Below are 65632 nucleotides of genomic sequence, written 5' to 3' on the forward strand. Positions count from 1 at the left end.
ATAAAAAAGATATATGCAAGAATGTTTACAGCAGCACCATTTGTAATAGTTCCAAACTGGAAACAACACGAATATCTCGAATATCTTGAAGCTGAATGGATACATAAACTGAGGTGAGCCACACAATGGAGCACCCACAGCAGGAAGAATCAGCCACTCACAGCTACACTCAGCAGTACAGATGAGTCTCACATGAGCATACAGTTGAGTGAGAGAAGCCAGCCACAAAAGAGTGCATGCTGAGTGACACCACTTATAGAAAGTTCTAGAAGCAGCACAACTCATCCATGCTGTTAGAAGGCAGGAGAGTGATTACCTGTGGGGGATGGAGGGTGGATGGAAGCACAAGGGGAACTTCCGGGGTGATGGTCATGTTCCTTTTCGTGATCTGATGGGTTCAGTTTGTAAAAATGTATCAAGTTGTACAGTGATATGCACTCTTCTGTATATAGGCTCGTATTAGGGTTCTCCAGAGAAACAGAAAACAGAACCAATAGGGATGTGTGTGTGTGTTTGTGTGTGTGTGTGTGTGTGTGTATCTGTGTGTAGAGAGAGAGAGAGAGAGCAGGGAAGAGGGGAGAGATTTATTTTATTTTAAGGAATTGGCTTACATGACTGGAAGCTGGCAAGTCCCAAACCTGCAGGCTAGGCTGGCAGGCCGGCGACCCAGAAAAGAGCTGACGTTGCAGTTCAAGTCTGAAGGCCACCTGCTGGCAGAACTCAGTCCTTTCCTATGAAGGCTTTCAATGGATTGACCAAGGTCCACCCACACGGTAGACAGATTGCTTCACTCTGTCTGCTGCTTTACTTTCGTGATCTGCTTTACTCAAGTCGGCTGATTTAAATACTAATTTCATCTTTAAAAAGATGGTGGCCTAGCCAAGTTGACACATAGAATCAACTGTCACAATGCTATACCTCAATTAAAAAGTGATTGAAGTGGGGGGTGCTTTGGACTGAGGGTTGAGAACCACTAATTTTGTTGAAAGCTCATAAAGGGACCCACATTTTTTTTTTTTAGATTGAGTCTCGTTCTGTCTCCCAGCTAGAGTGCAGTGGCACGATCTGCCTCCCAGCTTCAAGCAATTCTCCTATCTCAGCCTCCTGAGTAGCTGGGACTACAGGTGCATCCTGCCACACCCAGCTAATTTTTTGTGTTTTTAGTAGAGACAGGGTTTTGCCATGTTGGCCAGGCTGGTCTCAAACTCCTGATCTCAGGTGATCTGTGCACCTCGGCCTCCCAAAGTGCTGGAGATTACAGGCGTGAGACACTGTGCCCAGCCAGGGACCCACATTTTAATTACAATCACCAAAGGGCCAGTTCTGCATTTGGTTGCACAAGCAGGAGTATTTTAACTGAGTCAAGGAAGAGGATGTGTGTTCCCCCTGTCCTCCCCACTCCCTCCTCCAGCCCCTCCTCCCCCTTTCTGCAGATTTTTCATCACCTGGAGAATTTTGATCATTTCTGAAGGCTATTCCTTCATAGTGACCCAGCTTGTCATGGGAATTATGTGGCGAAGGGAGTAGCCAAGAAAGAATGATTGGTATCTCAAAGAAGCACGATTCACATAACAAAACAAAAGTCTTCAAAAAAATAGTTGCCCTTAACCTGATAAAGGGCATCGATGAAAAACCTACGGCTAACATCATACTTCCGAGCAAAAGGTGAGGTGTTTCCCTCCCAAACATCAGGAACAAGACAGCGAGGCCCATTCTTGCCACTTCTATTCAACATCGTACTGGAGGTTCTAACCAGAGCAATTAGTTAAGAATATGAAATAAAAGGCATCCAGATGGGAAAGAAATAAAACTATATTTGCAGATGATATAATCTTTTATATACAAGAAAATGGTAAGGAATCAACTAGAAAATTACTGAAACTAATAAACAAATTCAGCAAGGTTGTGCAACCTGTATGTAAAATCAATACATAAAAAGCAATTATATTTCTACACACCAGCAATGAACAATCTAAAATCAAATTAAGAAAACAATTTAATTTACAATAGCATCAACAAGAATAAATTCTTAGGTATAAATTTAACAAAAGGTGTACAAGACTTACATACATAAAACTACCAAATATTGTTGAAATAAATGAAAGATCTAAATAAATGGAGACACAATTCATGTTCATGGATCAAAGGACTTAATATCATTAAGATGGCAATACTCTTGGAATTCGTCTAAAGATTCAATGCAATCTCTGTCAAAATTCCAGCTGGCTTTTTTTTTGTTTGTTTGTTTTTTGCAGAAATTGACAAGATGATCCTAAAATTCATATGGAATTGCAAGAGACCCCAAATAAACTAACTACAATGCTCAGGTAATCAAGACAGTTTGGTACCAACCTAAGGATGGACATATAGATTAAGGGAATAAAATTGAGCATTCAGAATAAACCTTAATGCTTATGGCCAATTGACTTTCAACAAGGGTGCCAAGACCATTCATTCAATAGGGGAAAGAAGAGTCTTTCAACAAATGGTGCTAGGACAACTAGATATTCACATCCACACCATACACAAAAATCAACTCAAAATGGATCATAGACCTAAATGTAGGTTAAAAGTATAAAACTCTTAGAAAAAAACACAGGAGTAAACTTTCATGACCTTGGGTTAATCTAAGTCTTCTTAGATATAACACTAAAGGCACAAATGGCTAAAGAAAAAAAGACTGAACTTCATTACAATTAAAAAGTTTTCTGCTGCAAACAATATCATCAAGAAAGTGGAAAGACAACCCACATAAACTAAAAATAAGGGAAAATCATATATCTTATTAAGGGATTTGTATCCAGAGTATATAAGGAAGCTTTGCAACTCATATGAATAATAAAATGTAAGGGGCCAGGTGCAGTGGCTTACACCTGTAATCCCAGCACTTTGGGAAACCAAGTCAGGTGGATCACTTGAGGTCAGGAGTTTGAGACCAACCTGGCCAACATGGTGAAACCCTGTCTCTACCAAAAATACAAAAATTAGCTGGGCATGGTGGCTGGCACCTGTAGTCCCAGCTACTGGGTAGGCTGAGGCATGAGAATCACCTGAACTCGGGAGGTGGAAGTTGCAGTGAGCCGAGGGTGTGCCACTGCACTCCAGCCTGGGCAACAGAGTGAGACTCTGTCTCTGAATAAATAAATAAAAGTTAAATAACCTAAAAATGGGCAAAAGATTTGAAGAGATATTTCTCCAAAGAAGATATGCGAATGGCCAGCAAGCACATGAAAAGATGTTCAGCATCTTCAGTCATTAGGGAAATGTCTATCTAAACCATGAAATATGACTTCATACCCACTAGACTGGCTCTAACAAAAATGAGAGACAACATTAAGTGTTGGCGAGGATATGGAACAATTAGAAATTCATACATTGCTAGTGGCAATGTGAAACCGTGCAACAACTTTGGAAGGCGGTTTGGTAGTCCCTGAAAAAGTTAAACATTGAGTTACCATGTGATCCAGCAATTCCACTTCTAGGTATATAGATCCAAGAGAAATGTTTTTTTCTCTGCTAAAAATTCCTTTATTAGGGAAGACGAGGAAGACAAGTACCAGGAGATAACCAACAATAACTCCCACCACCACCCCTTCTTTTTCTTTTTTTCTTTCTTTCTTTCTTTATTTTTATTTTTTTTTGTATTGAGATGGAGTCTCACTCTGTCACCTAGGCTGTAGTGCAGTGGCGTGACCTTGGCTCACTGCATCCTCCACCTCCTGGATTCAAGCAATTCTCATGTTTCAGCTTCCTGAGTAGCTGGGACTGACTATAGGCATGTGCCACCATGCCCAGCTGATTTTTTTGTATTTTTAGTAGAGATGGGGTTTCACCATGTTGGCCAGGCTGGTCTCGAACTCCTGACCTCAAGTGATCCACCCGCCTCAGCCTCCCAAAGTGCTGGGATTACAGGCGTGAGCCACCATGCCCGGCCTCTTTTCCAAACAGAAGCAGTCCAGTCTGGCAAAAATATCAATCCTTGGATTTGGAGACCAAACTCGTAACAGGCTTCTCTGACTTTCCCAGACATCTTCCATCCACACGTAGACAGAGCCAGAGACTGTAATAAATCAGCATCAGGGGGAGGAAACTCCAAGCTTGATGACACATGTTTCGGAATGTCTGAGTAAATTCCTGACTTTTCACCTGAGTGAGCTCTTGGAGGAGTAAACTGTTCTGCTGGCCAGAGGCAGGCGGCAATATCAAAACTCCATGTACACGCTCCAGTTGACTGAATACCATGAAGCATTCTCAGCACAACAATATAGAAAAACTTCAAAGGAAGGATTCTTCCTCTAAATTCCACCAATTACATCACTTGGGCCTGAAACCATCTCGTTAGACTACATGTTGAGGCTCGTCATTCTAGATTTGTTTGGTGATGTCTTTGCATTCAAGTCTTGTTTTCCAGAAGAAATGCAGGCACAATCCAATTGCAATTTTATCATCATGCTTTTTGGATGTTACAGTAAGCCTCCATTCCCCTTCCTTCTCCTTCCCTAGTACCACTACAGCCTGCTCGGCCCCCAACCAACATCCCAACTTTCACTGACACAAGCCTCCCCAAGAGAAATTAAAATATACTTCTGCACAAAAAGACGTACACAAATGTTCACAGTATCATTATTCACAAGAGTTTAGAAGTGGAAACAAGCCAGGCTCAGTAGCTTACGACTGTAATCCTAACACTTTGGGGGGCTGAGGCAGGAGGATCGCTTGAGCCCAGGAGTTTGAGATCAGGTTAGGCAACATAGCAAGACCTTGTCTCTACAATAAAATAAGATAAGATAAGATAAAATTAGCCAAGTGTGGTAGCATGCATCTGTAGTCCCAGCTACTCAGGAGGCTAAGGTGGGAGGATCACTTGAGCCCAGGAGGTTGAGACTGCAGTGAGCTGTGATTGTGCCACTGCACTGCAGCCTGGGCTATAGAACAAGACCCTGTCTCTAAAAATAAAATAAAAGTGGAGACTACCCAAATGTCTATCAGCTGATGAATAAAATGCAGTATATTCACATAACGGAATATTATCCAGTAATAAAAAGAAATACAATTCTGATATGTGCCACAACATGGATGAACCTTGAAAATATTATGCTAAGTGAAAGAAGCCAGCCACAAAAGATAACATACTGTATAATTTGATTTATATGAAATGTCCAGAATAAGTAAACCTATAAAGATAGGAAATAGGTTCACGGTTGCCAGGACTGGGGAGAGAGGTAAGGAATTGACTGCTAGTGGGCATGAAATTTCTTTTTGGGGTAAAGAAATGTTCTAAAATCAGATAATGATGATAGATCTACAACTTTGTGAATACACTAAACATCAAATTGTACACTTTAAATATGGTATGTTCATTATGTCTCAGTAAAACTATTTAAATAAACAAAAAGAATGAATTCTTGACTTACAAGTTCCATGGTAGAGATTTAGTCTAAGGAAATAGTTGCCAACAGGCTCAAAGATGTAGCTTATATCACCCAGAGTTCAGGTGCAGGACACAGAAACCACATTCACTACTTTCAACATAAGGAGATTTAATGTGAGAAGTTGTGTTCTTGCAAAATCATGGAAAGTTCTGAAGCAAGGGACCTGGGCTTCTAGGAGTGATTCTTAGAATGTCACCACTAAACTGGCCTGCCCAGGAAAGCTGCTGCCTCTGCCACCACCCAGAAGCTTGGGAACTATTGTCTTCAGGAATTTGTCACCTTAGCTTCACTCCAGCCATCAGATGCAGCTGATGCCCCATCACCACTTCTCAACACCCAAGAGTTGGTGACCAGGCACTGTAGACCCACCTGTGGGAGGTCTCAATGCCTTTACAATCAGCAAAAGAAGGAGGATGACCTCTCTCTTACTTTTGCCTTCAAAACCTCACACAGTGCATTTAATGGGAACTACTTAATTGGTCTCTAAACCCTAGCTGCAAGGGAGTTGGGAAATGCAATCTTCACCCTTCCAGCCCCTGCAGTTGAGGAAGGCATGTAAGAGGAGGTTGAAATTGATATGGAATAAGCCAATCCACCTTATGAACCCAAGGCTACAGGGATGGCACTGTTTGCAGTAGTGAAAAAATGGGAAGCAACCTAAATGAGCAAGAAAAGTGGGGCTTGATAAGTTAGGATTCAGCCATGTGATGAAATTCTTGATAACCAATAAATATATTGTAGAAATACATGTGATTTGAAAATGTTAGGCACACAGTGAAAAAAGGCAAGGGACAAAAGAGTGCTTAAAGGCAACTTTCATGACAGTAGGAATTGCATCCTCAGGTCCACTGCCTGCCACATGCTTGGCACAGGGTGAATGTTCAACAAATATTTCCTGGACAATTGAGTGATTCCATTTTTAGAAATTAAATACATAATTATATGAGTTTGTATCTACGCATACACTTAAATATGATATAGCAACACTGAACAAGATAAAACAAAATGTTAACACTTGTTCTCTTTGTTGGTGATATTTGGATTGACTTTAACTCATCTTTCGGCTGTTCTGTATTTTATAAATTTTAAACAGTGAACATGTATTACGATTAATTACCGGGAAACCACAGATGTTCTGTTGAAGCCACAGAAAGAAAACAGGCCTGCCTCATTTCTTCATCTCCCCCAGGGCCTGGCACAGAGCTGGGTCCAGAGTGGGCACCAAGCCACGCTTGGTGACCAAGTTGACCTCCATTTGCTGCCTGAGAGATTTCAGGGTCTTTCTTCAGGAACTCCTGGGTAGAGTTGGGTTTCTAAGATAATTTAGACTCTAACATAGTAGTGCTTCTCCCCATCTAAAACTGGCCAAGCATCAAAGCCATGTGATCTTTCCCAAGTGCCAGTCTTGAGTGCTTGCTGAGGCTGTCCCAGGGTGACATCAAGCTCAAGGATCTTTAAGCGCTAGATCAACAACTCAGCCCTGCCCCTCCCGTGCACCCATCAGGCCCTGGGGCCATTGCTGCTTTGATCTACCAAGCCAGGCCTGACATCACTGCTCCCAGCTGTGCTCAGTCAGGCAGAGGCTTTTTAGGGATTGAGAGGAGGATTGGTCTGTCCTCTGGGGCTGCCCCTTGGTATCATGAGAAGTCTCTCAGTGGGTGCTTTGTTTGTTCCATTTTCACTTACACAGCTGTTAAGGTCTTAGGTCACACGAAGAGAGGAGTAGGGACCAGAATGAGAAAAAATGAGAGTCCCAGTTGGCTCTGTGCCATCCAGAACCACACAGGCTAGTGAGGTAAATTATGAGCCTTGCTTTCCACAACGAGCTCTGCTTCACACTTTCTGCCAGTGGACAGGGCACTGATAATGGCAGACTCTCTTCTTTCTTGGGGCCTTTGGGAGAATTGGAGGAGACCCCTGAGTGCTTGATAGTCAGTGCCAGCCATCACTCCCTTTATCACCCCCGTCAGCCGGATGGGGAAACCGAAGCTCCAGAGAGGAAGGACACAGCCAGGGTCACACAACTGGAAAAGGAATGTGTAACAGGAGAGTTTCCATATCAACCACTATATTTGGAGCTTGCAGGGCAGGTCCGAAGAGGAGGAGCAGAGAGAGGGATGTCACAGAGGACTGGGAACTAGTCCCACTGGGAACAGCTCACCTCACAGGATCTGCAAACATACCCCAGCCTCAGGCTCAGCCCCACCTACACAGACCAAGGTGGGGGCAAATGCTTCTGCCCCTGATGAACAGTGGGTGCCATTTCCCTTTCTGGCCTCAATTTGCTCTTTTTTTAAAAAGGGCCCAGGGATGATGATAATCACTAAATTCAAGATCTAAAATTCTGGCCAGGCATGGTGGCTCACACCTGTAATCCCAGCACTTTGGGAGGTCAAGGTGGGTGGATCACATGAGGTCAGGAGTTCAAGACCAGCCTGGCCAATATGGTGAAATGTACTAAAAATACAAAATAATTGGCTGGGCGTGGTGGCACAGACCTGTAGTCCCAGCTACTCAGGAGGCTGAGGAAGGAGAATGGCTCGAACCTAGGAGGCAGAGGTTGCAGTGAGCCAAGATTGCACAATTGCACTCCAGCCTGGGCAACCAGAGCAAGACTCTGCCTAAAAAAAAAAAAAAAAAAAAATCTAAAATTCTATGATGAACAATTCCAGCACTATCTTCCCAGAATGCAGCCTTGACTATGCCACTTCCCTGCTTTAAACTTTCCCATGGCTCCCCGTGTCCTAAACTGAGCCTGGTAGACAAAGACGTTTGTTGTCCGAGCCCCACTAACCTCTCCAGCCTTGACATTCCCTCCAAGTACCCCCAAAACCCCAGCCATACTGTTTGACTCCTTCTTCCTATGAATTCTCTACACTATTCCTCACTTCTGTAACTTTACCCCTGTGTGCACAGACCAGTCTGTTTGCATGTCTGTTAGGCTGTTCTTACGTTGCTGTAAAGGAATGTCTGAAGCCGGATAATTTACAAAGAAAAGAGGTTTAATTGGCTCAGAGTTCTGCAGGCTGTACAAGCATGGTGCTTACATCCACTTGGCTTCTAGGGAGGCCTCAGGGAGCTTTTACTCATGGTAGAAGGTGAAGTGGGAGCAGGTATATCACATAGTGGGAGCAGGTGCAAGAGAGAGAGGGGAAAGATGCCACACACCTTTAAACAGCCAGATCTCATTAGAACTCACTATCATGAGGACAGTGCCAAGGGTATGATGCTAAACCATTCATGAGAAATCCACTTTTTTTAAAAAATTTACTTTAAGTTCTAGGATACATGTGCTGAACGTGCAGATTTTTTACATAGGTATACATGTGTCATGGTGGTTTGCTGCTCCTATCAACCCATCATCTAGGTTTTAAGCCCCACATGCCTTAGGTATTTGTCCTAATGCTCTTCCTCCCCTTTCTCCCCACCCCTCAACAGGCCCCAGGGTGTGATGTTCCCCTCCCTGTGTCCATGTGTTCTCATTGTTCAACTCCCACTTACGAGTGAGAACATGCGGTGTTTGGTTTTCCGTTCCTGTGTTAGTTTGCTGAGTATGATGGTTTCCAGTTTCATCCATGTCCCTGCAAAGGACATGAACTCATTCTTTTTTATGGCTGCAGAAAAATCCACTTTTCATGATCCAATCACCTCCCACCAGGCCCCACCTCCAACACTGGGGATTACAATTCAACATGAGATTTAGAGCAGACAACATCCAAAATCTATCAGTGTGAAATGCTCCTCTTTGCCTTATCTGTATAACTCACATTCATACTGCAAAACCCACATTGTGTCACCTTCTCCATGGAGGCTGCCCTGATCTGCCACGCAGAGAGAATCCCTTTTTTATCTGGGGGTCTCTCAGGTCCCAAGCCTTCTTCCACTATAACACTGAACACAGGTTGTAAAAATTAATTGTTGTTCTTGTTTTTTTTTGTTGTTGTTGTTGTTGTTATTGTTTTGAGACAGGGTCTCACTCTGTTGCCCAGACTGGTATGCAATGGCATGGTCATGGCTCACTGCAGTCTCAGCTTCCTAGGCTCAAGCAATCCTCCTGCCTCAGCCTCCCTCAAGTAGCTAGGTCTACAAGCATGTGCCACCATGCCTGGCTAATATTTTATTTTTATTTTTGTAAAGACGAAGTCTCACTGTGTTGCCCAAGCTGGTTTTGAACTCTTGGGCTCAAGCAATCTACCCAACTTGGCCTCCCAAATTGTTGGGATTACAGGGGTTAGCCATCATGCCGGGCCAGGAATCACTATTTTCATAGTGAGCACCTTGCCATCTGTTTCGTCCACTAAGCTGACAGTTCCTTGCCAGCAGAAACTGTCTTACTCACAATTAAGCCTACAGTAGACACTCAATAAATGTTCGATAAAGAAATTATTCAATAAGTAAATTAATCTTTCAAAAACCCCATAGTTCTGTCTCTGTTTATGGGTCTTTGGACAATGGGAATCCTCTCTGGCCTCAGTGTTCCCAGCTCTACAATGGCAGGGTTGACCAGACAGTTTCTGAAGGCATGACCACTTTCTCCCCATAAGCTGCAATGAGTCAGGGACCTCAGTAATGTCATCAGCTTACTTACAGCCCGTTTGGCTAAAGAGGAAATTGAGACACAGTTAAGCAATCTCCAGGGTCACACAGCATCTAATGTGTGTGAGCCAAATCTCTGTCCCCTTCATCATCAAGTTCCCTCCACACTTTCCAGAGCCCGCCATGTGGATGCAGCACAGACTTCTCAGGCGCCACACTATACCCAGGCCACCAAGTCAAAGAACAGCACTCCAGGCCGAGGGAACGACCAGTGCAAAAGTTCTAAACAGAGGACATGCCTGGCAAGCTGAAGGAATGGCAGGGAGGCCAGTATGCTGGGGCCAAGCGAGCAGGGAGTGGTCAGAGAGAAAGTCCGAGAACGACGGGATCAGATGGTGGAGGTCTTGGGGACCTGATGAGAACTTTGGCTTTAATCAGAGTGAAGCAGGGGGTTACTGCAGGCTCTTGAGCAGAGGAGTGGCAGGAACTGACTGAAGTTTTAAAGAGATTCCTTTGGCTGTTGTGTGGAATACAGATTGGAAGTGGGGAGCAAGGGGAAAAACAGGGAGACCTAGTCCAGGTGAAAGAAACTGGTGGTTTGCACCAGAATGATGGTGGCAGAGGCAGAGGTCGTGAGAAGTGGCCAGATTCTAGAGATATTTTAAAGGCAGGGCAACCAGGATTTCCTGACAAATTGAGGTGAGATCTGAGAGAGAGGAGTCAAGGCTGACCCTGGGGACTGAGCATAGGGAATGGTGGTGTTTGCGTCCACTGAGATGGAGATACTGCGGGGGAGTGAATAGTGGGTGGGGCACAGCAGGAATTTTGAGGAGGCGACTGGAATCCTGGACCTGGGATTTAAGAGTGAGGACAGGGCTGAAGATGCAAATGTGGGAGCCTTCAGCACATAGATGGCATTTAAAGTCAGGGCTGGTGAGTAGACTGAAGATGATGCATGTAAATTTCAGGGCCCCTGCACTCAGTAAGCCCTTGGCAAATGATGGCCAAGCTGCCATTGATGAGGCGGCTGTCGTCGAGACGTGATCCTGGGGTTAAGCTGTGAAGGATAAAAAAGCACAAGAAACAGTATGCACAAAGGGGGTGTGAGCAGGGTCCTCCCACCTCCCAGCCCAGCCTCTGTCCTCGCCCACCTGCACAACAATACCACCCACCTCCTCCTGCTGCTCTTCTCATCCTTACTCCCTCCCTAGCTAATGCTGGTAGTTTGCAAAAAGGGCGGGTTTGGCACCTGGGCAGATCTGGTCCTGGGCAAGTGCCTCACTTTCCCCATCTATAGTCTGTGCCAGAGCATGGGACCAGGACCCATGGGGAAGGGATCAGATCCAATATGAATCCACCCAGACAGATCACAGGGCCCACCCCAGTTCAAGAAGTTCCCCCAGTGACCAGAGGCATGCTCCTTGCTCTCTCTGACCCCTACTCTTTTTTTTTTTTTTTTTTGAGATGGAGTCTCGCTCTGTTGCCCAGACTGGAGTGCACTAGTGCAATCTCGGCTCACTGCAAGCTCCACCTCCAGGGTTCACGCCATTCTCCTGCCTCAGCCTCCCAAGTAGCTGGGACCACAGGCGTCTGCCACCACACTTGGCTAACTTTTTGTATTTTTGGTAGAGATGGGATTTCACCGTGTTAGCCAGGATGGTCTTGATCTCCTGAGCTCGTGATCTGCCCACCTCAGCCTCCCAAAGTGCTGGGGTTACAGGTGTGAGCCACCACACCTGGCCTCTGACCCCAACTCTTTACATCTGGAAATTGGGTGATGGAGCCATTCATCATCTAGACATAGAACTACCTGAGAGAAGGATTAACTTATGGTCCTTGTGTGGCCAGATGTGGCTGAGAACGAACAAACAATCAAAAGGCAATCACAGCTGGGCGCTGTGGCTCACTCTTGTAATCCTAGCACTTTGGGAGGCCAAGGTGGGCAGATTACCTGAGGTCAGGAGTTTGAACCCAGCCTGGCCAACATGGTGAAACCCCATCTCTATGAAAAATACAAAAATTAGCCAGCCATGGTGGCTCATGCCTGTAACCTCAGCTACTCAGGAGGCTGAGGCAGGAGAATTGCTTGAATCCAGGAGGTGGAGGTTGCAGTGAGCTGAGATCGTGCCACTGCACTCCAGCCTGGGCAATAGAGCAAAAGACTACGTCTCAAAAAAGAAAAAAAAAAAAAGAAAAAAAAGTGTGTGTGCGTGGCGGCAATCACATGCATAGAGCTTCTTCACAAAGAGCCTGGCACACAGGAGGTGAACAATGACCATCCTCTCTCACCTACCCTCAGAGCTGACCTGCAGGGGCGCAGAAGGAATCGAGGTCCTCGAAGCTCTCGGAAGTAACTATAAGAGTAATGAAAACAGTCAATTTGCAGCTTTTCCCTGCACCAAACACTAAACTATGCAATAACTCATTTATTCTTAACTACTCTGTGAGCTTGGTCCTCTCGTTACCCCCATTATCAGGGTGTGGAAACTGAGGTCAGAGACATGAAGAAATTTGCAGTAGGTTGTACAGCTAGGAGCTGTCGGGCCTTGAAGCCCTCGGTCGCTCTGCCTCTGAGCTTCCTGATGGGCCTGGGTACTGTTCTGTGAGCCGTGGGAAGGGAGGTGACCTGGGAAGCAGGTGAGTCTGGCTCATAGGTGAGGCCTCCGTCGCTTCCCTCCGCCTACCTCTCTGTGCCCACAGCTGGCTGCTGCTTAGGAAACCATAGGGTTAATCTAATTGGAGGTTCCAGGATCGTGCACAGGGTGATTTATTTTATTTTAAAAAGCTTAAAAAAGAAACCACCCTGTCAAGTCTTGTTTAGAAAACTGGACATTCTGAAAATATTGTTGAAGAGGGGGCGCTGCACCCCTTAGAAGATTCTCAGCAAAGGGGGTGATGTTAATCCAAGGTGACAGGGGCTTTTTTCTTTCTTTTTTTTTTTTTAGGCCAGAAAGGCAGGAAGTGCAAATTGCTCTTCTAGGGGTCAACCAGCCCCCGGCACAAGCTCAGGAGGACGCCTGTGGGGACTGACTGGGGAGTAAGTGCTGGGCTCCCCCTCTCCCAACAGCTCCATTTCTCTGGAATTCTTCATCTGAAAAGAAGGCCCTGATGACTCCACTTTCACAGCCACCGCATGTGAACATCACGGACGCTAGGGACATCAGAAATTCATTACTTGGTCCAAAGATGTCATTTCACAAATGGGAAGCTGAGGCCCAGAGAAAGGGAGTGAGGCATTTATTCAATCACCCATCAGTCAATAAACACTCATTAGAACCTTCCTTGTGAAAGTTCCCCTCCCACCAAGGTGACTAGGAAGTTAGAAAGGGGGCTGTGGCTTCCTTTGTGACTTTGATTTAGATCTCAGTACCTGATGTGTGGTCTGGGGCAGGTTATTTAGGCTCTCCAAGCCTCCGTTTCCTTGGTAGAATGCGGTCAATAATCCATAAACCCCATAAAGTCACTGGGAGAATTAGACGAGGGAGATGTCACTGTCCCATTCAGCTGCTGGGTTGCATGAATGAAAAGAGGCTCAGGGCAGCTTAACCACAACCAAAAAATTAACTGGAAGGATGTGGGGATGGCTCACAGGCATTTGCCCAAGAGAAGTGAAGACATTTGTCCACACAACGAGCTGTACCTCTACATGCATGGCAGCTCCATTCATAATCGCCCAGAACAACCCCAGGGTCCTTCAACTGGTTAATGTACAAATAAATGGTGGTATATTCATGCGACAGAATAGTACTTAGTAATAAAAAGGAATGAACCGCTGATACCTGCAACAACAGGGATGAATCAAATGCATTACGGTAAGTGAAGGAAGACAGACACAAAAGGCTGTATGCTGCGTGATTTCATGCCTATGACATTCTGGAAAGACAAAACCATCGGCGCAGTAACCAGATCAGTAGTTGCCAGGGGAGGAGGGAAGGGGGAGAGAATTGCCTGCAAAAGGGCATGAGGGGAATTCAGGGGGTGACAGAAATGTTCTATATCAAGATTGTGGTGTAGTAACACGACTATATATGTTTGTCGAGTCACAGAACTGTATTGCATGATATGGGTGAATTGCACCGTATATAATACACCACAGGTGAATTGTGTTGTATGTAATACAACACAGGTGAATTGTATGTAAATTTTAACTCCATAAATATGACTTTAAAAAAATCAAATAAACAGCTAAAAAGCCCAACTTTAGAAAAGATGAGAGCTGACGTAGATCTAGACATGAACCAGCAAATTTCAACCATTATTTAGAACTCGTGTCAGAGTTGTAAGAGTCAAAGTCCCAGAAGAGAGTCTGATAGGCTGAGTTTGGGTCCCAGACCCGCCCTTAACTAGAGTTGGGTGGAGCCACCTGATTGACAGTTTGACAGTATCAACAAGCCTATGGAAAAGAGCAGTCAGCCAGAGGCATAACGAAGGACTCGCTCTGCCTACAAAGAGGACACCACCAACTAGAGATGCCTGTATGTGCGTGTGGGGTTTATTATTCTGGAGACTGAGCCCTGCCCTTCCAGGACTGAGGCCAAACCTCCGGTCTCCTGTGATGCTGCTGGCGCGAAGTGACTGCAGCCCCTCCGCAGATGCGAAGATCGGGATTTAAACTAACTGGGTCAAGCTGAATGTTCCTTCAGACCTACAAGCACTCAGTTCAGGCAGACGTCACTCAAGCAGCTCATCAAACAGGCAGGAGAAACAAGTGGTCAGTTTAGCCAAACAAGTGTTCGATTTAGTCAAACGAGCTCCTCCACTGCCCCTAAAGTGTCATTTATTTCCGTGAATGAAAGTGTGTTTGACTCTTATTGACTGAACTGGGTGTGCCAGGCAGACACAGCCAATGACTCAGCCTGGTGGGAGGGATGTAGGGGAATGCTGTAGTATGCGGGTGCTTCATCCCTCTGTGTCTCCAGCAGCCCCACATGGCCATGGGAGCTTGGCCAGGCACCCACGATGCAGGCTTAATTCCCCTTGCATGATATTCCAGCAAGCACTTCTCGGCGCCCCTGCTTCACCCTTTCTGAGCTGTGTGACCTTGGGCAATACACTGCACCTCTCTGAACCTTCATTGATACAAAATCACAAAATAGAAGATTTTCAAGCACTTTCCAGGGTGGTGCTGCAGGAGCACTTTGAGACGTAAACAGTTTGTGAAGTAAACAGAAACTCGGTGTAGCCCTCAAAATTACGTTTCTTAGATGTGATTCAATTCTCATCTTGAATTTCTTATTTATTCATGTGCTTGTTTTTGGGTTTGGTTCTGCAAGACTGTGCCAATATTAACAAAAGTATTTTAGGGGTTGATTGTGGGTTTTGTGGGGGGCACATTTACTTTCTCTTTTATCTTCGACTATACTTTTTTGTATCCACTTTGCCAGAATTTCTTTATTTTGGAGTATTTCCTTTTTTAATAAAAGCCCAATTCTAAAGGTAAAACAGGTTATTCTTTTGTTTGTAAAATTAATCTTTAATTACCTAAGTGATACATAACATTATTTCTTCACAGAAGACTTCTCTCACCTTCCAGGGAATATTGAAATCACCTTTCATTACCACCGTCTGTCTCCCAGTTATGGCCCCAATATCCCCTCCCACCCTGCCAGCAATTTGGAGCAGATTTTTCCAAACCTTCTTCTGTATGTTTACATTTATGTACTGTATGTATATTTACTTATATGTTCCCATAGAAATTGAACAGTCTGGTGGAATCGTACTTCATGCAATGTCCTGCCACGTGCTTTATTCGCTCTACATTATGACTTGGAATTCTTTTCATGTCCACACACAGGAGATTGTCTCTTCTTTCTTTCAACTACTGAGTAATATTCCCAGGCATGGCTTCTTTATCCAAACCCCTCTACTGGGCACTTAGGTTGTGATGGGTTTTGGCCACAACAGACAATGTGGTAAAGACCCCTCCTGGAGACATCCCCTTGGGCACATACATATGCAGTTTCTCTTAGATTTTTTTTTATTTGAGAATGAGACAATATTTGCAAAGACTTTTCAGAGCTTTATTCCTGGCTTTTTTATTTTAAATCTTTCAAACATTTTTGAAAACCACGTTTTGAGATATATTTCACATACCATAAAAATCATGCATTTAAGTATACGATTCAATGGCTTTTAGTCTATTTGCGGATTTGTGCAAACATCACCACCATCCAATTTTTGAATGTTTTCTTTACTCCCAAAAAGAAACCTTGTACCCATTAGCAGTCACTCCTCATTCCTGCCTCTTCCTTTCTCCCTTCCCTTGGCTCCTGACAACCCCTGATGTACCCTCCATATCTATGCATTTGCTTATTCTGGGTGTTTTGTATAAGTGGAATCAGACGATATGTGGTCTTTTGTGACTGGCTGTGTTCACTTAGCACGATGGTTTGGAAGTTCATCCTTGTTGTAGCATGTGTCAATGCATCTTTCCTTTTTATTGCTGAGTGATCAACCACCTTTATTTGAGTGCTTACTGTCTACCAAGAATGGTGATAAGCTTCACAAAAATCCTGTAATGTAGGCACTGTTTTTATCACCCCCATTTCACAGAGGAGAAAACTGAGGCTTGGAGACGTGCTGTGATTCACTCAAGATCACACAGGACAGTCGATGGCAGAGCTGGATTTGAACCCAGGCCCATGTCCTTGTAGTTGAACCTTGCTGCTGCTAGAAGAACACAGAGGGGGGTGAAAAGTGTCTTGTGGGCCTAATATGCAGGTCACAAAGTCTCTCTACTCATAGGATGGCTCTGGGTCACCACGGTAATCACTGACAATTGCCCTGCTCTATCTGCACAGAATGAGCAGGACTGTTTATCCTAACGCCAAATGACCCCATCTGTTGTCAATGTCAGAGCTCCGGTCCTGCTTGTGTGGTTTTTCTGACCCTCTCAGCACCTCCCACCTCTAGTGTTTCCTGAGCCCTAATGTCTCCTCATCTTTTGGAGTTGTCATATCAGATGACCATCTTTGTTAGGGTCGTGTACTAAGGAAGGGATAATCGGGTTGTCAGTTTGGGTCCTATGAGAAAAGCAAATCTTGCTGCCAGAGATGGCCAGAACTCTGTTCTCCAGAAAAATCCTAAAACTCCCTGTTCCCTCGGGTGTCTGGATTGCTAGGAACTGGAGCCACATCATAATAACAACAATAGAATTGACTTATTTTCCTTATCTCCTGTTTCTTCTGATCTCATCCTCTGAGCCCAGCAGGACGGTGTGTCGTGTCGAGTCCTTTTCGTAGAAGAGGAGGCCACAGCCAATAAGAGGAGGGCAAGTTGGAGCCTGGAGCTGTGGCCGCTGGCCACATCGTCCTTCCCACTCCTTGTTAAATGCAACACCCAATTCCAAGTTACATAAGAACAGCTTTCTCAAATTTCAAAACTTACCACTGCCTGTCCCCCAGTCATAGCCCCCCATATCTCCTCCCGCCACTGCCAGTAATTTGGACTGGAGTTTTCCAAACCTGCTTCTGTTATGTTTATATTTATGTACTGTATGTATATTTACTTGTCTATTCCCATGGAAATTGAAGAGTCTTGTGGAATCATACCTCATGCAATGTCCTGGCTGGTACGGGGCCACTACTTACTTCTATAGTGTTTGGAACCCCACCCTGACTCTGCCCTGACTTGCTGAGTGGCCTGGGGAAAGGCTGTTGCCCCCTCTGAGGCCCAGCAGTGGGTATTCCTACTCTGCTACCCACACATCCCCAGGTCTGTCCTTTGTTTATCTCCCAGTGGTTGTCCTGGGATTGTAGAAGATATGATTAGAGAGTAAGTCAGACCCAGATCTCTCATCTCTGATGCAGACAACAAAGGCTGAGAGAGGCCCCAGCACCTCACCCTGATTCCTGGTCCTACCAGGGGCAACTGGCACCACAAATTCTATCAAACAGAGCTCCCGGGCTAACCCCAAGAACCTGGCTTGGGCTTGAACAAGTTCTCTCTCTCTCCTCCTTAGAACCCCTGGTATAGGTCATGAATTCATTCAATAAGCCTTTATTGAGCAGTTACTGAGAGCCAGGTGGGTGGAGGGAGACAGAGATACACAAACACTAGAACTTATACAAGGTAGGCTGTGACTATGTCCTGTGGGTGTGGGGCCAAGAGAGCAAGAAGGAAGTCTCTGGGTGGGTTTCAAGAGGTTGGGTAAAGCCTGGGTTAAACTTCGATAGGTGAAGAGGGAAGGCCATCCTGGGTAGAGGGCACAGCTGGAGCAAAACCCCAGAGGTGGGTGTTTGCAGGGCACATTTGAGGGCAAGTACCATGTCTGGTGAGGCTGGAAGGGATGAATTTGGAAGATGTGATTGAAGGGTAAACTGGGTCAGCCCTGCAGGGCCTTCAGTGCCTCGTGAGGTCTGGGATGTGATTCCCACTTTTACAGAAACAGAAACTGACGCTTCGGAGAAGTGAATAAAAGTGCCTGCCCATGGTTCATCAAGCTCTAGGGGCTGGGACCCTATGCCGGCTGCAGGGACGGTGGAAGGGGGATGGACTACACTTGGAGGGTGGTACATTGCGGAGTCAGAGCTGAGGACAAGAAGACCAGGTCAGTTTCTCCATCTGGAAAGTGGACACACTGGAAGAATCCTCCCCCCCCACACAGATGCCCTGTTGTCTGTCCCCCACAGCTTGGGAGACCCAGATCCTGCCCCAGACAGGCCATTCTCTCAAAGGGCTTGAAAGGTCACGCCTGCCTCCTGACATTTTCCCTAAGTCCACATCCTAACACCCCTACCCCACCCCATCCCACCTCAGGGGAGCCTGCCCCACCCTCCTTATGCTCCCTCACACCAGACGCTGCTCATCCCGGTTAGTCAGTAGTTGGTAGAAAAGCCTCCAGATGCCCCGGCACACTCCTGCCCACCCCGCCCTCCCTCCCTCTCACATCAGCTGTCTACGTCTGTCTCTGGCCTGGAGGCACCTTGTCCTTGAGGAGTGGCTGAGCTGAGCCAGGGCCTGAGAGCCTGGTCATGCTGTGTGACCTTAGGCAGTTTCTCCAACCTTTCTGAACTTTAATCTTGTTTCTGTGTTTCTGTCCTTCCTTCTATTCTTTCTCCAGCTGTGGGTAACTTATCCCTCCCTCGGGCCATAAACATTTATTAAGCATCCAGTGTATACCACATGCCATGCGTTAGGAGCACAGGCTGCAGTCCTCGGAGGCCTCACTTGCTGAAAGCTGTAGAACTGGACATGGCCCAGGCCCCTGAGGACTGCCCTGGAGGGCACGGGGAGACAGGACTGACCTCTGAAACTCGGAGCAGCAAGCACAGGCCCTGCTTTCCCACTTCCTGCCTGTGTGGCCTTGGGTGAGGCACTTCCCCTCTCTGAACCTAGGGTTCCTCATTTAACAAATGATAAGAATCATACTGTGAGGTTTAAATGGAATATCTGGCTGGTAGTGGGTTATTCCAAAGTTTCTAAATATTCACCTTTGTCTCCACCTTGAGGCTTGAGAATCCTTGTGGAAGGGGCGGAATCTCTCTAACGTTGGGATTCTAGGCATCAGTGGCTGTGGGAACAAGATTTACCTGTGAGACAGAGAGTCTTTCCGAGCAACACCCACCAAATAAATATTCTACATTGACTGCAACCTGCTTCACCCACACACGGGTACTCTCCCTTTTCTGGAGAGAGTCCTGACTCTTGATGACATCATCATAAAGCTTAGGGGACGTTTACAGAGTACTTACTACGTGACCTGTAAGCACTGTAGAAACATTATCTCTAATCCCTACTGGCAGGGACTCTTACTATACCAATTTTATAGAGAAGGAAACTGAAGCTCAGAGAGGCCTAGTAACTTACCCAGAGTCACACAGCCAAGAGTGACCTCACAGCCCTCCCGCTCTAAGCATTGCACAACACTTCCCCTCAATGGATGACAAAGGGCCCTGATTGCAGTGTCTGGGGATCTTGAGCCCATGATCACCCTCTCTGGGACTCAGTGGAGTTTTGAAACCTTTACAGCCCCAGTGAGGTAAGACAGGGCACAGTTTCCCAGTCCCTTTGAACAAATGGGAAAACTGAAGCCCAGAGAGGGGCAAGGGTGCCTGGTCACTGGGACTGGAATCCAGGTCTCTGGGCCAAGCCTGGGTTCTGGCCTCTGTCTGCCACCTTCCTAGAAGCCAGTCCTGACCCCGGCTGGCCACATCCTGGGGTTGCTCAATGCCATGCGTCACTCAGGTGGCCATAGTTCTGTGGAATGTGGGAGAGGAAGTGGGGGCAGCTGGCTGGGTGTGGGACAGGCCTGGAATTCTGTGCTAAGCCCTGTGCTGGGATCCAGGAATAATCTAATGGGATTCTTCTCACAGCCAGCATTCATTGAGGGCCGACTGTTTGGCTGCTGCTGTACAAACTCTCCATGAATTAGCTCACTCAGTCCTCATGACACTCTGTGGAGTGGGTACCAACACTGCCCCCATTTTACAAGTGAGGAAACTGAGGCACAGAGGTTAAGTGACTTGCTGTGTAGTGGACATGGCTACACAGTGAGGAGGCCAAAATTTAAACCCAGAGCTGCGTGACATACCCACTCTGTGTAATGAACTAAGTCCAGGCCTGCAGGAAGAGGGAATAACAATGTTCAGAATGGGGCTGCTGCTGCTGCTGATAGAATTGATGATTTCTCAAATCAAACATTTTTGGGGGCTGGTGGTGAGCCAGGCACCATGCTGGACACTGTGGTCAAGAAGAGTTTAAAAATCTCTCGTGGGCTGGGCACAGTGGTTCATGACTATAATCCCAGCACTTTGGGAGGTCGAGGCGTGCAGATCACTAGAGCTCAGGAGTTTGAGACCAGCCTGGGCAACATAGTGAGACCCCCATCTCTACAAAAATTAGAAATATTAACTGGGCGTGGTGGCACACTCCTGTAGTCCCAGCTACTCAGGGAAGCTGAAGCAGGAGGATCGCTTAAGCCCGAGGGATGGAGGCTGCAGTGAGCGAAGATCACACTACTACACGACCTGGGTGACAGAGTAGGACCCTGTCTCAAAAAAATAAAAATAAAATACTTAGGTTACTCCCTGTCTTCCAGGGAGCTCCCAGGCTGAGGGTTTTAAAGGAAAAAATACCTGGTAGAAAAGGCCAAACCCATCCTTTCATTTGGGGCAGGGCCAACACCTGTGGAAACACAGCCTTTGTTCTGCAGAACTGACTGACCCCACGCCTCCCATCTCTCCTTGAGGTCCCGAAATAGCCAGGTTCTGGGACACTTGATGTTTCCGTGCCAAGTCTTAGGGCCCCCAGTTAATTGCATGCTCACCATGTATAAGGCACCCAACCTTGGTCATTTCGATTGAGTCTTACTCAGGCCTGTGAGGGAGGGATTCTTTCCCCCATTTTGCAGAGGAGGAAACTGAGGCAAAATCCTGCTCATGGCCACACAGCTGGTCAGGGCAGAGTGGGAACTTGAACCCCAGCCTCTTGACCGACTTCCCTCTCGGTCGGGTGATTCTCCTCACCCTGCTCTTTCCTCCGAACTTTCACCAGCTGCAGGGAACAGTTTCTGCAACAATCTCTGTAAAGTGGGGGCAATTATAGGTCATCTGGGCCCAACACTGTTTGTGGGTTTGTTCACTGAGACTCCAGCCAGAGCGCATTTGACCCAGGGGGAAATACCCACTGAGGCAACACAGGTTGTTTTCCCTGTGCCGTGTGTCACCTAGGAATGGAGATGGGGGCTGCTTCTATCGTCCAAATTCATCAATAGGTGTAGAGCTTGTTCCGGAATGTAGAACTTGTTCTGGAATGTAGAGCTTGTTCCGGAATGCAGAACTTGTTTCGGAAAAAGTGCTGGGGAAGCCCCGTGGGCCTCTGTCTCTCCAGGAACCCTTCCCGCTCAGGGCTCACAGTGGATCTGGAAGCACAGGAGACCAGGAAACCAGAGATACCAGGATGAGAGATAGGCCCCCTGGTTGCCAGGTTCGAGAAGTCCTAGGCTGAGTCCCTGGAAGGTTGGCCTTGCTCCTTTCTGGCACACAGTGGGGCCTCAAGAAAGCTCAGTGGATGGATGGATTGAGGGAGGGAGGGGAGAGAAGGCAGAGGGAGGGATGGATGAAGGGATGAGTGGATGGATAGGTGGGTGGGTAGGTGATGCATGGGTGAGTAGACGGATGGGTAGATGGATGGCTGATTAGATGGATGGCTGATTAGACGGATACAAGGATAGGTGAGATTGGAGGATTATCTGGGTTTTGCTACAGGAAGGGACATGGGTGTGTCTGTTTTTGCAGGTGTGTCTGCATGTTTGTACCTGAGTCCATGCCTGCATGTGTGTCTACCTCTGAGTAGCCACATCTTTGTGTGTCTGTGGGTGCCCTCTCTGATTTTGCGTCCACATCTGACAGTGGCATTGGTGTCTGGGAGGTCTGTGTTGCGCCAGGTGCCTCTGGACACCTGCTCATCCATATCCACAGCTGTGTGTGGCTCGCAGTCAAGGCTACCTGGCTGTGTCAGGCTGTATCTATGTCCTGGTGTGTGTCTGCAGTTCGAATCTGATTTTGTATCCATGTCACTGTGCCTGCGTGTCCAGCCACGTCTGGTGCATCTGTGAGAGTGTATCTGTGTTTGTGTGTGTATCTCCACAGCCCTGTCTCAGTGTGTCTGTGTCTGCTCCCCGCGTATGTATATCTGAGTATGTATGTGTATGTGTTGGGGGTGGGGAGGTGTTCTTGATCCCAGATCTGACCTAAGAGTCCACATCTGTGTGTCCAGGTGCACCCAGGTTGCGTTGTGTGTGTCTGTGAGGGTGCTGCGTGTGTCTGCATCTGAGTGTGGGTGTCCAGGTATCTGTTCTCCAAAGTCTGACTCTGTGGGTCCAGGTGTGTCTAGCGTCCTGGGCTAGTTGTGTGTCCCTGTCCGCTCCCCCAGGGGGCGCCCTCGCCCGACCGCCGTCCCTCCCTGGGGCTCCGGTCCCCTGGGTGAGCCCCAGCGCTGGCGGCGTGGGCCGGAGACTGGGCAATGGGTGGCCTCCCAGGTCGCCGCCTTCCTGCGGGGCCCCGCCCCCGGCCCGCCCCAAAGCGGGCTATAAGTTAGCGCCGCTCTCCGCCTCGGCAGTGCCAGCCGCCAGTGGTCGCACTTGGAGGGTCTCGCCGCCAGTGGAAGGAGCCACCGCCCCCGCCCGACCATGGCCGAGGGTGAGTATCAAAGTCACCGCAGCCGCCACTCAGGGGCCCCGGGGCGTTGGGGGTCAGGACCCGATGGGAGCTGAATCCCTAAGTCCTGATTTGGAGAGCAATAGGCAGACTGGGCTGGGTGGGGAGGCCCCTCAATGCTGCTTGGAGCCTCAGTTTCCCCGTCCACAGTGCATAACCATTAACCCTTGCCTCCCTGGATCAGGTGAGGCAATGGAACGCGAAGGGGTGTTGTAAACTGTGAAGTACTGTCCTGGCGGACCACTGGCACGTGTCCCCGGTCAATCAGTGGGGGCCGGCTCCCTGATGTGTGACTGGAGCTGTGCAGGGGGTGCTGGCCTGGCCTCAGAACACTTAGGTTTGGGTGGTTCTTGCCAGCGGGGACCAGGTGGTGTGCATGCCACCCCGGTGGGGTGCAAGCCAAGCCTGGCTGAGTCCTTGGCTCGCAGCCAGAGAGGAGCTTTCGGCATCCTATCCAGGAGCCTTCGGAAGTCAGGCTTGTTCTTCCCGCCCTCACATTCTGCAACCCTAGACCTTGGCCACTTGTTGAGTCTCGCCTATAAAATAAGGACAATAGTGTCAGCCTTTGGTGCATCTGTGAGGAACGAGAGGAGTGGAACAGAGGCTTAATTAATTTCATACCGGTGCCCCCGACTCCCCACCACACACAAGCAGCACTGTCGTAGGTCCCAGCCGCAGGAATTTCTACAGTGGAGGATGTCACCGCTGGACCCAGAATCCCAGCTGGCTCTTGGGTCAAGTTCATCTAGGGATGGCTTCTGCACCCATTGCAACCCCCAGGAAGGGTTGTGGGACAGGGACATGGGGCAGGTGGAGCAGGAATGGGTGGCAGGAACTGTGGACTCACCTGACCCTGCTGTGTGATCTCAGCCACCTGCCTCCCTCAATGCATCTTCTCACCCCCATGCTCAAAAGCAGGGCTCAGTGGGGCTGGGAGATCCTGAAGATGCCAGTTATGATGAGCCTCCAGCCCCATGTCACAGTGGCCACTTCTGACAGAGGTCTCACTGGCCTAGAAGACCTAGGCCTTTTCTAAGTGCAGAAATCCTATAAATCCTACAATTCTGGACCCCAGTGTTTCTGCATCTTTGGAGCTGGGCATGATTTCTGGAAACCCTTCTTCGGACAATAGATGGAGAAAATGCCGCAGCTCCCACAGCCCAGGGACTGGCCATATCTCCAGCGTCTTCCATGGGAACAACAATGGCCTCTTTCCTGCTCAAGCTCCCTGGGACTGAAGTTTCCAAAAACAACATTTCCTCGCCGCAGTAGGCCAGCAGGAAGTTTTTCCTTCTGGCCACTGAGGTCTCTTCTGTTGTGATTACACGGGGACCGACATCCTGATACTTCAGTGGCACAGAACTATCTGCTCCCAGGTTGGAGAACAACACAGGACATGGTGGCGAGGGGGTGGTCATAAGAGGGGCTGGAGAACAAACTGAGCTGTAGTGAGGTGGTTCCCAGGGCAGAATCCTACGGAATCCTACAGCTCTGGATTCCAATTCAAAGCAGCCACTTGCTCTGGGACCTGGGGCCACCTGGTGTCTTTGTCTACAAAATGGGAATCATGATAGCATCTATGTAGGGGGAATTGTTTTGGGATTTAAGTTGAGATAATTCACATATAAGGCACTTTGCATCTCATTTTCGGAATAGTCAATGGCGAGCGGGAGACCTGAGCTCTCCCACTGCAAGGACCAATTTGCGGCGTGACTTTGAACAAATTCCTGCCCCTGGGTCTCACTTGGACCACATGCTGTCCAGTGGTTCCACACTCGGAGAGTCTGTCTTGCCCACTCCTCCCATCTTAAGGGCTTCCCAATCTTGACCTTGAGCTTGCCAAGGTTTATGAGACTTGTTTTCCCCCAAGACCCCCACCCCTCTGTCACCCTGACCGTGCCCTGGTCCTCTGCTCCATCTGAAACTGTAAATGGAACTTTCACATATCAAGCTTATGTCCTGGGCTGGGCCCTGGGGAAGGGGGTTCCCAACACGTCTTCTGGACTCACAGCAGCCCCTTGAGACTTCAGGGGAGGAGGCACAGAGAGGGAGAGACACTTATCCAGGCGCACACAGCAGCACAGCAGAACTAAAACCTACCTCTGGAAGTCTCCAAAGTTCCTATCATGTTACAAATGTTTTGTTTGGAGAATATTGAACATACACAAAAATAGACAGAATTGTTTAATAAATTCGTATGTCCTCATCACCCAGCCCTGACCACCGTGGCATCTCCTGCCCCTGCACACCTTCATCTCAGACATCACATCATGTCATCTGTCAATGTTTCAGTATATGCCTTTAAAGGATAAGGACTCTCTTTTTTAACACAAACAAATTAACAAAAATTCTTTGATATCACCATTATGCCATCAGTATTTAAATTTCCAGTTGTCTCATACATGTAATAAATGTTTTAAAATACTTTTTTGAAATCAAGATCCAAATAAGATTGATACATCACAATGGGTTTAAGTTTCTCTTTATAGCTTCTCTCTTCAATGTTTTTTTCATTTTCTTTCTTGCCATCTATTTATTAAAGAAACCGGACCCTTTGTCAATAGTTTCCCGGTATGTGAAGTTTGTCAATTGCATCCTGGTTCTGTGTTTAACTTGTTCCTCAGCCCTGGGTATTTCCTGTAAATTGAACATTGGATCTAAAGGCAAAGCCCATGTAATTGACCTGTACCAAATACTGCCGCTGTTTAAACCAAAAGAACCCTCTGATAGCGATAGAATAGCTCGTGTTTATTGAGTATTTATTACACAGCAGACATTGTACTAAGTGTTTTACATGCATTAATTCATTTCATGCTCACACCAGCCCTGGGAGGTAGATACTGCTGTTCCCATATCTGCTGGAAGTCACACAGCTAGGAAGTGCCACAGGGGGTCACAACCTTGTGATTAACAGATTTAGGGAAAGCTGGGCACTGTGGCTCACACCTGCACTTTGGTAGGTCAAGGCAGGAGCATCGCTTGGCCCAGGAGTTCGAGAGCAGCCTGGGCAACATGGCAAAACCAAAAATGAAAAAATTAGCTGGGCACATACCTATAGTCCCAACTCACTGATAAATGAAAAAATTAGTGGTGCACGCCTGTCCTCTCAGCTACTCAGGAGGCTGGGGTGGGAGGATCCCTTGAGCCCAGGAATTCAAGGCTACAGTGAGCTATGATCACACCACTGCACTCCAGCCTGGGCAACAAAGCAAGACCTTTACTCAATTAAATTAAAAAGAAAAAAAAGGGTTAGGGAGATTGGGCCCCGCCCAGCCCCTGTGTGACCAGGGCTGGGGAGAGAGGTCAGCCGAAACAATGGCTGTGCTTTGTGGGGAGTAAGAGGGCACAAGGCCCCACCATGTCTATGGAGGGCAGGTGCGTCACTGGGGGTCTGAAGGATGCCCCCGAGGCTCATGCGTCTCCTTCTGTTCCCGTAGATCTGGTCTTAGAGAGGTGTGATCTGGAGCTGGAGACCAATGGCCGGGACCACCACACGGCCGACCTGTGCCGGGAGAAGCTGGTGGTGAGACGGGGCCAGCCCTTCTGGCTGACCCTGCACTTTGAGGGCCGCAACTACGAGGCCAGTGTAGACAGTCTCACCTTCAGTGTCGTGACCGGTGAGTACCTGCAACCCCACTCCACCACCACTACCACCACCACCTCCTCTTCACCCCGACATGCCCCAGAACCCTGACAAACAGGACAAATAACTTTACCCTCTTTGTTCCCTGGGAGATTGCCACCTGTCATCAGCCCCATTTTAGAGATGAGGGAACTGAGGCCCAGAAAGGGAGGAGATGTCATGGCAGACCACCAGCTTTGTGAGCAAGTCTGTGCCTCTGGACCCCAGAGCTTCTCAAAGCCTATTATCACCAGGGTTGCAGGTCAGCCTTCAACCAGGAAAGTTCATCAAGATCCCATCCACAGGCTGGGCACGGTGGCTCACACCTGTAATCCCAGCACTTTGGGAGGCTGAGGAGGGCGGATCACCTGAGGTTAGGAGTTCGAGACCAGCCTGACCAACGTGGAGAAACCGTGTCTCTAGTAAAAATACCAAATTAGCCAGGCATGGTGGCGCATGACTGTAACCCCAGCTACTTGGGAGGCTGAGGCAGGAGAATCGCTTGAACCTGGGAGGCAGAGGTTGCGGTGAGCCGAGATCGCGCCATTACACTCCAGCCTGGGCAACAAGAGTGAAACTCTGTCTCAAAAAAAAAAAAAAAAAATCTTATCCACAAGCCAGGCATGGTGGTACATGCCTGTAATCCCAGCTATTTGGGAGGCTGAGGTGAGAGGATCATTTGAGCCTAGGACTTTGAATCCAGCCTGGACAACATAGCAAGACACCACCTTAAAAGAAAAAAGAAAAAGATCCTGTCTGCCCTTTCCCATATCAAAACAACTTTCTAATCCCTCTGCTGCCTGAAATCCATGCAACCCAGCCAGGCACTGGGATCAGGCCCAAATCAGGCCTGGATGGCAGAGAAAGAGCCCAGCTGGCTTCATCCTTCTATGTGGGCAGTTCTGGGTCCCAGCAGTTCATTCTCCAAGCATTAGGAGGCTGCCTCAATCTCCGGGGCTGGACAGAAAGACCAACATTCTAGCGCAGGCTGGGCTGCCTACCTGCTGTGTGATTTTAGGCAAATTACTTAACTTCTCTGAGCCTGAGTTTCATCATCTGAAAGCCCTGACATTGGAAGGTTGTTAAGTGTCTGCTATGGGGGAGGGCCTGCAGATATTTGCAGCTGTTGTTTATCTTTGTACTGGGGCCCCAGGGATAGGTAAAGGGATGCCAAGTCCCCAGGTGTCTCATCCCCAGGTGCATGGTGCCCAATTTTCTTTGTTGGCCATTCCTGGAAAAATGGCCTCAAATGCCAAATCAGTGGGGCTGGTTTCCAGTGGCAGCCACTCCCTTGAGGTCAGTGAGGGGCCACCTGGCTAGGACTCGGGTTGGGAAAGACCAGCTCTTTCTGAAGTCTCCGAGGGCAGAGATGGCAGCAAGCATTCCTTGGCTGAGGCCTGCATTGAACTAGAAGGCTGTTGATAAGGCTTATCATGGGGACTGCAGGCTAGCCTCAGATAGCTCCTCTATCCTTCTCCTCCCTGCCCCTGCCCTCCTGGTGGAGACACACCCACTGCCCAGGGGATCCCCAACAAGCACACTGGCCCCCATAGGTCTCTTGCTAACAGAGCCAAGGAGCCCCCAGCAAGTCTCTGACCTTCCAGCCTCAGTTTCCCCCTCTACGAAGGGGAAAGTTAGGGTACATGGCAGTTAAGGGCTGGGTCTGGTGGCCCGAGAAGAGTCAGAATTGTGATAGTGAAAATCACAACATCTATGGGGCACCCACTGAACGCATGCTTGTCTTGAATCCTCGCAGCTTAGAAGTTATGAAGGACTCCATTTTGCAGATGGAAAAGTTGAGGCTCAGAAAGGTCAAGTCACTGGCTCAGGAGGGTCAGTCACACAGTGAGTCAGGGACACAGAAGGCTTCAAACCCCGGCCGCAGAGTGAGGCTTTTGATCCCTACGTCCCTGCAGCAGGCGCATTTATCACAAGTGCCTGCCAGGGCTCAGTGTGTTACTCTGTGAAGTGGAATGGTAGATGAGCTGCTGGCTTGGGCAGCCTGTGATTTCTACTTTCTTTTTTATTTATTTTTCTTTCTTTCTTTTTTAAAACTTTTATTTTAGGTTCATGGATACATGTGCAGGTTTGTTATATAGGTAAACTCATGTCACGGGGGTTTGTGGTACAGATTATTTTGTCACCCAGGTGCTAAGTCTAGTACCCAAGCATTATTTTTTCTGCTCCTCTCCCTCCTCTCACCCTCCACCCTCGAGGAGGCCCCAGTGTGTGTTGTTTCCCTCAATGCGTCCACGTGTTCTCGTCATTTCGCTCCCACTTACAAGTGAGAACATGGGGGATTGGGTTTTCTGCTCCTGTGTTCGTTCGCTAAGGATCAGGCCGCCTTCTTTCCTCTTCTCTCACTCTCCAGACGTCCCCTTTCTTATTTCTCCTTCTCCAGTTGTCTGGGCAGCGTAGTGTTAGGTAATTAGGGCCCTGAGTTTGGGGTTGGGTGAAGGGCCGCTGCTGACCTTCCCACCCCAGCAAGCTAATCTTTGTCCTCCAGTCTCCACCAACTTATCTCAAACCATAACCAACCTGCCCTGGTCACTTCCGCAGCCCCTGTAGGCAGCCACGGAAGAGCCCAGATCTCTGAGTACAGAGTGCACACAGCTTCCCTGTCCAAGCAACCAAGAAATTCCCGGGGCCTGGGGAAGCCTGAGGGACAATACCAGGAAACCAGGCCCTCCCCCAACTCCAGGGCTGGCCTGGGTCAGCGCCCCGCTCAAGGCCTGGCCAGGTGACTCCGCTCCTGTGTGGGAACATTCTAGCTTGTTATGGGAAACTGAGTCCCAGAGAAGCAGGAGAGGTGGCTAAGGTCACTCAGCTAATGGAGCATGTGGCCTGACCCCACACACTCTTAGATATTGTGTGTTTTCACCCAGACAGTTTGAGACCCGACAGACTCTGTTATGGGGTCCGGGCCACACTAGACAAATTCCATCCTTGTTAGAGGGATAAAGTTCCCTCCAAGGTGGGGTCGGGGTTTGAGGGGGTGTGGCAGTCACAGTGGGAGTGAAGTCAGCCTGGAGGAGTGAAAGGAACCCTTATGAGGCTGATAGAAGGCTTTACTCTGGAAGGTTCTGCTCACCCACCCCATCCCGGCCCGGCCACCATGGTCTGGGATAGTGGCCAGGACCCCTAGGCTCCCTGTGGTCATTTGGGCCCAGAGTGGTCCTCATGGTGCCTCTGGTCCCACAAAGAGGATGGTGTAGAACCGCAGCCAAGGAATTTGTGAAGCCAGCTTGAGTGAGCAGCGGGCGGACCATGGGACAGCCTGTCCTTCTCCTGTTCCCCCGGGATCTGGGAAGAAAGGGGTGTGTGAGTGTGTGTGCATGGCTACCCAGAGTTAGAGAGAAAGGGAAATGCGTGTCCTGACTTGTCCCCAAGGGTGACATGTCAACAGCGACAGTGGTGATGGGACCTGGCCCAGGCCTGTTGCCACAGAGACCAGATCATTGATCCTCCGAGCGGGGACATTTCTGAGATTGGAAGGAGCACCCTTAAGAATTATACTGGGACCACAGACAAACTGAGGCTGTCCTGAGCAAACTGTGATGCTTGGTCACCCCAGCGCCACCCCTCTCAGCCTTAGCTTCCATATCCGTGAAGTTCTTCAATTGAACTAGACAATTTCTACATTCCACTCCAGTCCTCACAATCTGCTATTTGGCCTGAGAGTTCAGATGTTTAGTGGCCCCTTTTAATAACACTGATGACAGCTCACATTTCCTGCATGATTACTGTGAGCTGGTCACTGTTCAAAATGCCTTCTATGAACTCTCTCACGGAACCCTCTAAACAGAGCCAGGAGGCGTTCATGAAAACTGAACAAGACTAACCATGATTTCCTGAGCACTTACTATACACCAGGAGCCCTGTGGGATGCTTTGCATGCCTGTCCTCTTTAAGCTTCACAACAACCGTATAGGGAGGTACTGCCACTGGCCCCATTTTACAGATGAGAAAACTGTGGCATAGAGAAGCTAAGTAACTTGTCCAAGTTCATAGAGCCAGTTTCGAACCTGAGATTGGACCCTCCCAGGCATGTGGCCTAAGCCTGTTGTCTTCTTGGATAAGAAAGCAGATCAGAGAGGCCTGGTGATGTGGCCCAGGTCACACAGTGCTCGGGGCAGAGTCGGGGAACCAGACCTAGGGTGGGTCTGGGACCCCAGGCCTACATGGCTCCTCCCCAGATGCCAGCTCTGGAAGTCAGGGAGCATTCAAAGGCTTCCAGTCGGCCCCTGGCACTTGGACAGGGCCTGAGAGGCCTGTGTCGTGCCTGTTCGTTCATGGTTACATTTGAGCTGGGTGTGGGTGGGGCTGGCTGGCAGGGAGGAGGGGGCTGGGGTCTGGGAGGGAGCTCCTGGGTGAGCAGGCCCCAATAATGTCCGCAGTGGGTGGGCAGAGCTGCAGGGAGGGAGATGGAAGAATAAAAATAAACTTTCCTGGGCACCTGCCCAGCCAGGCAGAGAACGTCCTCTGTCTCCTCTCCACCACCCATGTCCAGAAAGTGACCAGCCCCTCCTCGCCCTGCCCATGACTCAGACCTGCCTGTGGGGGCGGGCCCTCCCCTCCACCTGGAAAAGCAGCTGCTTTGAGAGTGTGCCCATCACTGTGCCTTTGAGAACCCGGCCGGGGAGCGTCCTCTTTGGGAAGGAGAGGCACCACAGAAGACAACCGAGAGCTAAAGACCCACTTCAGATGTGACCTTTGCCACAAACTCCTAGGATATCCTTGGGAGACCCCTTCGCTCTGAGCTTCAGTTTTCTCACCTGGGCAAGGGGTCTCAAAGAAAGCAGGTGCTTCATGAAGTGTAAAAGGCTGTAGGAAGGTGAGGGGTGGTTATGACCAGCATCTTGGAACTGCCTACGGAGATGCGGGGAACAGCAGTTGGGGGGCTTGGGGAGACAGACGCCTTGAGGCTGTGCGGGCCAGCCAGCATCCTCCGCTGGCCTGCAGCAAGGGCTCTCAGAGGACCGAGGTCCCTTCCTGCTCAGCATCTGGGCTTCCTTCTGTGAGAGAAAAAGCGGACGCTAGCAGGTAGAGGATGTAGGCAGGAAAGGAGGGCCCTGGGGCATCTTGCCTAATCCTTGTCTATGCTACACAAATGGGCCAGGTGATCCCAGATAGAGAGACGGGCTTGTCCCGAGTCACGTCATTGCAGAGCAGTGGATCTGAGCCTTGGCTCCGGGCCACATGGGCCCTCTCTCAGGAGGACTCTCTAGTTGAGGACATGCCGTATGCCTGTGGCTTTTTATGCATTCCCACAAAACCACCCCGAAAGGCTGGGGTTCTGAGCCCCCCTTTACAGATGAGGAAACTGAGGCTCAGGGAGACAAAACTTCTTGCCAAAGTTATTTCAGTTGTTAGTGGCAGAACTAGGCCTGGAGCCCAAGCCGGGGGACCCCAGGTAGGTGCCCTGCCCTGCCATCCCTAGCTCACGGCTACTGCTTCTCCCTCCACAGGCCCAGCCCCTAGCCAGGAGGCAGGGACCAAGGCCCGTTTTCCACTGCGAGATGCTGTGGAGGAGGGTGACTGGACAGCCACTGTGGTGGACCAGCAAGACTGCACCCTCTCGCTGCAGCTCACCACTCCGGCTAACGCCCCCATCGGCCTGTATCGCCTCAGCCTGGAGGCCACCACTGGCTACCAGGGATCCAGCTTTGTGCTGGGCCACTTCATCTTGCTCTTCAATGCCTGGTGCCCAGGTGAGCCACACGCCATCCACTCACAGCGTTGGGGTGGGCAGGGATGGATCCGCCCCTGGAGGAGGCTACTGGAGGTGGGAAGAACAGGGGATAAGAGACACACATCAAAGTGGACTGAGTGAGGCCCACTGTGCTCCAGCCTCACAAAACCCTCAAGACATGAGTACTCCTGTTATCCCTGTTTATAGAAACAAAATGAGGCCGGGCTCAGTGATCCATGCCTGTAATCTCGGTTCTTTGGGAGGCTGAGGAGGGAGAATCACTTGAGCGAGCCAGGAGTTAAAGACCAGCCCGGGCAACAGAGCAAGACCCTGTCTCTACAAAAAAAAATTTTAACAGTAGCTGGGTGTGGTAGTGCACGCCTGTGGTCCCAGCTAATTGGGAGGCTGAGGTGGGAGGATCACTTGTGTCCAGGAGGTCGAGGCTGCGGTGTGCTATGATTACACCACTGCATTCCAGGCTGGATATCAGAGTGAGACCCTGTCTCTAAAAAAATAAAAATAAAAAGAAGCAGAATGATATGCCCAATTCCACATAATTACCAAGGGACTTCACTCCCTGTTTGAGGCCTGTATATTCCTAGACCACTATGAACTGGGGCTTGGCGGTGACTTGGTTTCAAAAGCCCCACATCAGGAATAGGGTGCCCAGCTGATGCCCAGGCCCGGGCACTGTGTCCTGGTTCTGTTTCATGGGGCCCTGGTTTTTTTGTGTTTTTTGTTTTGCTTTGTTTTGTTTTGAGACGGAGTTTTGCTCTTGTTGCCTGGGCTGGAGTGCAATGGTACGATCTCAGCTCACTGCAACCTCTGCCCACCAGGTCCAAGCAATTCTCCTGCCTCAGCCTCCCCAGTAGCTGGGATTACAGGCGTGTGCCACCACATCTGGCTAATTTTTGTATTTTTAGTAGAGACGGAGTTTCACCATGTTGGCCAGGCTGGTCCCGAACTACTGACCTCAGGTGATCCACCCGCCTCGGCCTCCCAAAGTGCTGAGATTACAGGCATGAGCCACCGTGCCCGGCCGAGGTGGGAGGCCCTGTTTTAAATCTCACCCAGACTGGTTTGGGGAAGGGAAACCGGAAGGTGAGGTTGGTGGGAGGGTTGGGGAAGGGGGGTGAGTAGGAGCAGTTTGACCGTCCAGCTGCCTCCTTACACACTATCTCAGTCGGGCCTCTCAACAGTCCCAAGGGGGAGATGACACGTCCCCGCTTCACACACAGGAAACTGAGGCTCAGAGTGGTTAAGTGGCCTTTGGAAGCTCTTTGAATAAATAAGTGGACAATCTTGGACAAAACTAGAAAGTCAGAGGGGAGAGCTTGGAACAAAGGAGACTGACTTGAGCAAGGGGGAGGAGGCAGGGGTTGCCAGTCACCTCCCCAGGCCTCGATTTTCCCATCTAACTAGCAAGGCAGTCAGATCTAATGATCTGTTTCCTTCCTGCTCTAATGAAACAAAGCAGGGCGAGAAGCATCACGGGCCAGGCCCCTCCTGGGAATTGGGTGTCCCTCTTCACAAGGGCAGAAATTCTGGCCTCCTGGCTGTTAGACAACCACCTTCTTGCTGGCCCACTGCTTTTTTTTTTTCTTCTCTATTTTGAGGCATTTTATATTTGAGCAGAAATCTTTTAAAATTTTTCACCTTTCCATATTTTGATTTTTATTTCCCAGTATAAGAGTAAACCACGACAGCATTCTCTTTAGAAAAGCTTCAAGCCCAGGTGCAGTGTAATCCCACGCCTGTAATCCCACACCTGTAATCCCGGCACTTTGGGAGGCTGAGGCAGGGGGATCACTTGAGCCAGGAGTTCAAGACCAGCCTGGCCAACATGGCGAAACCCACCGTCTCTATAAAAAATACAAAAATTAGCCTGATGTGATGACACACATCTGTAGTCCCAACTATTCAGAAGGCTAAGGTGGGAGGATCGCTTGAGTCCAGGAGGTTGAGGCTGCAGTTAGCTGGGATTGTGCCACTGCACTCCAGCCTGGGTGACAGAGCAAGACTCTGTCTCAAAAAAAGGGGAGGGGAGGGCTTCAGGACTACAGAGAAACGGCCTCCCCCTTTGACTCCTCCTCCTTGGGGGACACCATTGTTAGATATTTTGCGGGGGCTCACCTCCTTAGGTCAGTCTGTATGTGCCTGGAGAAATTGCTGTATTTTATAGATCTCTGTCTTTCTATCGCAAACATAAAAGGATCCCACTGTATACATTAACCTACAACTTGGTTTTTTCCCCTCGCAATACACCGTGAGGCTCTGTCCACATTGGTCTGCATACATCTGCTCATTCATTCTTTTTTTTTTCTTTTCTTTTTTCTTTCTTTTTTTTTTTTTTTGAGACCAAGGCTCTCTCTCTGTCACCCAGGCTGGAGTGCAGCGGCGCAATCTCACCTCACTGCAACCTCTGTCTCCCTGGTTGAAATGATTGTCATGCCTCAGCCTCCTGAGTAGCTGGGACTACAGGCATGCACCACCACGCCGGGCTAGTTTTTGTATTTTTAGTAGAGACAGAGTTTCACCATGTTGGCCAGGCTGGTCTCAAACTCCTGACCTCAGGTGATCCACCCACCTCGGCCTCCCAAAGTGCTGGGATTACAGGCGTGAGCCACTACGCCCGGCCACATCTGCTCATTCTTTCTAAGGGCCTCGAGTGTCCTGTGTCTTGCCCATGTGGATGGTCCAGCCCCCACTGATGGACATGAGGTTGTGCCCGGAGGCTCATGGCACGCAGGGACCGTGCGTCAATGAGCACCCTTGCTTCAGACCCTGTGGCTAATGGAATGATTTCTCGGGACAGAAGTGGCCTTACTGGATCCCCCCTGCCCCATAGGTTTTGAATTTTAGTCAATCTGCAGAGGGTAGCAACTAGTTGGCAGCTCTGCCAACAGGACAGGAACACGCCGGTGTCCCCACCCTCGTCCACACCACAGGGTTTCAGAGTTCAGGGAATGGGAAGCGCGGTTCTGGGGGATGGCCCCCTTCCTCCTGCTTGGCCTCACCCGGCAGCGGGTTGGACTGGCGGTCAGCCAAGCGGCACAGTGACTAAAGTGACCCACATCCCGGGGCGGGATCTGTGGAGCTGGTGATGCAGAGGCAGGAAGTTGGGCTGGGGTGAGCGCAGGGGCGCTGCGGGAGGAAATCAGTCTGATGGGTGGGAAAGGGCCGGGTCTGCCTGGAAAATGGGACCCTCCTGTATGTCAGCTCCAAGACCAATATGATCCAGTGCCAGTTATATGCAAGGCTTCACGTCCCCAGTGCCCCCACCTTTACCAGATGGAGACCTGAGCTGGGGACGTCACAGTCTTGGCATCCTGAGCTGGGGTGGGGACAATTCAACAAGTGCTGACACTCATTCTAATGCTGAAACACCGTGGGTTCTTTCTCTTTCATTCTTTATCCCACACCACCCGGCTGCTGCAGAGCCATTGTAGTTCATTGACTTCAAGTTTAATTTTTATAGAAGTTTCCAGAGCCAAAGATCAGAATACACAAGAGACTTGGCCTCTGTCCCACTTTTCCTCACTACGATAAAGGGGGTGCTGCTGGTCACTGCAGATGGGCATGACAAAGCCCAGGGGTCTGAGGGTCTGGCAGCTGCTTCCTTCCCAGGCCAGCTTCTCCATTAGACCCGGCAGGCACAGTGCCTGGGGCCCGAGAAAATTTTAGGGGCCTGTGAACATGTTTAATTTAATTTAAAATCAGGAGAAAAAAATGAACATTTAAGTTTAACAATAGGTTTTAATATGTAGTATTGAGATAGCTGTCATTAACCAAGGCAGTCATAACATTCAATTACTTTTTTTCTAATGGAGGAAGGAATGCACGAAGTCAAGAGTGCCTGGGGCTCACCAAAGTCATAATGGGGCTCCAGATTGCCCCTTCTTGGCCTCAGTTTCTTCACCAGTTAAGTGGAGTCAGTAAAGCCTGACCTTTGGGCTCCTACCATCTGGCCCCAACTTCCTCAGCCCCCTCTTCTCCCCTCACTGGCCACAGACAACTAAATGCCCTGCATTTTCCAGCAGCCAAAGCTTTGTGCTTTCTGGTCCTCTGCTTAGAATGCCACCCTCCAGGTTCCAACTCTCTAAACCTTAATCATTTTTCAAGACAACATTCAGATGCCACCTCCTCCAGGGAGCCCTCTGTGACTCTCTCAAGCTGGACAGGACCCCACCTCTCCTGAGCTGCAGGAACCCTTTCTTGGCCTTCCCCTCTGCTACTGAGTTCTCTCTACCTTGAATCATGTGCCTCCCTCACGCTACCTCAGGGCTTTCGTTTCCAAAGAACCTTTCAGATCTGCATTTTGGGCTGACACAGTGAGGTGTTAAGGTGGGCAGAGAAGGCAAAGTAGCCTACCCAGGGTCACACAGCAAGTGAGGATCAGGAGTTTCCTGACTCCTGGTCCAGTGCTCCTCTGTCTTTAGTCTCAGTTTTCCTAGCTATAAAATATTCCTGAGCCTTAGTTTTCTGGTCTTTAAAATGGGGCTTTCAAGGATCCCTTCCTCATAAGGCTCTTCTGGAGATTAAATTTATTAATACAGGTCATACATCTATCGCAGGTCCTGGCACATGGCGAGTGTTGGAGAAATGGCAGCCTTTGTTGTCACTAACCGATAACACCTTATCTCATTGATGTGGGATTATTCATTAATGGTTACTTTTTCTAATTAAAAGAAGGAGGGATCCCTGAGACACTGGCTTGGCCTAAGGAATTGGCACCCTTGACTCCAGATTTGCAGGGACCCTGGGCCTCCGCAGACCCAGAGCTGAGGTCCCTTTCTTCCTGCCTGCAGCGGATGCTGTGTACCTGGACTCGGAAGAGGAGCGGCAGGAGTACATCCTCACCCAGCAGGGCTTTATCTACCAGGGCTCGGCCAAGTTCATCAAGAACATACCTTGGAATTTTGGGCAGGTAGGGGCCACACCCTGTCTCTCCCAACCATCTCAGGCCCTTCTGTGTGCCCGGCCCTGTGTCTAGGGGCAGCCAAAGCTGCACAGGTGGGAGTGAGTCACAGAGTCACCCGCTTCATGCTGTCAGGGATGCAAAGGCCGTGAAACAGCTGAAGGTTCAGAGAGGGCCAAGGCTGCCCTGAGGTCACACAGCAAAGGCGGTGGCCCTGGATTCAAGGTGGAGAAAGAACTAGGAGAGCCTTTGGGAGCTGTGAAGTTGGTTGGTATCCTGGGAGGGGGAAGAGGGAACAGTAAAGCTCATGGATTGAAACAATAGGCAGTACTTGGAGATGGGCTGGGGTGAGCCCTCCGTGCTAGGCATGTGCTAAGAAGAGGCTTTAAACCCTCACCCAGATCAGTGGTTCTCAGGATCACTGAGGGAGGGTGTTAAAACGCTAGGGGGTGAGAACTTGCTCTTCAAACAAGTTCCCAGGTGATGCTGATGCTGCTTGTCTAATAACCATAGTTTGGGAACTGCTGATCTGGTTGTATCTGTTAGCTGCTGCTACATAACAAGCCTGAAATTTAGGGGCTAAAAACAACAATCACTTATTATTTCTCACAAGTCTGTGGGTCAGCCATGCATGGCTGTCTAGGCTGGGATTGGCTGGAGTCAGTAAAGCCAGCCTGACCTTTGGGCTCTTACCATCTGGCTCAGCCGATGGCTCATCTGTTTCACATGGTTTCTCACTCCCCGGCTGGCTAGGCTGGGCTGGTTCTCTAAACCGGTGATGATAAATTTCATTTATCATCCAGCTACCTGTAAAAATTCTTGAGACTCTGCTGGGAAAACTCACGAAGCAAGAACCATTGCACCCCTGGCCACTCAACCTCCTGGTGTGTTAGGAGGTATTGGCCTCCTGGGGTGGGGTTCACCCTGAGGCTTCCCCCAGCAGCCTCTGGGTCAGGGTTCAAGGCTAGAGGGTCCTACCCTGAAACCATAGGGAAATCTTCCCTGTATGATCTCAGGCTTTGACCGAAGTTTTGTCATCTGAATATCGCGATGGTAATTGCAAAACTATTGCTCAGCAATCCCGTAGCCTGCTGTGGGATATAAATGAAATGGTGGTATGACCGTGATGCATAAAATACATCAGAAAATGAATTGGCTCTGATTTTTCATGGCTTTTCATTCTCTCCTGAGAAGGAGAACAAAGTCAAGTTCTTCCTTTATTTCCCAGGGTCTTGTTTTTTTTTTGTTGTTGTTGTTTTTTTTGAGGCGGAGTCTCGCTCTGTTCCCCAGGCTGGAGTGCAGTGGGGCAATCTCGGCTCACTACAAGATCCACCTCCTGGGTTCATGCCATTTTCCTGCCTCAGCCTCCCGAGTAGCTGGGACTACAGGCACCCGCGACCACGCCTGGCTAATTTTTTGTATTCTTTTAGTAGAGACGGGGTTTCACCATGTTAACCAGGATGGTCTCCATCTCCTGACCTCGTGATCCGCCCGCCTCGGCCTCCCAAAGTGCTGGGATTACAGGCGTGAGCCACTGCGCCCGGCCCCCAGGGTCCTGTTTTGTATCCGGGTTTGTGCCGGGCTGTGGGACATGGCCCTTGCAAAGCTTCTGGAGGTGGTCACAGTCCAGGAAGATGAGACCTAGAGGAAGGAAGGAATAACAGCCTATGGGGATCAGGGGGTACTTCTTGAAGTAGGGAATATTTGAGCTGGGCTTTGAAGAACAAATAGGAGTTTGCCATGCAAGGAGTTGTGTGCACGATATACTAGGCCAAGAGAACTATGCAAGTGAAAGCTCAGAGGTTGGAAAGGTTATGTTGTGCCTGAGAGGTATGTTGTAGCTTGGGGCCTACCTTGTGTGTGAAGGAACCCCAAGAGATGAGGTGGGAGAAGCCAGCAGTGTCCAGGTTGTGGAACAGCCCTGAACATCAGGCCGATGGCAATAGGGAGCCACAGAGGGTTCACGCCATGGAAGGCTATTGTGCAGCTTGGAGGGAGGTCTGGCCCAGGAAAGGACCACAGAGGTGGGGGGAAGAGAACAGACAGAAGGGCCCCTGAAGGTGGGTGGTCCAGTGGAAGGTGGCAAGAAGGGATCTTGCTTTTGAGAAAGCTGACATTCGAATGGCAAGGATGAGAAGGTGTGGGCCCTGCAGAGGGCAGCAGGAAGAGCATTCTGAGCAGAGAGACAGCACATGCAAGGGCCCTGGGGCAGTGAGCCTGGGCAGAGTGAGTGTGGGTGTGAGTGGTGAGAGATGAGGTCAAAGAGGGGATGGCGGCAGATTGTGAAGGGCCTTGTAGGTTGCACGGAGAAGTCTAGGTTTTACTGTGGATACAGTTGAAACGGCAGAGTGATGGGACTGGATTTCTGTGTTTAGAATCAGCCTCAGAGCAGCGTGTGTGTGCTGGGTCAGAGGGGGACGAGGGGGCTGACATCAGCTCTGCAAGGTGGGTCACGCCTTGGGGAAGTGGGAGATTTGGCTGAGCAAGAGGAGAAAGGGACGGTGACAGGTGACTCTGAGGGGGAGCCCCAGGGACACTGGGCTGCTCACTCCATGGGCTCCTGCTCCACATTCACAGGTCCCCCCAACCAGGCCCTGGATGAAGATTGTCACCCCCTTTGTCACACACTCATGGCTCACCCAGTCATTGTCCCACTCCATTCCCTCCTGGGCCAAGAGAAGCTGCCACCAGAGAGATTTGGCAGACTCGGTTGGAGTGTCCCAGTCTGCTGTGTGGGACAGAGCGGGAAACAGCTGCTGGAGGCTTCAAGGCAGGCTTCCTGGAGGAGGTGCCTTCCCAGCTCCCTCATTCTCCTCTTGTTTCCTCTGGCACAGTTTGAAGATGGGATCCTAGACATCTGCCTGATCCTTCTCGACGTCAACCCCAAGTTCCTGAAGAACGCCGGCCGTGACTGCTCCCGCCGCAGCAGCCCCGTCTACGTGGGCCGGGTGGTGAGCGGCATGGTGAGTGGGTGGCATGGCCCATCCAGGGGCTGGGCCTACAGGAGGCTCCCGCAGGCCCCTCCCTCGCAGTGGAGACACAGGCTGGGCGCAGTGGGGGACCCGGGAGATGGGTAAGTCTTGGGGAAAAGACCTTAGGATTTACACAGATAAGGGTGATGCTATGAGGTCCCCCAGAGCAATTAATTTATTCATTTCTTCAGCAAATATTTATCAAGTCCCACTTGTGTCCTAGGCACTGGGGAGACAGCCCTGTACAAGTCCTGTGTGAGCTCTAACTTTATGGAGACTGTGTTACAGAGGGTAGGAGAGAGGAGACAGACGCTAACCAAAATACCACGTGAACGAGCAGGCAGTCATAAATGACGTTTCACGCTCTGAAGGAACCCGAGGTGTGACGGCATCGGACTGCAGGACCAGGCTCAGGGAGGGGCTGAGGGGCTCCCTAAGGTGGTAACCAGGAGAAGGGCGTTCCAGGCAGAGGGCACAGCTGTGCAAAGGCCCTGAGAAGGGAGCGACTTCGGCAGGTTTGAGGAAGGAAGGGAGGCCAGTGTGCCTGGAGTGGAGTGAGCAGGGCCCGTGGGTGCAGAGGAAGCCGCAGAGTGGGCAGGGGTGAGACCAGAAGGGCCTCTTGGATCATGGTCAGGAGGCTGATTTTATTCTCGAGGTAATGGGAGTTTAGAGGGAACGACACAATCTGGGGTGGGGGACCCAGGCGGGTCTTTGTAAAACTTAGATCACACCATGTCACTCCCGAGCAATCCCGTGTTCATAGGACAGAGTCACATCCCCAGCATCGCATTCAAGACCTTGACCCTGCCCCACCTTCTTCCCCATCTCCCTCCTGTCCCCCGGCTCCAGCCCCCACCATCTGCCGCACACCACAGTCTGTCACACCATGGCCCCTTTGCACCTGCTCTTTCTTCACCCTGGAGCTCCCCTCCCCAGCTTTCACCCCCTGCTGCACTCAGGCTCACCCAGACGGCACAGCCGCCACCCCATCCCAGGCTCAGTCCCCGTGCTGCCCCACTGGTTGCAGGTCAACTGCAATGATGACCAGGGTGTGCTGCTGGGACGCTGGGACAACAACTACGGGGACGGCATCAGCCCCATGTCCTGGATCGGCAGCGTGGACATCCTGCGGCGCTGGAAGAACCACGGCTGCCAGCGCGTCAAGTACGGCCAGTGCTGGGTCTTCGCCGCCGTGGCCTGCACAGGTGAGCTGCACGCTGGGATGTGGGTCATGAGCCCTGGGAGGGGGCACAAAGAGCACCAGGGTAGGAATCAGGACATCCCTGCCCTGGTCCTGCCCCTGCCACCAACACTTTCAATGTGCTATGTGGCCTAGAGCCTGTGACCACCTCTCCGGTCCTTTATCCAATAGCCATCCCTCCGGTGGTTGTTAGGATCAAGGGCTATCACTGGGGAGACTGCATGGGCTCAGGGCTGAGAACTTGGGCACTGGAGCCCACGTTCTCAAAAACTCAGGATTTTTAACCTGAGTTAAACCCCCCCTCTCCCACCACTTGCTCTGTGACCTTGAGCAAATGACTTCTTTCTGAACCTCAGTTTCCTCGTCTGGAAAATGGGGACAACATCAAGGCCTTCCTCCTAGAGTGGGTGTGACACGAAGCTACTCAGCACAGAACCTGGCCCAGTGTCGCTCTTGGCAAATATTAGCCAGTAATAACTGGATCCTAACAGTCATATCAGTGTCAAGAAAGAAAGCCTGTTCTAAAATGTAGAGGGGTAATATCGAGCAATTTAAAACCAAAAAAGTAAAGTAAATCTAAAACAAAAATCTTAAAAATTTAAGGCCAGAAAATGTTGATGATTGTTGCCAAGCTGATGATGGTGCTTATGAGAATGGGTTAGCATCACACGCTGGCTAAGAATGTAGACTCGAGACATGAGGATCGCTTGAGGCCGAGAGTTTGAGACCAGCCTGGGCAATATAGTGAGACCTTGTCTCTACAAAAAATAAAATAAAACAAAAATTAGCAGGCATGGTTGTGTGTGCCTGGAGTCTTGGCTACTCAGGAGGCTGAGGCAGGATGATCACTTGACCCTAGGAGGTTGGCTGCAATGAGCTATGATTGCGCCATTGCACTCCAGCCTGGGCAACAGAGCAAGATCCTCTCTCAAAAAAAAAAAAAAGAGAGCACAAATTCTGAAGTCAAGATCTGGGTTCAAATCCTAGCTCTGCTTCTTACCAGCTGTGTGTCCTTAGGTAAATCACTTAACTCCTCTGAACCACAGTTCCATCATATGTAAAATGGGCACGACGGTAGTACCTTTATACTGGGATGGTTGTGAGGATTAAATGAGTTAATATGTGTGAGGTAGCTGAGCGTGGTAGTGGTGCACCTGCAGTCTTAGCTATTTGGGAGGCTGAGGCAGGGGAATCACTTGAGCCCAGGAAGTTGAGGCTGCAGTGAGTCATGATTGCACCACTGTACTCCAGCCTGGGTGACAGAGCGAGACCTCATCTCTAAATAAATAAATGAATGAGGGAAGTGCTTAAAATGATTTTGGGTGCATAATAGAAAATACTTATGTGATGATACTATTTATTGTCACGACTATTATTATTACCAGGCTCAATCTAAAAGGCTGGTCTGGGGTTTCCAGCTTTTCTGATTCCAAAACCAGTGCTAAGGCCCAGGAAAGGGTGCCTGGGAGGTCCCCAGCACATCCTCCACACCAGCAGGCTGGGTCAGGGCAGCCTAACCTAGGTTCTCAGCTCAGCTGTCCTTGCCTTCTGACCCCAGCCTCTCTGCCTGGGACTCCCTGTTCCCCATGACTTCTGAATTCCTTTTTCTTGTGGAAACTCCCTCATGCCAGACACTTCCCTCTGAGAGCCCTAAAACACCTCTTTTCAAAGAAGCCCATGGGTTTCCCTGGAAAAACCCCACAATCCAAGACCTGGGTCCCCAGGCTCACCGGCAGAAACCCTGGTCACTCTGGTCACCCTGGGCTGTGGCCGCCTGAAGGTTGAGCAGCAGACCCTGCCCTCAGCTGCCCACTGCAGGGCTGTGTTCCTGTCCCTGCAGCCTCTTCCCAGGCTGTGTAGGATGGAGCCAGGGAAAACTTGGCCAAGAAAAGGGCTGTCTGACCACCGTGGCCGTAGAGTTTACGTGGGGGGCCAGTGGTGAATTGGCCCATGAACTCTGGAGCTGGACTGCCTGGGTTTGAATCCACCTCTGCCACTAACCCCTGGGTGGACTTGGGCAAGAGAATTGATGCCTCCAAGCCTCAGTTTCCTCATCTATAAAGTGGAGACAATGGTGACTGATCTCATTCATAGGAAGCTCTTAATACCAGGGAGAGATCACTTAGCACAGTCTCTGGCTCTGGTTAGGCTTGGGTCTGGGGATTTTCGGGGGAACCTGGGATTCCAGCTTTCTCAGCCGGATCCCTCACTGTACTTCCTCGATGTCCATGAATCAGCCAGCACTGATGGACGACATTTGCCATAACGGGCACCATGACACACTGTGCTGTTCCCGAGCACTCCCTCAATGCTTGCTCTGGGAATGGGCAGACAAGGCTCTGCCTACACCCGTGGCCTCTCTCTGAATCACCACAAATCCCCACAAGCTGCTATTATTAGCTTCTCTTACTGAGGATGAAATGGATGCTCAGAGAGGGGAGTGGCTTGCCCAAGGTCACACAGCTGGTGAGCAGCAGGGTCAGGCTCTGAGCACGGTGCTGGGGCAGCCTCCTGTTAGACTGATGAGGAGGCCTCCCGGGACACCATCCCTGGGGCAAGAGTGGCACTTGGCTCCCTGGACAGCAGAGACAGGCCTCCCCCGTCCTCTGGTCCATCCTCAGGCCCGCTGTATGGTGGGATAAGACCTGCGGTTAGGACACCAGCCTTCACTGAGGGCAGCCTTAGGGCTGAGCCCTGCCCAGGCGTCAGGGGGACAGAAACCAGGCAAGAGGGGGAGGTCATAGCTGTTCCTTCCTCCTTCCTCCCAGCTCCTACAAGTCTCCTGGCAGGAATCCAGGGCCAACCGGTAAGCTCTTACCCTGGCCCCAGGGCAAAGGTCACATCCCTTCTCCCCCGACTCCCAAACTCAACTTCAATCAAAACTAAAAGTAAAACAAAAGTCCCACAGATTACGTTATTACGTAATCTTGTTTCTGTTCATTTTTTAGATATTTTTTCTGGGAATCTGTTACTTTTACAATACATATAAAAAGCACATTTTAAAATGAGAGAGTAAAAGCACCCATAGTTCCGTCTGCCAGGAGCACCCAGCAGGCCATGTGGATGAGATCCACGCCAGAGTTTCCTCCCTCCCCTGTGCTCCTCGCCTCTCCGAGCTGAGCTCAGCTTGCAGATGCCCGTCAATGTCCTGTTTCTGTTTAACCCGTCGTTGCAACATCAGCCCCTTTCCCAGCAAACAGGGCCTTGGCAGGAATGCAGGGCCCTCCCTCCCGACAAGTCTGAGGACCCTGGCCTGTGCTGCGACCTGTTTATAGGGCCACATGAGTCGCGTTCTTGTACATTGGGAATGATGATGAGTCCCCAGTGGCATCACTAATGCACAAAGAGATGGAACCAAGGCTCAGAGAGGTGAAGGGACTGGTCCCAGGTCACACAGCTGGAAGCAGCTGGGTCTCCCGACCTCTGTCCCCTCCTCTGCCTGTCCTGCTGTTTGAGTCTTTTAAGTCCCTATCTTGCAGAGAATCAGTCATTCAGTCACTCCTTCCTTCCCTCCCTCTTTCCTCTCCTCTCTCCTTCATCCCATTTGACAAAATAGTCAATGACAGGCCTGTGCTGGGCTCCAGGATCTAACATAAGACAGATCCCTCACTGTCCTTGGAGGACTAATTAAAGAATCCCTCCCATGCCTGTACACTGGAAGGATGACGGATCTCCAGCCGTGCTATGAATGCAAATGATGGGGCAACCTGAACCTGGCAGGCAGCCTTCCAGGCAGAGGGAATGGCAGACACCGATGCCTAGAAGCTGGCGGAGGCACAGCATGCTGGAGGCCAGTGTGGTGGAGCACAATGTGCGAGGAGGGGGTCAGGGGCCAGACCCTGCAGGGCCAAGGGCCACGGCCAGGGCTCTAGCTTTGACCTCAAGGGCCATGGGGAGTCATAGACAATTGATCAGAGGAGTGGTGACATCAGATTTGTATTTTATTTTATTTTGAGATGGAGTCTCTCTCTGTCGCCCAGGCTGGAGTGCAGTGGTGCAATCTTGGCTCACTGCAACCTCCGCCTCCCAGGTTCAAGGAATTCTCCTGCCTCAGCCTCCTCCTGCGTAGCTGGGATTACAGGCGTGCACCACCATGCCTGGCTAATTTTCGTATTTTTAGTAGACACGGGGTTTCACCATATTGGCCAGGCTGGTCTCAAACTCTTGACCTCAGGCCTCCCTCGGCCTCTCAAAGTGCTGGGATTATAGGCGTGAGCCACCACGCCCGGCCCAGGTTTGTATTTTACAGTCTCCTTCTGGCAACTGTGATGTGAGGGGCATAGAATGGACATGGGGTGACCAGAGAGGTGGGCGCCGTTGTCCCAGCAAGAAGGGCTGGCTCATGTTCTCAGCACTTGGACAGCAGGTGCGGTGTTCCCTGGAATACAGATGGGCAGGGGGAGGCCCAGAGCAGGGCGGATGTTTCCAGGACCTCAGCCCATCCTCTCACCCCGCTTTCCACTCCTCTCCAACAGTGCTGAGGTGCCTGGGCATCCCCACCCGCGTCGTGACCAACTACAACTCGGCCCATGACCAGAACAGCAATCTTCTCATCGAGTACTTCCGCAATGAGTTTGGGGAGATCCAGGGTGACAAGAGCGAGATGATCTGGTGAGGTGGGGGCCAGGGTGGGATCCAGGGTGGGATCAGAGCCCAGTAGGGAGGGCCCCATGGAGAGGAAACCTCGGAGGGCTTCTTGGAGGAGGTCACATTTGAATTGGGCCTTAAAAATTCAGCAGTATTTGAGCAGGCTTGGGGAAGGCCTAGAGGGAAAGTCAATCACATACACGATGGGGTCTCAGGAAGAATCATGCTGCAAATGTTGTCGGGAGTCTGGACTGCCACATTAGGGAGCCCAGGCTTGATTCCAAAAGCAATGGGTTGTCACTCAAGGCTTCAGAGTGGGAGAGGGCGGGGCTGACAACTGCCAGGAGGGCTAGAGGGGAAGAGATGGGCAGGGGGCTGGGGCGTGGTCCAGCGGGGAGTGATAAGCCCTGAATGGACAGAAAAGAAGGGATGGAGCCAAGAAATTAGGAGGTCAAAGGGGCCACTGAGAGGGGCAAGGAGGGGAGAGGAGTTGAGAAGGGCTCTGAGGTGTAGGAGTGGGCGCTTGGCTAGAGAGGGTGCTGTGAGATGGGCCCCGGTGGGAGGAAGAACAGGGCAATGGGGGGACGTGCTGGGCTCAGTTTGGGACAAGGCGAGCTTGCATCTGGGGACATGAATGGATAGTCTGCCCGTGGGAGGTGGCGATGAATGTTGCTCACGTTCTGCTTCATTCCCGGGCCCCTATCCCCCTCAGGAACTTCCACTGCTGGGTGGAGTCATGGATGACCAGGCCAGACCTGCAGCCGGGGTACGAGGGCTGGCAGGCCCTGGACCCAACGCCCCAGGAGAAGAGCGAAGGTGCGTGGGCGGCCACTGTTGTGTCAAACAGATGGGGAAGCTGAGGCTTGGAGAGTTAAAGTGACTCAGCTGGAGGGCGGCAGAACTAGGAGCTCACCTGGAGACCACTGACGGGTCCACACAAGGGTGGGGGACCTCACTTACATCTTAATTACACACTTCTTGATAAATCTCAAAAGCAATTCACATGCATTGCGGAAAACAGGAAATACAGAGAAGCTCAAAGAAAAAAATCAAACAGCATCTTTGTCCCCTCCCGCTAAAATAAGCAGCCTTAACATTCACACGAGCTTCCACTGATTTCAAATCGTATATTTGTATGCGGGTGTATATGTGTGTGTTTATATATGTATGTATAGAAACACACACATATACGTGTAGTACCTGTGTGTTTGAAAGAGAGCACACTAAGGCAAAATTTTGTGATACATATGGACACTTTCTAGGAATATTTTTAAATGCATAAAATACAATACATCGTGTTACAAAGAAAACCAATTACATTAAAATACAGTTGCCACAAGTTTTAAAAAATAAATTTATGATACAATAATCTATGCTTCTTTATAGAACAAGATCTAGCGGTAGGGTCAGTAAGTTCTGTAATATAGTTGTAGAGATAATTTATGAGCATAAATTAATTTCCTGCCATCTGGGACAGCTGTAAGGTTGTAATGACCATGCCTGTGGTTCTTAGGAGTGACAAGTCCTAAGTGCTCCTCAGGCTGCTATGGTCGTTTCCTGCTTTTGCAATTGAAGGAAGTGCTATAGTGAAAACAAAGATACCCTTTTTTCCCCATCATAGGGTTCATAGACCCCTGAATTCTGTTGGTAGTGCCTTGGGGGGATCCGTGGGCCCTGGTTTAAGTCCTCCAGTGGCATGGAGCATTTTTTCCCAGCTCTGTCCACTTCTGGATAAAGCATTAGCATGTCTCCAGCAGATGGTTTTCTGTGATTTGAATTTTTATTTAATGTGACCGTGGCCCCTCACATGGATGTGCTAGACTGTATCTATCCAGCCTCTAGTACTCAGCATCGGAAGTCTGTGGACAGTGTGGGGCGGCTATCAACCACACTTACGTAAACATCAGGCACCCGTATTCACTTGGAGAACACACATGCCCTGGGGCTGGCCCTATGCGGGGCACTGAGCTCCACTCTCAGTACGAGCAGGAAACGAGACAGATGTCCTCCTTGCTAACATGTTGCCCGCCCTTGGCTCCGTAATTTCCTTAGGATGTCTGGGATACATTTCCATTTTATTTATCAAATATTTGCATAGCATTTAGTATAGGCTATGAGCTTTACATCTATAATTCATGAATGCTCATTAGCTGGGTCCAGATCTTATCTCCACATGAAACTGCCACTTCGAGAAGTTAGTGACTGGCCCAAAGTCACCGAGCTAATGAGAGGCCGAACTGGGATTTGAACCTTAAAAGTTGTGCTCCAGAGCCCCTATTCTGAACCCTCGCCCTGTGGTGCCCTCCTGGAAGTGGAGTCCTTCCGTCAGAGGGCCGCGTGGTCTTGAGGTTTTTGGCTACATGCGGTTGAATTGTGGAGGGTTTTAGAGGACACCACCCAACCCTCACCCAGGCCCATCCCTTCCCCTTTCTACCCCTGCCAGGGACGTACTGCTGTGGCCCAGTTCCAGTTCGTGCCATCAAGGAGGGCGACCTGAGCACCAAGTACGATGCGCCCTTTGTCTTTGCGGAGGTCAATGCCGACGTGGTAGACTGGATCCAGCAGGACGATGGGTCTGTGCACAAATCCATCAACCATTCCCTGATTGTTGGGCTGAAGATCAGCACTAAGAGCGTGGGCCGAGATGAGCGGGAGGATATCACCCACACCTACAAATACCCAGAGGGTATGTGCCCTCAGAATCTTTAACACGGCCTTGAAGATAAGCATCCGGTTTTCCCAGCCCAGCAGGCTCGTGTATGTGTGTGTGTGTGTGTGTGTGTGTTTTAATTGGTAGCCTACGTACAGCAATGGCCCTGTAGGCGATACTCCATCTTAAGCAATTCCTTAGAAACAGGAGCAAACATGTTGAGGGACAGTGGTAGAGGATTATTCATATAGGGAAAGAGTTCTCTGCTACTGATGTTAAATCAGTTGTGGGGGAAAGGATTTGATTTATTTTTAAAAATTGGATTTGAGCACATCGAACAGCCAGTTCAATATGGTATATAATTTCTAAGCAACTACTAAGCATAGCAGGGCTCACAGAGGGGACTAAGAAACCATAGTTCCTGCCTTGGCCTGACCCTCGCTGACTTTCCAGGGGCGCCTGGCCATACTCTAGTTGAAAGGGATAACACAGAATGAAATGATGCTCTCCCTATCCCCTGAAAGGTCTCGAGCTGATGGTTTGAGAGAAGAAATAGATATGCACCCAACAACACTGGGAGAAAAATCAAAGGAGCATAGGAGAGAGGCAAATGGAATATAAGGAAGGGAGCAATCAGAGACAGGGAGGGAAAGGATTTTAGGTAGAAGTAATCCCTGTGTAAATGCTTGAAGGTAAGAAAGATTGCACTGTGTTCGTGCCTAGTATGCACCAAGCACTGTTGTAGGCACTGGATAAATAAAACACAACCTTAGCCCTTGAGCAGCTCAAGAAGGTAAGTTTGAAACAGAAAACAACACAGGGGAAGGAGTGGTCAGAGAGGTCTTCCTGGAGGAGGTGTCATTTGGGGCTGAGTCTTGAGGGATGTATAGGAGTTCACTAGTGGAAAATAAATGAAATGCTGTGCCCTCCTGGCCCAGAAATGTAGAGAAGGGACTCCTTCAGGGCTGCCCTGAGTCATCAGGCCTCTGTGAAGCCAGCTCACCCTGTTGCAGCCCCCTTCCTATGATCTATTCCAGCTGTGATTGAGGCTCTCTTCCCAACCCCTACAGGGTCCTCAGAGGAGAGGGAGGCCTTCACAAGGGCCAACCACCTGAACAAACTGGCCGAGAAGGAGGAGACGGGGATGGCCATGCGGATCCGGGTGGGCCAGAGCATGAACATGGGCAGTGACTTTGATGTCTTTGCCCACATCACCAACAACACCGCTGAGGAGTATGTCTGCCGCCTCTTGCTCTGTGCCCGCACCGTCAGCTACAACGGGATCTTGGGGCCCGAGTGTGGCACCAAGTACCTGCTCAACCTCAACCTGGAGCCTTTCTCTGGTAAGGCCCTGTGTTCCTGGAGCATTTGTTGACCACCGACTGACAATGTGCTAGGTAGTGACCTAACCGCTTAGCATGTGTGATTTCACCCCACAGACACATGGCGCCGACTCTGGGGCGGGCCCTGTCCTAAGCACTTTATAAATATCGACCCACTTAATTCTTATAGCAAGAGTGAGGGGTGGATTCTAACATGGCTCCATTTTCCAGATGAGGAGACAGAGAACAGAGAGGTTAAGTAATTTTCTTAAGGTCACACAGTTGAGGAGTAAACCTGTCCTCTCAGCAGCTATACTATTTGGTTTCACCTCATCTTCGTGTGACCTCTGACTGCTTTCACAGACCCTCTGCTGCCCTCTCCCGGTGAATTCCACTGTCTCCAGCCCCTCAGGCCTCAGCAGCCTCTCTCCACGGACCCTTCGAGAACCCCTCCTGCATCTCTGGTTGCTCTCGGCCTCAGGGAAAAGGCTCTAGCCCAGCGCCTTGGAAAGCGCCCATTGCACTTTCCACAGTGATGGAGACGTGCTGAGTCTGCACCGCCTATCCAGCATGGCGGCCACCGGCTGCACGTGGCTGCTAAGCCCTTGAAATGTGGCTGGTGCAACTGCAGAACTAAAGTTTTTTTGTTTGTTTCTTTGCTTGTTTTTCATTTTTTTCGAGATGGAGTCTTATTCTGTTGCCCAGTCTGCAGTGCAGTGGCACGATCTCAGCTCACTGCAATCTCAGCCTCCCAAGTAGCTGGGGTTACAGGCATGCACCACCATGCCCAGCTAATTTTTGTATTTTTATTAGAGATGGGATTTCACCATGTTGGCCAGGCTGGTCTCGGACTCCTGGCCTTAAGTGACCTACCTGTCTCGGCCTCCCAAAGTGCTGGGATTATAGGTGTGAGCCACCGCATCTGGCCAAAACTAAAGTTTTAATTGTGTTGAAAGTTAGATAGCCACATGTGGCCAGAAGCTGCCATGTTGGGCAGAGCAGATCGGCGAGCCAAAGATGGGAGCGTCCAGGCCTCTGCAGGGAGAAGTGCTTTCTTCCTGGACTTGATTGTCCCTCTCCAGTGTCCCCAGCACCAGCCTCGTTGCCTTTTTAGGCAGATCCCTTTCGCTGTGACATGGTGTCATTAGACCACCCAACCCAGCCCCAAGCCAAGACTTTGTCACCAGGCTTCCTGCATGGAGACCTGCACAGTGGTTGTCCCCTGGGTCCCTTCCACTGTCTGGCTTTGTCACTGTGCCTGGTTATCTTCCTAAATATAAGCCTGAGACCCTCAGAGGAGCCGTGGCCACCGAGGTCACATAGCGAGGCAGTGCGGGACCAGGAATCAAGCCCAGGGTTCCACCCAGCAGCCCCATCCCACTTTCTGCCTTTTGGAGCCCTGCAGGCTTGAGGAGGGCAGAGGGGTCTCCAGGCTAGGAGAGGACCTGGGAGCTGCAGAGTGAGACATTGGCCATCCTCTGAGGGGCAGCAGAATCAAGTAGGACATCATCTTTGGGCAGCATCTCGCTGTGTCACCGGAGCAAATGGCCACCCCCTTGCACCTTAGCGTCCCCATCAGGCTCCTGGGGGTCATGATCCGACAGTGCAGGACGGTCAGGGGTAAGAGAGTGTGCACACAGTAGGCACTCGTGCCTGGGATTCAGTGTGGCCACACATGGAGATGCTGGAGAGCCCCCGGGTGGGGCATGGTTTGTGTTTACAGAGTTTGTTTCCCCGTCTCTTTTCCCCGGACTCCTTCCTGTCAAACCAGTGATCGTCCCTCTCCTCTCTGACGGTGCCTGGACCCTTGGCGCCCATGGGCTGGTGTCTGGGGCACAGCTTTCACCCTCCTAAGAAAGCAGGTCTGTGTTGCGGGCGGGGCGTCTGCAGTGTTGACAGTTGCTGCCTCTTGGTTTTTCTATCTTGGGCCCACCGTGGGCACTCCTGAAGCTGCACCCCCTGGGCACACCGACTGTCAGGCCCTGGGCAGACTCCTCAGCAGGGGCCAGGCCCTCAGAGGGCAGATGCTCTTGGTACCAGGGCAGGACCCAACACTGAAGCTGTCAAAAGACATTTCCCGAGGCCAGGAAGACCTGGCTTTGAATGTCAGCTCTGCTGCCCTCTGAATGCACCACCTTGGGCGCGGTGAACATGCTCGCTGAGTCTTAGGTCCTGCTCGCCTGTTACATGGGGTGATGACATGCCTGCCTGATGCGCCCGCAGCCGTGAGGACTGAGGGAGAGGATGCGTGCTCAGGAGGTATCTGGAAAGGGCACAGCAGCACCAGCACGTGGTGGGGCCCTCACTCCTCCCTGAGCACGAGTGCTAAGAGGCGTGGGGAGGCGAGAAGCCCGTGGACCTTTCCTGAACACCTTCTGTCCCAGGCAGTGGTGTCAGCCCTGGGCTCAGGGGTTCCTGTGTCCCTGACACCTCGGTGGTGTAGAAAGGACGCGGCCCTCGCTGCTCATCCAGGCCCAAAGAGTCCGGGACAGGATCCATCTCTACAGGCGTGTGGGGGTTCAGGACACAAGGACACCCAAGTTCTAGTTGCTGCCGCCTGCTGCCTGACTGTGGGCTCCTGGGTATTTCTTTCCTCCACCAAGGCTATGGGTTCCCCATTCACACAAAGGGGAAGGTGGGTTCCTCTTTTAAGAGCCCTTCCAGCCCTGTTCTGTGTGTGTGTGTGTGTGTGTGTGCGCATACATTTAGGAGGTCCAAGTGCGGTTTTGTTACACGGATATATTGAGCAGTGGTGAAGTCTTGGGCTTCACATTGGAGACCCAGTCCCATCGTTTCAGTGCACACCCACCAGCTACTTCTTGTGCTCAGAGCTGCTCCAAGGGGAGAAAGTGTCTCTCCTAGAACGAGTGGCATGAGGTGAACTCCAGGCCTGGGCCAGACGCACCAAAATCACTTCCTCCCAGGCCTCTGTGGAGTCAGCCCTCACCTCTAAGACACCATCGGGACCCTGAGAGCATTGTTCTGCACTGGCATCAGCCAAGCATGCTGGCTTTTCTCATCCTCCCAGGAACGTGCTCACCACAGAGGGGGTCCCTCCTGCTGGGGACCCACTGGAGGCATAGCCTTCAGGGAGGGGAAGGGGAGGACAGAAGGTGCTGGGCATTGGCCTCTCGCTGGAAAGCGAGGCTGGTCCAAGTCCCCTGTTGGAACCTCCAATGCCAAGCTCAAGCTGAGATGTGTTCCCTCTAAGCCCCCATACTGTGGTTGAGTTACTTGTTATTCTTTGATGATAAGATCTGGGGAATTTCCACATGCTGGTGGACAGGAAGCCAGGCCCTGGACAGCTGAAAGGAATCCAGTTGCCCCCACCCCTGCCTCCTTTCTCTGCTGCTTCTCTCTCTTCTTCCTGCCTCCACCCTTTCACGCTCTCACCTCCCTCATCCCTCCAGGTGGGTCACAGGAATGCAGCCAATGTGGCCTCGGTGACTGTCCCCAGAGTAACCTTCTAGAACAGGGCAAATTGTCTAAAGAATGGTTGAGATTGACCATATAGGTTTCCTCTTCCCAGCCAGCATCTGGCCCAAGACCAAGGCCATGGCCACTGGCCTGTGGACGGAGACTTTCAAAGGTCCAGCCCTGCCCTGGCCTCCACCTCCTAGAATAGTCGACAGTTGGGCCACATCCTCCAAGCTCCCGGAGGATAATGTTTTTCCTCTTTCCTGTGGAGCTAGCTAGACTTTCCACTCTGCACCACCAGGTCTTGACCTAGTAATTTTCACCCTCTTTTGTCCTTTTTGGCACACAAGTTTGGTTTTCTTCCCCAGATCACGTCATCTGATGAGAGGTTGGAGCAGATCCACCCAGGGAATGAAAGGCCAAAGGGGTGGGTAGGCCGGGGCAGCATTTTCCAAAAAGGGGGATGCGGACCACCAGTGTTCACGGTCAAAGGTTCAAGGTCAAAGCCTGAACCTTGAATCCCACAGTGGGAAAGTGACTGTCTCCTCGGGTCTCAATCCGTCCTTCAGGTGACCTCCTGGGGAAAGTCTCTGAGGGTGCTGATTTGCCTCTAGCCTCCTAAGCCTTGCCAATCTCCCTCTTTAGCAGTAGACTCAGGTCTGAAACTCAGAGTCCACAGCACATCACTGTATCTGGCCAGAATTGAATATGCATGATCTTGTTTGTGTTTTCTCTCTTTTTTTCCCCCGCTTGAGACAGGGTCTCACCTGTTGCCCAGGCTGGAGTGCAATGCTGCAATCATGGCTCACTGCAGCCTCGACCTCCCGGGCCCAAGCGATCCTCCCACCTCAGCCTCCCAAGTAGCTGGAACTATAGGCTCACCCCACCACTCCCGGCTTGAATTTTTGTATTTTTTATAGAGACGGGGTCTCACTGTGTTGCTCAGGCTGGTCTCAAACTCCTGGGCTCAAGCAATCCTCCTGCCTCAGCCTCCCAAAGTGCTGGGATTACAGGCACGAGCCACTACACTCAACTACTTGTATTTATTTACTGCTCCTCCCTGCCTCCTACAAACAGACCCCAGGTCTGTTTCCTTAAATGCTAAACTACATGAATCCTTAAAATGCTAAACTACTAAGATCCTCCAGCCTCCGTGTTCTTTTCAGAAACATGGGGCTAAGAACCACACTTCAGTGGGTAGGTTTGTTCCTGCCAGCTTCTTTCTCATCCCCACATCACTGTGCGGCTTCTGCTCTGCAATGACCCTTGGTCTTACCTCTGCCCAGCAGGTGATAAGATCTGGGGAACAGAGAGGAAACAGAGGGGAAACAGAGAGGGAGCTCATCTCCCCAGGCTCACACAGCCGGTGAGTGGCCAGACAGGGCCAGAGGCAAGTCTCCCAATCTGAGCACTTACTGGCAGAGGTGATTCTTCATCTGTGCAACGGGTACAACATCACGAGCCTCATGGAGGGAAATGACCTTACGTCCATGAGAGGCATTCTTCAGTGAGTGTGGACCACGTTGTTGGACTCTAAGATCCGGATTATTAGTCCAGATGCCTGCACAGTACATATCAGCTGTGTGACCTAGGACAATGTTATTTCACCTGCTGGAGACTCAGTTTTCTCATCTGTAAGTTGGGTGGTAATACAAGTACAAGCCTTTTAGGGTTGTCATGAAGGTGAAGTAGGAGCCCGCCGTGGGAAGTGCAGTGCCTGGTGCAGCAAGCAGATGTCGGCTCTGATCCTCCCCAGGATGAAGGGCCCGCGGCTCACACACCCTGAGTCCTGAGTGTACCAGGCCCTTCCCGGACACTCGCTCAGCTCATCCTCCCACAGCCTTAGGAGTGCCTGTGCCACGCAGATCCAAACATCAAGGACCTGGGAGGTGGAGTGGCTCACGCGGGGTCACCCGTTAGAAGAGGCAAAGGCAGGATTAGAACCCAGGCCCGTGGGAGTCCAAGTGCGTTGTCTACCCGCTGTTCAGCATCCACTCTCCAGCTCCTCCCTGGGAACCCTGGAGCCACAGTGGGGGGTTCAGGGATCCGCCCAGCCATTCCCCCGCTGTGTGACCCCAAGCACATTCCTTCCCCTCTCTGTGCCTCTTGAAGTTGCGAGAGAGTTGGGAGGGGTGACTCTGCATCATAAGGACCCTCCTTTCTCCCCTTCTGCAGAGAAGAGCATTCCTCTTTGCATCCTCTATGAGAAATACCGTGACTGCCTCACGGAGTCCAACCTCATCAAGGTGCGGGCCCTCCTCGTGGAGCCAGTTATCAACAGCTACCTGCTGGCTGAGAGGGACCTCTACCTGGAGAACCCAGAAATCAAGATCCGGGTAAGGGCAGGCTGGGCAAGGGGCAGGGTCCCAGGGCAGCTCAGCGCCGGGGACAGGGCAGATCCCTACCCCCACTCCACACACCCACATCCCTGCAAGCTCCAGACCTTTGGTGCCTTAGTGATCCTCAAATCCTAGCCTCATCGAAGAAAAGCATCATGAAGCCTAGAGAATTGGGGACCCATAGCCTCTAGGAATGAATCTGAAAATCTCAGAGTGATAGGGTCATGGAATTTGGGGATCTTAGAGTCGTGAATCCTTCAAATGCTATACTACTAAGGCTGGAAACCCCAGGCAGTGGGCACTGGTGGGGCAGGGTGGGGTGGGGGAGCGAAGGGCATAGACTAGAGTCTCACTGCCTGAGTTTGTACCAGGGCAGCCCTGGGCATGTGACTTTGCCCCTCTGTGCCTCAGTTTATTCATCTGCCATATGGGGTTAATAATAGCACTGAGGGGTGTTGTAAGAATTAAAAGCATATCCACAGGAAACACATAGAGCCATCCTCAGCACACGATAAGGGCTCACGGAAAGCTAACTGTCCTTATCATCACCATCATCATCATTATAGCCCTTCACTTAGAGGAGCCGCAGCCCACAACCCCTAAGGGCAACAACTACACTTAAATGGTAAACAGCAGAGGGAGAGGCAGTGAGCAGTGTGCCAGACATTCTGCTGGAAGCTTGCACATATTAGCTCAGTTAATCCTCACAAGAACCCTCAGTCAGGCATTTCTCTCCCATGACGAATCCAAGGTATACAGAGTGGAGAGTAACTTCCCCAGGTCACACAGTGAAGAAGAGGCTCAAAAGCCTGTGATCTTTCCCCTCCAGACCCTGGGACAAGGGAGGCACTTTGGACATCCCCTGGGTCACGTGGAGCCTCACTGCAGCTCCATGCAGGAGACCTGGGCAGGTAGCATGATCGGTGTTTTCCAGATGAAGAAACTGAGGCACAGAGGTGGGGGGAGGGGAGTGATCATGGCAGACCTGGGTACAGCTTTGTTTAGCAAATATTGGGCCAAATTGCAGTGAATGCAGAGAGCCCAGCCTGGATCCCACCTGCCCTTGACATCTGCCCCATGCCCTCTTCCAGATCCTTGGGGAGCCCAAGCAGAAACGCAAGCTGGTGGCCGAGGTGTCCCTGCGGAACCCGCTCCCTGTGGCCCTGGCAGGCTGCACCTTCACTGTGGAGGGGGCCGGCCTGACTGAGGAGCAGAAGACGGTGGAGATGTAAGTGCTGGCTGGGGCCTGGGGGAAGCGGGCAGATGCCGACGGGGGTAGAGACTGTCCTTAGGCACCCAGCCCTGGCTGAAAATCCCCTCCTCTCATCTCCCACACACACCTGTGCCCACTCCCAGACACCCTGGGGCTAGAGTTCCCACCGTCACATTCTCTCTCAATGCTGACACCACCCATGCACAGATCTGCCACAGACCTCCACAGTGACATCATCCGTCAGTAGGCGCTCACCTGCAGACACATCCATCCTCACATAGACAGGTATCTGCCCTCCGAATGTCCACACACGTGCATGCACATACATATGCATGCGTGGGCGTTTCCACATAGACACCTAGCTACACACATACATACAAGCACACACTTCTTATTTTTTACTTTTTCACTGTAATGTAACTTATATACAGTAAAAAGCACAGATCACCTATGTACAGCTCAATACATTTTCACACACATGGCTACCTGAGCATATCCGCTTGTGCCCCTAAATGCACCATCTGCTTTTATGCACATGGACACACATGCGTGCACATGCACTGTTCACTCTAGGAGGGCAGATTGTCCAGGCCCCGCAGAGGGCCGAGAATGAGGCCCATTCATGGACACGCTGTGCTGATCCTTGGAGGTCACGTGACTTCCTGGCTGGACCCCAGCACGGGGGAGCCAGGCCTTGGGCCCCTTTCCTCACCACCCCCTCTCTCGCTGCAGCCCAGACCCCGTGGAGTCAGGGGAGGAAGTTAAGGTGAGAATGGACCTGCTGCCGCTCCACATGGGCCTCCACAAGCTGGTGGTGAACTTCGAGAGCGACAAGCTGAAGGCTGTGAAGGGCTTCCGGAATATCATCATTGGCCCCGCCTAAGGGACCCCTGCTCCCAGCCTGCTGAGAGCCCCCACCTTGATCCCAATCCTTATCCCAAGCTAGTGAGCAAAATATGCCCCTTCTTGGGCCCCAGATCCCAGGGCAGGGTGGGCAGCCTATGGGGGCTTTCGGAAATGGAATGTGTCCCTGGCCCATCTCAGCCTCCTGAGCCTGTGGGTCTCCAGTCACCCCCTTTGCTGTAAGGAATGCTCTGTGCCAGAAACAGTGGGAGCCCTGACCTTGGCTGACTGGGGCTGGGGTGAGAGAGGAAAGACCTACATTCCCTCTCCTGCCCAGATGCCCTTTGGAAAGCCATTGACCACCCGCCATATTGTTTGATCTACTTCATAGCCCCTTGGAGCAGGCAAAAAAGGGACAGCATGCCCCTTGGCTGGGTCAGGGAATCCAGCTCCCGAGACCACATCCTGTACCTTTTCCCATGACTGCACCCAGCTCCAGGGGCCCTTGGGACAGCCAGAGCTGGATGGGGACAGTGATAGGCCCAAGGTCCCCTCCACATCCCAGCAGCCCAAGCTTAATGGCCCTTCCCCTCAACCTCACCATTGTGAAGCACCTACTATGTGCTGGGTGCCTCCCACACTTGCTGGGGCTCACGGGGCCACCAACCCATTTAATCACCGTGGGAATCTGTTGTGGGCGCTGCTTCCAGGATGAGGAGACTGAGGCTTAGAGAGAGGAGGCAGCCCCCTCTGCAGCAGTGGCCTCGTGATTATTAGCAAGGCTGGGTAATGTGAAGGCCCAAGAACAGAGTGTGGGCCTCTGACTCTGAGTCCACTGCTCCATTTCTAACCCCAGCCTGACCTGAGACTGTCGGAGAGGCTGTCTGGGACCTGATCAAAAAAAGACTCAGCTGAGACAAGGAGGTAAAGAGGGGACTGGGGGACTGGGAGTCAGAGCCCTGGCTGGGTTCAGGCCCCACGTCTGGCCAGGCACTGCCTTCCCCTCTGTGGGCCTTTGTTTCCATATTGGTCAGAGGAGTGATTGAACCAGCTCATCTCAAGCATCCTCTCCGCTCCATGTTTGCAATGCTTTTACATGGCCCAGCCTTGTAAATAACCACAAGGTCCACTCTCTGCTCCACAAAGCCTTAAGCCATAGGCCCAGGATATTTCTGAGAGTGAAACCATGACTGTGACCACCTTCTGTCCCCAGCCCTGTCCTGGTCCCCTCCTGTGCCCAGGTACCACCCTTCAGACCCCAGTTCTAGGCGAGAAGAGTCCTGGACACCCCTGCCCTACCCATGAGCCTGCCCGCTGCAATGCCTAGACTTCCCAACAGCCTTAGCTACCAGTGCTGGTCACTAACCAACAAGGTTGGCACCCCAGCTACCCCTTCTTTGCAGGGCTAAGGCCCCCAAACAAAGCCCCTGCCCCGGAGGAAGCTTGGGGAGCCCATGAGTTGTCAGCTCTGATTTTATCTCCTGCTCTTTCTACATGACTGGGCCTCCTTCGGGATGGAAGAAGGGGGGATTCTCTATTGGAGGTGAGATCACAGCCTCCAGGGCCCCTCAAATCCCAGAGAAGGACTTGGAGAGAATCATGCTGTTGCATTTAGAACTTTCTGCTTTGCACAGGAAAGAGTCACACAATTAATCAACATGTGTATTTTCTCTATACATAGAGCTCTATTTCTCTACGGTTTTATAAAAGCCTTGGGTTCCAGGCAGGCAGTAGATGTGCTTCTGAACCGCAAGGAGCAAACACTGAAATAAAATAGTTTATTTTTCACACTCCAACTAGGTCTGGTCTGGTCCTTTATGAGTTTGGAGGGAGATGGGTGAGCTCGCTCACACCTGGACCCCCCACTTCCTGCCTAGGAGTCTTTCCTGAGCCTCAGCCCCGTCCCTGGGTTTAAACTTTACTGGCATTCAAGGTCCTACACAGTCTGGCTCCATCTCCAGGCCCTTCCACCAACAATCTGTATTTGGGCCACAATTAACTTCCTGTATCCCCAGAACACCCTGCGCAGTTGTCTACCTCTTGGCTTTTGTGTGTGTAGTTCCCTGAGCCTGAAGTGCCCCTCCTCTTCTTTCCCTATAATGCTTAACACCAAAGTCACCTCTTCTGTGAAGCCTTTCTTGATTTCTTTTCAGGTCCCCAGAGTCCTGGAATATGGACCAATTCAAACATTTATCACAGTAAATTTTACTTCCACATTGGCCTGTCTGTCCCCTTCTCCATCCTATCTGAAGCCCTCGAGGCAGGGACCACGTATCTCTTAAATACACTAATAAACGCTGAATTGGTAAATCAATGTTTTCCAACTCAGCTCCCACAAGGCCTGTGCTGTCCAACAGAAATAAAACATGAGCCAAAAATGCAAGCCATATATGTAATTTAGAATTTTCTAGCGACCACATTGAAAAGAGTAAAAACCCATAGGTGGAATTAGCTTTAATAATCTATTTTATTTAATCCAATATATCCAAAACATTATTTCAACATGTAATCGATATAAGAATTAGTAAGATATTTGACATTCTTATTTTTGTACTCAATCTTTGAAACGTGGTGTGTGTTTTACACTGACAGCCCGTCTCAATTTGAACTAGCTGCATTTCAAGCGCTCAGTAGCCAGTCTGGCTAATACTGGATGAAGCAGGTCTAGACTGCAATTCCGTGGATGTACGGACTTGGTCATTCATCTCATTCCCCACCATTGAAGCACTCATGAGTGTCTGTTGAATGAATAGATGATGGGGACAGTCCCCACCCTTGGGAAGTCATGTAGAAAGACATGACATGCACATAAAAAATAAATCAAAATAAAAACATGACATCACATGTTCTGGGTGCTGAATCCTTCTGTTCCTTGGATGCTACAACCTGGTGCTGGCTGGGTGGCTTGATAATTGTATCAGTGAGTCACCAGCTGGAAAACAGAAACCGCACTACTATTTCAGGCAGAGAGGGAGTTCATAGAGGAAGTTCATTCCAGAAGTATCCAAAGGGGCGGAGGAGCAGATGGGAGAAGGAGTGTGACCTAGAAATTGGGAAGCAGCTGCAAAGCCCACGAGCTGGCGCCCACAGCCCTAGAACCAACATAGCTGCTGGGAAATACAGAGCCTGCGGAAGCCACCCGAGGCTGCAGCCAGAGGCAGGCTGGCATCTCCCCTCTTCAGGCCTCTTTCCCACTGGCAGATCCTAACCTGAAACCGGCTGGCAAGCAGCTCTGGAAAATGTCATTTTCCAGCTTCCAATCCCCTGAAATACAGAGGGGGTAAGCAAGGGCAAAGATGGAGTAGTTGGGACCTATTGCCATTCCCTGTGCTAAAAACACTTTTACTATCCTCTCCACCTAATGAACTCTTACTCAACCTGCAAAACCCTGCTCCAAGGAGGCCTCCCCTGTGAAACCTTCCTGGACTGCAGCCAACTGCTTTGACCTCTGGATCTCCCCAGCCCTTTACGATACTGGATACTCAGCAGCCTTAGTTAGGAATAGCTGTTTCTGTGCCTGTCCCCTCTTCTGGAGCACCCTGAGGGCAGGGTCAGGGCACAGCCCCAACAAGGGCTGCCAATTCTGGCTCCCAGGCCTGACAGCCTCCCGGCTATAGAGCAGGGGCAGGGCTGCTCCACCTCGGGCTGCAGACACTGGCAGGTGCACAGGCCTCCCTGATCAGTCCCCAAGCCTGCCCCACGCCAGGGAGCCCACTAGCCAGGAACCCAGGAAGGGGAAGGCTACTGACTCTTTGGGGCGCATATGTCCATTTTACAGACAGAGAAAATGAGCCTGAGGCCTTGCCCCTCAAACCCCATGTGAGGGCTGAGTCTGGGCCCCACAAGGACAGTGCTGGGCACTGCTCTTTGGCAGGTCAGGGCTGCCGATCCCTACCCAAGCTCTGCTCATAGCTTGGTGCCAGGGGCCTGGAGTCCGGATCAGAGCTGGCTCTGCCACAGACTCACAGTGTGGCTTCAGGCAGCTTATCACCCTCTCTGTGCCTCCACTTCCTTATCTGTCAAATGGGGATGACATGGTGTCTACTTCCATGACTAATGTGCAGGTTCAATAAAATAGTGCACATCAGGTACCTAGCTGTCTCTCGGCACATCGTCCTCCTAACAGCGAATATCGACTGCAGGTCAGAAATCCTTTACGTGCATCGAGTTATTTACTGCCTTCATTTTATAGAATAAAAAACTGAGGCATAAAGAGGTTAAGAAATTTTCCCAAAGTCACATAGCTGGTAAGTTTCAGAGCTGGGACTTGAACTCAGGCAGCTTCCCTTGCCGGGGCAGGGCCTAGCCTGGAGAAGGCCCAACCTCTACCAGCACCCTCCCCTCCTACCATGTTCCAGGACTCTCAGGGCAGCGGCCCCATACAAGCTCTGACAGCCCACGTGGAGAGGGCTTCTGACTGGGTCCACCCTCCCACCCCTGAAGACTTTCTTCTGTCCAGCTGCCTTTGTTTACCTAGGATGCCCGCCAGCTCACCCCTTGGCCTCAAGCCAAGCTCAGAACAACAGAATGTTGATGGAGTCAGGGAAGGAGGGGCAGAGAGTGGAAGGCCAAGCCAGGGCCTCCTAGAAGCACGTTTACTTGGGGCTGGCACCGGGTCAGAACATACACTCCCCCAACCTCCCCACCTCCCTCCCCAACAGGCCTGGGCAGAGGCACAGAGACACATCCCCTGGGAGTCCGAGAAGCCCTGTGTTCCATTTCAAAGGGGAAAGGCCAAAGAGACCCATCGAAAGCGAAAGTGATGAAAAAATGATGGTGCATACAGCCTTGAGAACGCAGGCTCTACGATGACAACCCCACCATGAGGGTCACAGGCAGACACAAAGGACTACATGGTTCCACCCATGTGAAGTTCACCAACAGCCGCGATCGTGCTTCCCCTGGTGGGAGAGAGGCCGAAGGCAGCCTGAGGGGCTGCGGGGGCCTGGGATGGTTTTGAGTTTCTTCATCCGGGTGCTGGGTAAACAAGCACGTTCAACATGGGAAGATGTGTCAACTGCATATGCATGATCGCACTCTGTTTGTATGCATGATATACTTCAATGTGAGTTTTAAAAAAATACAATACTCAAGAGTTCTAAAAGTTCAAAGGAATGGTGAAAAAGGAATCAGTGTTTTTGAGTCACACTCTGCGCCAGGCACTATGAGGGGCTTTCTCGGGGAGCACAGGGCGTTTTTGAGGGCAGGCTTGAGGTCAGGTGCCTCGGGCAACTCAGGTCCTGAGTCCCCTCCATACCCTTTTCTGGGAGATAGGGGTTCCAGTAGGGTACACCTCCTAGGGATATTGTGAGCCTTAAACAAGATGCTTTATATGTGAAAATAACACTGTAAGGCCAGGTGCAGTGGTTCACACTTGTAATCTCAGCACTTTGGGAGGCTGAGGTGGGAGGATCACTTGAGTCCAGGAGTTTGAGACTAGCCTCGGCAACATGGCAAAACCCCATCTCTACAAAAATTACAAAAAAATTAGCCAGGCATGGTGACGCATTCCTGTAGTCCCAGCTACTCGGGGGGGCTGAAGCTGGAGGATCCCTTGCTTGAGCCTGGGAAGTGGAGGTTGTAGTGAGCCAAGATTGCACCACTGCACTCCAGCCTGGGAGACAAAATGAGACCCTGTCTCTCTCTATATATCTATATATCTATATATAGAGAGAGGTTTCTGAGGCCCAGAGAGGTTACAGGACAGGCCCAAGATCACAAAGCTAGAAAATGGGGCTGGGAGGCCTAATGGGCAAGCTCCGCCCACAGTAATTGCTCTAACCTTCTGCTCTGTTGCCATGGGTCACAGGCTTTGGACTTAGAAATGGAGAATATCCCAGACAAGGAAGTCAGAGAAGGCCTTTCTGGGAAGCTGAGAGCCTGGGGAGGAAGAATCAGTCCAGGAAAGGGTGAGGGGTAGGTGGGGCAGTTTGTGAGCTGGGGAGTTTGTGATCCCAGAAGAGGGGGAGGGGTAGGTGGGGAAGTTTGTGAGCTGGGGCTGGGGTGTTAGGCAGGGGCCAGAGGTGAGCACCAGGCAGAGGCAACTTCCTGGGAAACTGATGACATTTAAGCCTCAGGGAGACTCATCTTCAGGGGCCGCATACCAGGAATCCCAGGAAGCCCGGCAGTGTTCACACAGGGCAGGGACCCACGTCGCTATCAGGAAGCATCTGAATGCACACGTTTCTGGGAAACAGGCTCAGAAATGCTCAGAAACACTCAGAAGAAAGGAATCGAAACTTGAAAGTCTCCAGCAGTTTGTTGTGATTTCTTTTCACATTCTTTATAAATATTTACTTTTGTACTCAATTCATCATTTTCTTTTACTTTTATCTTTTTCGTGTACTCAATTCATCATTTTCTTTCTTCTTCTTCTTCTTCTTCTTCTTCTTCTTCTTCTTCTTCTTCTTCTTCTTCCTTCTCTCTCCTTCTTTCTTTTCCTTCTTCTTCTTCCTTTTCTTCTTCTCTTCTTCTTCTTCTCTTCTCCTCTTCTTCTTCTTCTTTCTTCAGAGTCTTGCTCTGTCACCCAGGCTGGAGTGCAATGGCACAATCTTGGCTCACTGCAACCTCTGCCTCCTGGGTTCAAGCGATTCTCCTGCCTCAGCCTCCTGAGTAGCTGGGACTACAGGCACATGCCACCACAACTGGCTACCTTTTGGACTTTTAGTGGAGACAAAGTTTCATCATGTTGGCCAGGCTGGTCTTGAACTCTTGACCTCAGGTAATCCACCTGCCTCGGCCTCCCAAAGTGCTGGGATTACAGGCGTGAGCCGCCATGCCTGGCTTCTTTTTCTTAAAGACATTCCCTCAAACTTAAAACCATGATGTGGTATCACAGCCTCCTCATGAGAATGACTAAAAATGAAAAAGCAAAAAATAGATAAATAGATACACACATATATGTGTGTGTATCTACCTATTTGTGTGTGTGTGTGTGTGTGTGTATATACTCACACACATCTATATAGCTCCTGATACGGGTCAGGGCCAGGTGCTGATTTAGGCCCTGAGGACAGGATTGTCCCGCAGAGCATTCAGACAGACCACCAGTGTGCAGTGAGAGGTGCCAGGAGGGAAGGACTAGGGCTCAGAATAATGGTGATACATATATATATCTACACACACACACACCATATGTGTGTATACATATCTACACACACATTATATATGCACACATACACTGTGTGCACTGCATGGATGAACTAGGTCCTACCACACACACATACTGTGTATACCCACACACACACACAAGGTGTCGGTGAAGATGTGGAACCGCAGGACTTTCCTCCACAGCTGGGAGGAGAGAGGAAGCTGGCGCGGCCACTCTGGAACATAATTTGCAGTCTTGAATCTTCTAAAGTGGAACATTCATCTCTCCCTGTGAGCCAGCAACTCCCCTCATGGATGACTCAACAGAAATGAGCCCGTATGTCCCCCAAAGACACATGCAAGAATATTCATAGCAGCTTTTCCCCCAGATATCCCAAAGCTGAAAACAACCCCAAAATGCAACCCTTGCTGAGTGGACATAGAAGCTGTGGTATTGTCATTCCAAGGGCCGCCATAGGAATGAGAGGAAACAAAGTATAGCTGCATATGCAGCAAACGTGGTTGAATCTTGCTAATATGTTAAGTAAAAGATGCCAGACTCTTGCCAGGCGCGGTGCTCACGCCTGTAATCCCAGCACTTTGGGGAGGCCGAGGCGGGCGGATCAGTTGAGGTCAGGAGTT

At 50.5% G+C, this 65632-nt stretch overlaps 1 protein-coding gene across 1 annotated transcript; it reads left to right on the plus strand.

Moving 5' to 3' along the window:
* Window positions 1-23025: 23025 nt before the first annotated feature.
* Window positions 23026-60744, plus strand: TGM2 (transglutaminase 2). Its single transcript, XM_032142399.2, has 13 exons — window positions 23026-23107; window positions 26563-26742; window positions 32216-32458; window positions 37248-37366; window positions 40192-40320; window positions 41357-41534; window positions 46006-46141; window positions 46830-46933; window positions 48561-48803; window positions 49838-50110; window positions 55682-55842; window positions 56937-57073; window positions 57791-60744. Exons 1-13 carry the CDS (start codon window positions 23098-23100, stop codon window positions 57939-57941), a joined length of 2064 nt encoding a protein of 687 aa, XP_031998290.1. The 5' UTR covers window positions 23026-23097; the 3' UTR covers window positions 57942-60744.
* Window positions 60745-65632: the final 4888 nt, after the last annotated feature.

The sequence above is a fragment of the Hylobates moloch genome, unplaced genomic scaffold (genome assembly GCF_009828535.3).
Source record: "Hylobates moloch isolate HMO894 unplaced genomic scaffold, HMol_V3 SCAFFOLD_21, whole genome shotgun sequence".
Taxonomy (NCBI): Eukaryota; Metazoa; Chordata; class Mammalia; order Primates; family Hylobatidae; genus Hylobates; species Hylobates moloch.

Excerpts from the sequence above, each read along its gene's own strand:
- TGM2 (XM_032142399.2), top strand. Across the intron at positions 26,743-32,215 it reads CACCTTCAGTGTCGTGACCG|GCCCAGCCCCTAGCCAGGAG; the intron begins GTGAGTACCTGC and ends CTCCCTCCACAG. Across the intron at positions 46,934-48,560 it reads GCCCCAGGAGAAGAGCGAAG|GGACGTACTGCTGTGGCCCA; the intron begins GTGCGTGGGCGG and ends TACCCCTGCCAG.